This window comes from Pipra filicauda, unplaced genomic scaffold (assembly GCF_003945595.2).
Source record: "Pipra filicauda isolate LSUMZ 115617 unplaced genomic scaffold, ASM394559v2 scaffold660_size177658_pilon, whole genome shotgun sequence".
Taxonomy (NCBI): Eukaryota; Metazoa; Chordata; class Aves; order Passeriformes; family Pipridae; genus Pipra; species Pipra filicauda.
Genome location: NW_024104821.1, coordinates 23,877 through 95,965, shown reverse-complemented (window position 1 = coordinate 95,965; position 72,089 = coordinate 23,877). Strand labels below are relative to the sequence as shown.

Genomic DNA, 72,089 nt, shown 5'->3' with positions numbered 1-72,089 from the left:
TTACGAGGTCAGTAAACACAGATCCCTAGTAGCCCATATAGCCCTAAAAATCAGCATCTTTAAAAGGTCTACCTCAACCACTTAGTTAAGGACACAAACTCCTGCTAATGCAAAATACCTTGCTGAATCTCATCCTAAGGACACTGGAGAGAAGAGACAAAAAGCAGCCTTCTTTATGATTCCCTTTTGAACTCACTGCATTACTTCTGGCCTGTACATTAAAACAGATGTCTCATTGATTTCCCAGTCACAAAGAAATCATTCTTTTCTTGTCTTGTGACGGATGTTTCTTCAGATGAACAGCTTTGACTTCAAACAGGATCCTTACCTCATGGAATAACTTTTCCCAAACTGATTTAAAAATATCTATTAGCCAACTAAAGCCAGCCTCATTGTATTTCCCAAGCAAAGGGGGAGGAGAAATTATCTCTTTTCAAAATTGTGCAGAAATCACCATCATTTGGCATTTTTGCCCCTTAAAGCACTGATCACAATGGAACATAACAGGTGCCTAATTAAGTAGCATTTATTTTTTTTTTAAAATCTCATTATCAGCCCTGAAAGAGTAAGCCCCAGACACATCTATGTTTTACTTCATTCACCTCTCCTTCATTAACAAGGGGAAGTTGAATGCACTTTAAACTTTCTCAAACTACTTTTGTAGGATTTGCTCATTCTGTATCCCCTGGAAAAACATTAAAGTAAAAGGAGGGAAAACACAGAAGTATATAAATGACATTTTCTACTTTGAAAGTAAAATGTTGTGTGCTGAGGTAAAGGAAAACTGGGGAAATAACTTTGTGATTTACTGAAGTGTAAGAAGGGAAATATTTTATATACCATTTTGGGTTTTGATTTAGAGAGAGGCATAATAACAGAAAGACTAGCTTGGTCTTTTCCACTTAATCCTTGGCCACACAAATCCTTTGTCTCACTTGAACACACTATAAAAGGGGAATAAACCTCTCCCATGGGCTACTTAGTTAAACAGTCTGGTGGTGGGGAAACACTGGATTACAATTTTAACATTGCTCTTGATTTAGCCAGGAGATTTATAGTGTCGTTCCCTCCAGCAGATCTTTTTTTCTCAAGAGATTACATCAACGGTAAAGAAAAGAGCAGCTAATACATCTTACAATGAATATGGCATGAATAGCTACATGCACCAATTAACTTCACAGGTTGCTTCTGCCTGAGCAGAGTACACCTGAGCATATGCTTCTTAAGAATATGGTTGCAGTAGCTACTGTTTGCCTGACAGGCAGTACTTTAAAAGATCTCATACAGAGAGCCAAAAATACAAAAAGTCACTTTCTTAAATCAGCAACAAGCCTGTAAACAACTTTCTCATTAGAAATTTAATTTAGTAGAGGTTACAGGTTTATGATTTAAGAATAGGGGCAAATATGAGCATTGGACATGCCAAAATTTAATCACCACAAGGCATTCTCACATGGATTGCTCATCTTCAACTCAGCTATATTTAATGCCTGCTTCTGTTTTACAGATAATACAGAGAAATACAGAATAAAAAGTGATCTTTGGGACTGGGATTTCACATAGTGAACTTGGGAGTTTCTGCTCATTTATGCCATTCTTCATGTGTGCTAGTGACCACTCTGTTTACATACCTGTGTATGCAGACCTGCAAAATAAGTATATTACCAAACAAGACAAAAGGGTAATTCAGAGGTCACAACCATAAGTTTTCCTGCCCTGGAAATTTGAAACACCAGAACACAATAAAAAAATTTCGCTAGTGAAAAAAATTAATCGCCTCAAACATTTTTTAAAACTTACTCTTTGTTGCAAAAATTCTTTTCAAAGAGAAACGGTTTTAAAAATTAAAATGTCAGTTACACAAAAAAAGAGACATTTTATTTCATGACAAATGTTTTATCAGCAATGGCAGCATATACTTCCTTCTGTTTTTTCTCTGTCTTATCAAAAGACTTTATGGCTTCTGGTGGAGTAATATAGCCCTGTGCCTGCTTTTTATATAGAAACATAGAACATTCTGAGTTGGAAGGGACCCACAAGGATCATCAAGTCAAAGTATGGCACTTCAGCTCACATGTGGATGTAACTATGGGATACTTGCAGCCACAGGTCACGATAATGGGGCCTCAGATAGGTATGACATGTAGCACACACCTATGTCCATGACTGCTTATGTGCAAAGGCATGCATAAAAATACCAGAAGACTTGGAGTTCCAGCAGCACAGGCTGCATTATCCCCCAATCCACCCAGCAAACCAGCCATTTTAGGCACTACAGGAGCACGGGTTATGCTGACATACAAAAACAAACATGTGGGGTGACATCCTCTCCACATGAAAAGAGGAGTCTGTAATCTCTGTGGGTGTCAGTTTAGCATAATCCCCACAGAAAGTTTTAGCTTGCTTCAAAATACACAGATGTCATATTTAAGAAGGGCCCATTCATTTCAGGCCCAAAATACATAAACATGCTTTGAGTAATAAAGCAAAAAGGTACTTTTTGCTGATGTGTTGTGGTTTAGGATTTCTGAGGAGGTGAAGTATGGAGCTCAGTTGTTGTTTTCATTTTCTGAGGGGGTTTTATTATTATTAAGTTTTAATTTAGCTTGGCTCAATCTTTATTTTGCAGGTATGTAAATATAGGGAATCCAGTGCCAACAGCTAGAGCAATAATTCTGGTCAAAATGAAACACAGAGCTTTAGGCTACAAATGTAAGACAAAAATCAAAGGATTTAAATGAAATCTGACATGGCAACTCATTAAATTCAAGCGTATCCATGATATTTTATTAAACATCAGTTAAGTGCATCTTTAAACAAGATGAATGCAAGTTCAGGAAATGAAACAGTCATTGCCTAAATATTCAATATGCTAAAGGCAAAGGAAACACACCACTGTGTTGGAGGAATCACCCCAGCTAGCCCACAGCCTTATCTTCAAGACCTGACCATTTCAGCATCTCCAGAGGCATTAACCTCCTTTCTAGAACAAACTATAAAACTGGTTTTAAGATTGGCTGGCTGAACTGAACACAATATTTCTGACGAGGCCACATCACTGTGAAGATACCAGAGCATTTAATTGTTTGACATTCTGTTTCTTAGGCATTTAATAAGTTTGATTCTGAGTTCTGTTTTTAATATGCTGAATGCAAAGCTTTCACAACAGCACCCAAATATTGGTTTTCAAAATACAAAAAATACACTACTGGATCAAACTCTCAGACTGCAGTCCTGTTTCCAACCACGTTGTGGTGATTCAGTGGAAGACATATGAGACCAACACCAAATAACTGAGGTGATCTTCCCTCCTCCCATTCTGGAGATCTTCCGTATCTCTGCTGGTTGACTTGAGTTTAAGATCTTTTTCTGTGGTGAAACTCATTCAGAGTTCCAGATGTTTCTTCTAAAAGAATGTTACTTTTTAGCTTTCCTTGATTTTTATCTGTTATTTACTCAAGTCCATCTGACATTGTCCTGTCACATTCATTGAAATAATTTTGTGCTATTGCATGGTGGGTTTTTGTCTCTTATTGCACATCATTAGTAAATAAGGTAACTTCTGTCCCAGGATATGAATTCACTCCCTTTTTTGGAAATATTTTGCTATAATATTCTTGGAGTTTGTCAAGGAGGGAAGGAGTATTTCTCAAAACACTTTGTTTCTCACATCATGACTGTCTAAACCTTTTTTGCAGGCTTTTTACTAAGATAAGCAATTAAATTAAATACATCAACCGACTTTCCTTTATCTGTTATTTTATTTTATTATGATCCAATTTAAGTTTATTAATAGACTGCAAAAACTATGCCATTTACATTCAGGTATATCATGATAGTCTTAATCTTTAATTTCACTTTCAATGTTCTTTATTAAGCAAGAAGAATCATTCAGTGCAGATGTTGCCACTCTATAATAACTCGTATTGCCTTTTGCCCTTTTAAAAGATACGGATCCAACACAGTAAATAAATTAAAGCATGTTAATTAAAGCAATAAGTATTTTAAAGCAATGCGATCTTTAGATACTTAGCTACTGCCTTAAGCATGTAATGTTAAGAAAAGTCTCTTTTCCTGTATATGTGTAAATAATCAGGACATAGATGACAGTATAGCAGAGGTTTTTCTAAAATAAGTGGTCCCATTTCTGACATTTTGAGAGCCGATGTATTTGTATGTTGATCTGCACTACAAGCAGCCCTACTGGTCATCTCGCTGCTCAGACATACATGCATTGCATGGCAATTCAAAACAGATTTGCCCAGTATACCAAATCAAGTCCTGAATCACAGAGAAAAAAAAGTGGTTAAGAACAGGGAAACTTAAGTAGCTGCAAAAATACATCTGAGTGTGGCCATTCTCCCCAGCCCCTCCTGCTGTAACAGGCTACAAGAAACATGGCTTGTTTTACCATATATCTCGGGACATGGCCACACTTCCTGTCATCAGAGCTCTGTAAACTGTCTGCAATGTGTGTTCTTCTCATAGGACTCAAGACTGCTACAGAGATTATTTTTATCAATGTTATCATAGGCAGTGTATTAATCATAAAGTTACCTCAGAGGTGCTTTAAAGAAAAAGAAGGGGAAAAAAGAACTTAAGAAAGCTTACCAGCTGAGAGGAAGATCAAGTCACAAAATGCCTGTGTTAGAACCACAGATGTTTTGCTCTGCCAAATTTAAAGGACCAGTTCCCAAAAAGTATTCCTTGGGAGCAGTATGACAGCCATTATCCATGGCTGCCATATGGATGAAGCAACATGCATCATTTCATGAGAAAAATCAGTAGTGACCATTTAACTAGAAATGAAAAGACTGCTTTTCTGTGGCTTCTCTGCATTATTCTGCATCTGGTTGTGAACCCCAAGTTGTCCATATATACAGAGCAGCCACAGAGCTCTCAGGTACCTCTGAAAGGCCAATATCTTGGTAGCTCATACTTCACTTGCCTTGAACATGAATATGTCTGAGCTTTTTTTCTGCCCTTCCATGCAGCCTGTTTTCCAATTTTTTTGTGGTGTAACACACCTGACACATAACCCAACATAACACATAACCCTGCATGCTCTGGCTAGCTTTTAAAATACTGCAACAGGTGCTAGTCTCCCATGTGTGATAACACCATACCACCACATCTAATCCACTACAGAAGAGCAGATCACTTGGGCCATGGTGTGATCCAAAGAAAAAAACCTAATCCCTCCTCACTTTTCTAGAAGTATGAATGGCACCAGCATTTTCATAAAGCCCCCCAAAGCTGGTAGACCTAAGGCATGGTTACCAGTGAGGCATCTCCGCAGTGATATGCAGAGATCAGCAGACAGTTCTGAAAGACCAAAGGCAAGAATCACAGTTCGAGGTGATTTCTGACAGTCCAAAATTCATAGCTACCCAATACCCTCCTCAGAGCAACAGGAGATCTCAGCACCATCCAGGAAAAGTAAACCCCTTGTTAATCTAAAGAGGATGGCATGAATGGCCATAGCATCAGTGATATGAAACATAATCCAGGGGACAGGAGAGAGAGTCAGAGCAAAGGGAACTTCTGAGGCTGAGTACTTTTTCAGATGGCAGTGGCAAAACAATCATATGACTGTGGGAGTTTCTTCCAAAGGACACACCATGATGGAATGAGTCCAATATCCATGAGCTCTTTGATCTGAACTGTGAAAATAATTTTTTTATGGGGTTAGATGGTATCTTTGGGAATTCTAGTAGTATTGTCTTTAAATTTCCTTTAGCTGTGCGTAACAGATGGGCAACATGTTAGTTTTATTTACAGACAGTCCTCATTCGCAGGACAACAGAAGGGGAAGGGGAACAGCCTGCTTAGCTTTGATGTGAAGGACTTCTCTTGGAAAAAGTTCTGCTGAGAGATTTGGAGAGACTTTTTATTTTAATTGTTTTACATTATCATCTATTCCACATCTCCATTGTTCTACACTGGAAAATCTTTATGAAAATTTAAACATTAATCAAAAAGGAAATTAAAACTAAAATTACCTTTAAAATACAGTGAGTTATGCCTTGGCAACTCTACCCTTTTGACCCTGCTATCACTTTGATGAATTTAGCCTATTGTGTTGTGTAGTAAAGTGCTGGATTGCACAAGCCACAGCACAGGCTGTCAAGTAGTATAATTACTGGTTTGTTGATGCCTCTATTACCAAAGCCTCTGAGTGTGTTTAGACAATGCCATGTATTGGTTTAAACCAAACTACTGAATAAAAACAACATCCAGGCAACAACCCCTATTCATCAGACAGAAGTCTGGAAGTGACTTGGGCCTTGTACTGTTTTATGAAGATCTCAAATTCACCTAGATCAATGGGAGAAAAGTTGCAGGGATACTATTTTTCCTTAAGAATAATTGGTTGGGATCTACCATTAGCTGATAATAATCAATTAACACCAATAAACCACTGTTTATACTAACAATCCACTCACTTCACTTGTCTTGGCAAGACAAGTAGCAGTTCAAAAGGTATTCCTCCAACTTGAGTAAAGAACAAAAAATCCTTGAGTCCAACAGCCTTAGTGTTAAGTTGTCGCACAGAAATCCGTATCAACATCTTCAGCTGCACTCACAAAACAAAGAGTTCAGACTGGAGAAGAAATTGTCTAATTCGTCTTCCTCTGGCAGACCACCAGACCTGTACGGTTGTGTTGGGTTTGCATGGCAAGGTTTTGGTGGCTAAGGCTAAGCCCATCAGCAACAGTGGTAGTGCCTCTGGGACAATGTAGTTAAGAAGGAGAAAAAGCCACCGCACAAGAGAAGATTGCAGGCAGAGAGGAGCAAAAATATATATGTGAGAGCAACAACTCTGCAGACACCAAGGTTAGCAAAGAAGGAGGGGGAAGAGGTGTTCTAGGGGCTGGAGCAGATTCCCCTGCAGCCCATGGTGAAGACCGTGGTGAGGCAGGCTGTCTCCCTGCAGCCACAGAGGTCAATGATGGAGCAGAGACCCACCTAGAAACCCACCACAACAGTGTAATCATGGTTTCATGTACCTCAGGTTTCACGAAACCTCAGGTCCTGTGAATTAGGAAACCTAGAACAAGCTCCCAGCTCTGCCATTGCTCTGCATTATCACTACTAATGCCATATCAATGCTTTGTCATTCTCATCATCTCTGCTTTAGCTTGATGTTTTGCACTACACCCTCCTACACTAGTAAAATTCTGTCAAAATCTAAATCCAGCAGTAGGCTGCAATTATCATTGGAAAAAATTCTTTTCTAGTGATATAATTTCAGTGTCATTAGAGCTGCCTAAAAAAGAAAATACTTCATTGTTTTATTGCATAAACATCCTCGTAGGTCATGTGTGCCTTGATGAACTTTGTCTATGCCACCAGAGGATGGAAGATGGCAGAGGGAGCCAAAGTGCGTCAGCTCTGCAAACCCACTGCTTCCTGCTTGAACAGCTTAACCGAGCAGTGTCCACACGTCATTCCCGGGGAGCCGGCTGTTTCCCAGAAGGAAAATAGAAAATGTACTGTATCATTGTAGGGCAGCTCCAGCACACTAAATAGAGCCATATACTATCACTCTATAAGCAAAACCTGCTGCTGAGGGGAAAGAAAGGTTATGTTTGGTTTTGAGGTTTTAAAGCTTTTTTTTTCCTCTGAACCCGAAGGGATCCAAACCAGAAGTTCCTTCCTGTCTGAAAGAGTTAGGCATAGGACATTTGTGGCCTGATTCTCTTCTCAGCTTGAGTTAAGTCAGATATACCTCCAGTGAGCTGACAGAGCTACTTCAGATTAAAGCCAGGGCAAGGGAGACAAGAATCTGTGCCACGCTAATGAAGTCATAACAGCAGCAGCCGTCCAGAGCAGAGTCAGCATTTTAAAACCAAAATTATGTTGATCTTTCAGCTGGAACACACAAGATTTTGAAGCTTATTCAAGTACTCTGCACCAAAACATTCAATTTCTTTCCAGCACCATTTCATTGCAGTCAATAATATGGGTCTGTAGCCTGTTGAGGCCAAGAAAAACAGTAATGACTTTACTATCTTTTCTCTGCTTGCCAGTTTTTGACCCAGATGAAAGAGAATACTAAGTAGAATAAGGAACAGCAATAGGTAAAGAGCCCTTGTAGATGCCACAAGGTGTGACATTCTCCAAAGCATCCCAACAGTTGATGACAAGAGCGACTGTTGTGATGAGAGCCTATGGCGTACAAACCACAGAAGTCATTCAGAAGTTTCTACAGTCAGACCACAACCTTTGGGTGACTTGGAAGGTCTAGACTGGAAGGGTTTGGACACTGTAAATTATTTTGAATATTTGCAAAGATGAGGCCTACCATCATGTGCTTCAGCACTTTTTAAAGCTAGTTATCTTCATAGAGAAAAAAAAAAGAATCTCAGAATATTCTGCCTGTGATAAATAAACCTTCTTTCTTTGAAAAAAGACAAGTGCAGCTTCCAAGTTTCATTCCTGTAAGTATTTGAGACCCAGCACAAAATCAGGGTTTCTGGTCCTAGTTAATCCAGTACAGGTAGACTTTGCTATGGGCCATATGTATATTTTCAGCATACACTACTTCTTGTCTGTTCAATCTTTGCTTTGGCCTTTGAACCTCACTTGTAATTCCCTACTTAGCTCTTGACCCTGCTGCACAAGCTTCTGATCTGACCTTTAATAATTTTCTTTCTCCTAATCCTGACCTGCTTGTCTTACATTGCTTAAACCTTATCTCGTCTACTATCCCAGAATTTGCTCTGCAGTTTATAGTCCCTAATCTTGTGGTTAAGCCTCTAAGGACCTTCTTGACCAGACCTTCTGGTGAAGTGCAGCGTATTTCCAGATTATAATTGACTGCAGTACCTTTATCCCACATGATTCCAGTTTGTCTCTCATCAGGGGGCCTGATTACCCATACCCTACTGCATGTTTTTTACCTCTCAGACCAGTGGAAGGTGGTAGAGTCGCTCCTGAATCTTCTGGGATGACTATCAATATCCAGTCTACCTACAGTTCTAAGCCAACCCATCTCTCCCACATCAGAAATTCTCCCCATTTTGGAGATTTTTTTAGGCTGAAATTTTTTGCACTTCTTTTTGCATTCTGTACTTAAGCATTTTCTTGTAGATTCAAGTAGAGGCCCTGAACTATCAGTAGATATCCTGGACCCACCTTGAACACTCAGAGTAAAAGATGTCTTCTTCTGTTTTGTTACAAAAGACATTTCCCCCTCTTGCAACAGACAGCATCAGCACAAGGCAGTGCTAACCATTCAAGTGGCACACTACTTTTCCACTCTCATCATATCTTCTCTGATACTTTCCTGTGCTACCGTACCTCTCCTTCTCAATTCCATCCTGATCTTCATAGTCCAACAATCTGTTGACCAAGAAAGGATTTTTACAGATCCCATCTTGCACAGCATATGGTCCCTGTTACACATCTGAATATTTGGCAATATCACAGAGTGACTGTACACCACCCCAGGCAGTCATGAGGACATTGCCTTTCCTTTTGTCTGCATCTCCTGAATGGAAGCTCCTTATTCTCCACATGAACTACTTCTCCTTGAGCGAAAGAAACCCAACCCCACTGACAAATGTAGCTCCCTGTCCACACCCTGGCTGGATCTGCTGGCTCTTTCAGTGGCATCAGATAAAGGAGAGATGCTTCCTGCCTGCATGCCCAAGCTCGTTGGAAGCATCCAAGCTGTGGGTGCTATAACACTCCCAAATATCTTAAATTAAGGCTCTGTAAACGGGGTATGGGACTGATGGAAAAGCACCGTCCTCTTCAGTACCACAATCAGCTGAATCAGCTCAAAGCTACTCAAGCAAAATTGGCTTCAGGTGCTGTTGGTTAGGTCATGATTATTCAGAATAATTTTTCCATGACAGGGTACTAAAAGACAGGTGTAAAATGATTCTGACTAATATTAGGAAACCAAATAAAAATAAGGTGGATATTACAAATAGATTTTTCTCCAGGCTGCACAAAGGCAGATCTTCACAAGGTCACAGGCAATTTTGATAAGTTCTAGATCCTGTACTAGATCCTTTCTTTAATCACCTTCTAATATCTGTGAAGCAGAAAGTTTTTGGCCTCTCCAGTACAGGAAATTGGGCTGAGTGGATGTTTGTGAATCTAACAGCAAGAAGTTGTGTGATGTTCCTCCTTACCTGCAAAGGATCCTCACAGACTGACTTTTTCCTTTCTGAAGAAATAATCCAATTTGTATGCAGCACACCAGCACACTGGTGATTCTTTGACTTTCTCCCTCACTTCTCTTCTGACAGAGTGTCCAAGAAATTAAATAGGTGGAGGTTAAATATTTTATTACTTCTATAGCCTTATTCTGAGATGTTTATAAAGAAGGAAATCAACTTCTTCCTGGATACCAGTGAACTGTCAGCTTCCTCCAGCCAGCTTCTTTGTAATGGATGAAAAGCCTTTCCCATAGGCAGGCTTATTAGGTTTGCTCCAGTCATAAAAGGTAAAGAAAGCAAAAGGGTTGGATGAGGAGCATACTTCAAATCCTTCTCTTGAACTACTTCTCATATTCACCAGAAACAGGTAGGAGCTCAATATGTGGGGCATGTCTCTGGCTATGTTCACTCTTCTCAGTTTTGGGAAGGCTTTGAGCAAGGACAAGGCAGGCAGTGTGTCAGAGCTCTCACTGAAGCAAGAGGGCTTAGACAGAACCCTTCCTGCGCATCGAAGTACCCAGAATAAACTATTCATTGTTCTCAAATACATAAACAAGAGATTTTTGTAGTTTTCACCAAAGCCTTTACAACTTCAGTTCTTTCTTTCACGCGTGTATCTGGAAATGCTCTTTACTAAAACATAAATGCCCCATTTCTCTGTCCCAGCAGGAAACCCGGGACGTCCATTAAGAGCCTCACAGCTTGCCAATACCCTGAAACCCATAACACCGGGTAAAACACCTGGCCTGACGGTTCCTAGGTTAAGTTTTATGCTTTTTAACACACACACACACACGCACACCATAAACCTGCAAGCAACTACATATTTTCCTCTGCAAGTGTCTGGAGGAGAGTTCTGTCCTTTCTGCCTTAAGGGAGGGTTTGATTTCAATGGTTTTCCAAGCTGGACTGGAATCACAAATCAGGTTTGAACCCACATCTCTCAAATTCTGGGAGGTAAGTTAGTGAAATTCATGCCCAATATCCCGTGTCTGAGCCAGGTGGGGATTCATAACCAGCTCAGGTGATACCTTTAGCAGGATTAGGACACCAAGCCCCTCAAGGCTTGAACAAAGAAACAGTTATTGACCAAGAACAGTAAATACACATCTTTCATAATGTGATTTTGAGTTCTTATATATGAGAAATGGTCTGGGAAAAGCCCCTCCTGTACAGTGAATTGGCTCAGTGGCCAAAATAGTGCATAGCAGGGGAGTAGAAAAAAGCCAAGTTCAGTGCAGAAGGTAGGAGGTTAAAATTCGTCACATCCCTGGGGACTACAGAGGTGCCTGAAGTCTTTCAGGACAAAAGTAGCTGAAGCTTCAGAAAGTAAAATAAAATTAAAAGATAATAGAAGACAAAAATAAAAATAAAACAAAAAAACATAGAGACAGCCCCGGGGCACAGTGCTGCATCCTTGCAAGGATTCAGGGAAAGAACCCCTTGTGGTTATTTGTCCTGGTGGGTGGCAGTGCTGGGATTTTTGAATTTCGATACTGGGAAAAGAGAAGAGGCATTTGCAGCAGGAAGGAGGTTGGGCCTCACCACACTATGGGGAGGAAAGGGCTAACAAGCTCAGGAGGAAAGGGAGCCGTGGGTCTGAGCTTAGGCGAACAATCACTAACATCTCTGGAAAGCAGCCTTGTTGCAAGGGTGATAGGTGCCAAGGGACTGGGAAGACAAGTGACAGAGTCAAGGGCTGATGGCCTGAGATAGATTTGATGGCAGGATCTCATGTTAAGAAGCTGGAGAATTTTACACTCATGAAACTCTCTTGTAGGTACAATATTTCCTTCTATTCTCCATTTAGTCCTCTGACTTAAAACATGATTTCCCATGGCATGAGCAGCCCAGGCTCATCAGTTCATGCTGTCAGCAGAGATAACATTTTGTCTGTAGTGCACCCTTGCCCTCCCAGCATGAATCCATAATTTTAGTTCATTTTCATCTTACAGAATTCACTAGTAAAAGGTCAGAGCTGCAACTCCTCTTGCTTCCTGGAAAGGAGAAGAGAGAAGGAAAGGTAAAAATTTCAGGGAACTGTACAACTCTCGGAAGCAGCCTTTCTACAGCCAGTAGAAGACAACAATCAGTGAGAGGCATTTTGCTTCTCTGTCTGGGGAAGCACAGCGCACTAAAAATGGAATCTTTTCCTTGGATTTTTCATCTATTTTGAGTGGTCCTTCTCTCATCATCTCATCGGCCTGTTCCAAAGGTTTAAGGAGATTAGTGAGTGCTTTATGCTGAGCTTGGAATAACGCCAGGAAGGCTGAAGGAAGCTGAGAACAGCCGTGTCAGACACCCAAATTTCAGGACATTGCTATGCTCCTGCATGTCCCCAGGATTGGTTTCTAGTCCCAAAACAGCAGGGTCAAGAAAAAGGGGGACAGGTCTGGACATCAACATAAGCCCTTGGCACATTGACATGCCAGTCGGTTGCTACTTATATTCTTCTAGTGCAAGGCACTAAACGCTGGATAAACAAAATTCTGTTTATCCAGAAGAAAAATAAAATCAATACAAAAGGTAGTATATATCACCTCGAGGGGTTTTCCCCAGCTATGACACTTTGATGTAGTTCTGCAGCGTGTGGTTTTCCTTTGAACCACACCATTCAGAAGGGCTTCCGTGCACTCCCTTTCCAAGCATTTCATGTAGAGTTGCTCCAAGTATGTAAACACCAGTCGCAACAGTGCTCATGGAACTAGAGTTCAGATATTTTAGTTCAAAAAAGCTACTCTAGCAAGAACATCAAGCATGGGTAGCTGAGAAAGCACGAGTCAGGCTCAAAACAACTCCAAAGTTCCTCAGTGCAGCCCACTCCACCATCGCCTGCTCTGAATTTTGGGCCTGATGCAGCAGTGCACCAAGCACGTGCATAATGATTTTGTTATGTGACAGTTACTGCCTGTTGGCATCAGCACATATTGAGCTGCTTGTCAGAGGCAGGACCTAAGGAGGCAGGAGCTCTTCCCTGACACCCACGGGTTGCTCTCCAGCATGGAGCCATGCCTGGATGAAAGGCTCATTTCTGCTGTCTTTGCCCTCCCACTCCCACTGCCAATGTTGTTTCAGTCTTGCACTTGCATTTCCCGCAGTGATCTCACCCTGACCTTTGACAGGCTCCACACAGTTAATTAAGTTTGTCTAAAGTTGCTTCATTTTCCCTTTCCCCCTCCACTGCAGGATACAGGTCTTCAAGGAAAACAAATTTTATCTTCAGCTGGAAGTCCAGAAGTATTTTTTCATTGACCTAAATTAAACTCCAGATTTGCATTGACATCAGAATTTAGTCCTACGACTTTCAAGTCATGCCAACTTTATAGAAATGGAGAGCACCATACTTAAAAATCTGCTTCCACTCATTATTTTAATTAAACAATATTTATAGTACAGTTGGACATATGTATGTGCATTTTGAGTGAATATTAATGTTTAAAATTATGCAATTAAATTAATCATGAAAATAAATTAGATGCCTGTACTCAGGGAGTCAGCAAAAGCGGGGACAGAGAGGATTCCTCCTCTTTTACCTGCTTAAGAGTTGAAATTATATATGTTAATGCTAGAAGGTGGTTCTTGAATTAAAATATCACAGGGCCCTCAAAGGAGAATAAAGAGCTAGGTAAGAATGATTAATGTGCTTTTACACAAAGAATGATACTTTTTATATATCTTTGACCTTCTAAGGTCAAAGGGATTATAGGACTGTTTGAAGTTCAGGAGGAGCTGAGCAAGGAAACAAGAGGGCTTTTCATGGGGTGATGAGAAGCTGTGGCTGACATTTCAAGAGCAGAAAGCCTGTTTTTATTAACTCCTTCTTTCTCAGGTAAAAAATGTTTTTGACAGCAGAAAACAAAACAAGCATACAAATGTGCAAAAAATAATCCAATTTCCTCTGCAAGCACACAGACCTAATCTTGAAGTTCAGCAGATCCAGCAGCACCAGTGTGGCTGATCATGAGGAAGCAGAACAGAAAGACCTATGGGAGGCAGGTCACTGAAGGCAGGATAGCCTGGCCCTACCGGCAGCTAAATTAGCATTGCTCACTGCGCTTTTGGAAATCTATTAGGGCAGCTGTTCAAATTCAGCAGTAGTCACAGCATATGATTATCACAGATTTTTGTGCTTAAAATTCTGAAGCTTAAACAAGAGTATGACTTGTAGATTTCTGTGCGCAGCTCAACGGGTAAATGAATATCAGGGCAGCTGCTTGAGCACGCAAACAACGGCAAACACAACATGTGCAAACTAGAGAAAGGAGTGCAGCATAAGGTCTCTAGGGTAGGTTAGGTTATCTATCCTCAGTGAGTATTTTACGTGCTGAAAATCACTTTTTGCAAGGGGGCAGGGAAGGGATAGGTGAAATTTAATTAATAGTTTTGGCAGCGAGATCTTAGAAAGATGAATGACAGGCCAAAGTGTTTCATTTTACATTTTCAGTATTCTTTCTCTTTCTTGTTTTAAAATGGAATTTTTTCCTTTAAAGTTGTCCCATTAAAGAGTTTTTAAAAAGAGTTTAAAACCTCACAAAGTCAAATGAAAGGTTTTGATCAATTCTAAATTATTTTGGTTTTATAATATAATTACATATGAGTATGTGAGTTATGGCATGTACATTAATATTTTGTAAACATATATACTATATAAAACATAAAGTAAATTATGTGTATCTACTTACTCAGCCATGGTGGTAAAATGTGGAGAAGACCATTTTCTTGTTTATCTTTTCTGAAATATATGGAAATTTTGTATTTTAATGCCACAGGGAAGTCCTGATGGTGAGTCTTTGCAAAACAGGACAAGTAAAAATACAAACACAAACAAGTATTTGTGATTTAGGGTCACCAATATAGGAACAGTCTACTTCAGTGTCCTCAATTCAGCTACCCAGGTGAAAATTCAGTGGAGACCTAGTAAGGAACACTTGATCAGAGCTTGCTTCTCCCTTTTAACTTTTGTCTACATTTTCTGGCGTTTTATAGACAAATGAAGGTTTCTCACTTTTTCGAAATTATTTTTCATTTTCTAGCTCTAATAAAAAACTGGAATGAAAAATCTCATTTTTCACTCTCTCCCTTTGCTTACCCTCAAGCTATGAATGCTAGTACTTGATGGTTATTAATGCAGCTTGCTCAACTTAAATAGACTTTCTGAGCATAAGTTGAGATTGCCAGCAAAAGTTCTTCATCTGCATATACAAAGCCACATATATGGCTACAATTTTCTACAAAAATGCAGTAAGAGTTCTTCTCAAGAATGAACTCTTAAAACTGAATTGGAAATCGACTGCAAAATTCCACAGTCTAAAGGATGAGTAACAATTCCATGCAGAGCAATTGGCTTGGTCTCAGCCTTTTTCCTTGTCTGTGTCAGGAAAACACAGGAAGCTTCCATGTTCATGACTATGCCACCATAGAAATGTACAGTTCTGGAAAAGCTATTCAAGCCTAAGCCAGGCCTCTCTCAGCTCATCCTCATAAGTAAAGTAGTTTGAAGTGACTATTTCCTCTTATTCTTCTTTAATATTCTCTCTGTAGACACCCAAACACTGAAAGCAACTTCAGCAAAGATTATTTGGTCAAGGGCTTAGACCAAGTACAAAATTATACCTAGAAGATATGGTATCTATGCTATAAAATCTGCTGCTTATGGACCACTCTATTTGTGTTGAGAGAAATGCCATCTATTTTCTTGATTTCTAGAGCTTTCTGAAAGAAAAGCTGAATTTCACCTTAAACAGCCCACTGTTTGCTCTGGTCTTGTACTGTAAATTCACATGCGTTCAAGAAGGTTTTTTATTTGGTGTAATATTTGTCATGTAATATATATAGCAAAGAGCAGGCTGGTCAAATTCTCCAAATAATTGCGGCTTGAAGAAAAGTTAAGAAAGCCAGACTCAGGAGAGCATTAGTTGTGGTATACTTTTAACTGCTATTGTAGCAGTGGGAAAACAGCTAGATGTGAGAAAACATGGGTTCCCTTCCTCTGCCAGAGGAGATTTAACCAATGATACTCACCTCCCAAAAGTTCACCCATGATATCAACTCTTTTCATATTCAGGGCAGGACATCTGTCTCAATATGTCCTGCTATCTATTTTCACTGGCCATTCACTAACTTAAAAAACAACTGAACTGCAGGTTCCTCACCTTTCAGTTGAGCATCCTACCTGCTGGATGTCTCAGTTCTTAAAAATCTTGTACAGGCTAGAAGAGCTTCGACAGAAGTGACTGAGGGAGCCCCACTAAAACCTGACGGTTTGGATGTTTGCAACAGAGATCTGGCTTAAAATTCATCACTTTCTGCTCCAGGGGCTTGGTAGCACAGGAAAAGTGAGCTGTACAGGTTAGAAGTAGTTAAAGGCTATGCCATGTAAAGAAGGTGTGTGTAAACTCACCCTTCATCTTTACCTCTGCTGTGCTTCAGAACAGGGATAGGGGGAAGGTGCTGCCTTCTGGTCTACTTTTTGTTAAATATTTTTTAAAATCTTCAAGGGAAATAGATACAAGAGGAGGCGTAGGTAGCCTGCAAGTTGGAACAGTCCTCTGAGCTCATTTCTGTGGTCCAATAAATATTTATACAAAGTTGAAAAGTGACAAAACAGAAGAGTTCTCTGGAATAGGTTAAAAGTGTCCAAACCCTCCTCCTCATTTTCCACTTTTGTGAATCCCTTCATTTCCTTTGCTTTTCTTGCAAACGTTTGGGAAACTAAATGTTTCATTTTGGGTTAAACAGAATGTTTCATTCAACAAAATGTAATTTTGAGTTTTCATCCTTCCTTAGGGAGAAAAAAATGGAAAAAAGTCTAGATTTATTTTAATCCAAACCAAAATCTTGATTTTTTTTTTTTTTAACCACATTGCCAGAGGAAAAAGAAATCAATTCTTTGCATAACCTTAGTGATACATTTGATCAGTAGGAACTGCTCCAGACTACAAAAAATTGTAGAAGTCAATATGATTATTGTAAGGTAGGTGAAAAAGGGAAAGGGAAAAAGAGGAGGGGAGCAGAGGGGAGGGGAGAGGAAGGGGAGGAGAGGGGAGAGGAGAGAGAGGAGAGGGAGAGGATTGTCCCATACAGTTTGCAACAAGGTAAGTCCCACTGACAGCTGCAGTTATTCTGACTTTGAGAAATGTGGAAAGCAAGTAGGCAATTAACAATTTGGATTTGCTCTTCTGTAACATTAACGAAAAGAATTGAAAAGAAAAACCGGCCAAACTTACACTTCAACACTCCCCTGCACGCAAACCAGGTGAGCCTATGCCAATTCTTTGCATTGTGTGTGTTGAGACTTGGCTGGTGCTGCATTCCACAAATAATTCCTCTTCTCTGTGCCTTGAAGACATTTTGGTGTAGGAATTAGAACACAGTCCGACATTTCAATTAAAATAATTACTCAAGACGAGGAAACTCTGAGATGCTTCTGTTGTTTCTTGCTTAAGAGGTGTCATTTAAACTTTCAGAAATATGGAGAGAAATTTTGCTTATAAATTACATGCAGTTCTAGGGAAATCCTGCACCTCACTTGCTTCTCCTGAAGATCCTGAAACCCCCTCTAAGGCCCCCTTATAAAAGTACATTGTTAATAGGTACAAGTAACAATCTTATCACACATTCAGGAAAATATTCCTAATAAAACATAAACTACATGGTCACAATTACTATGGAGACAAAGGACTGAACAGCATATAAAATTATTCTCTTGCTTGCATAGAACAGTCTCCCTTTCCAATGCTTTAATATTAACTAAGCATCTCACCACCTTTTTAGGTGTTTTACCTTACTTTCTCTATTAATACATAGGAAAACAGAGGAAAATGTGAGAGATTATCTTTATTTAGACTGTGAAAAAACAGGATTCATGAGAACCGCACATATAAACAAATAGCCTTTTTTAATTACAAATAGCTATTAAGTCTTATTTCTTATGCATGATCATTCTCAGAGAGAATCTGGTCTGGTGCTACAAGACTCTGTGATTTCTAAGTTCTACTGGTTGTGTGTATATGCATTATAACTTTGCTGAGGCAAGTTCTATTCTTTGACTCTAAATGTCTCCCCTGTAGCTCAAACCTTTCCTGTTGCTTTTATGAAAATGAGAAATAGCCTTGATCACAAAGTTCCCAGGTTTTTCCTCACACTGACAAAAGAGATGGTTGTTAGCCTGCTGGCAAGTGTTTTAAACTGTACCAAAGAAATGAGATTGAAGTGAATATTCTCATGCATCGGGAAGGGGTTTGTTAATCCTCAGTAGAAGAGTCAGGGACTCAGTGATGGGAATGTGTAAGAGAGGCCAAGGGCAACAGTGCACCAAACACAGAACTTTGGACAGTTTCCTAGCTTTTTCCACCAGTTTTTTCCAACTTTTTCATGACCTCACTTCCCAGTGCACTTCCAGGCTCAAGACCCCACTTCTGATTGCAAGCCCTACTCCTGCAATCAACTTCCTATCAAGCCACCTCTTAAGTACCACGACCTCTTGTTTGTAAACCAGTGTCTGGTAAAGAGGTAATTCCCTTGTGATGCCCTCAGCACAGATCCTACCAGAAAACCATGGGGGTCTCACGCTGCCTGCCCTGTATTTCCTCACACCAGGAATTAAGATATTTCGACTGAAGATTTTGTATTGGAGAATAATTGTCTTGCCATTATGCATCCCTGTCCTTAAAACTATAGAAATAAGAAATTTAAAGCCTCAAAATACAAGTAGGCCAAGATGTCTCACACTGGCCAGCCTGCTCTCCCAGCCTGTGATTTCTCAGGATTAAAGGGACATTTCCACTGACGACCGAGACCTCCATGTAGGAGGGCAGCCACAGAGAGGATGTGAAACCACACCTTGCCACGATTTTTTCACAATCACTTCACCCACAATTTGCAGTATTCCTTGTACTACCAATAGAAGGAAGGGGAAACTAAGCCATTCTGGTAAACCTCCCTTCATTTTAATCCTTCCTCATAAAACAATTCCTCAGCTCCTGACTCTGTGAACATTCATCTCTGGCTTTCTCCCATTTTACCATTGAATTTTGAGAGTTTCTCAGAGGTGGTCTTTAAGGAAGAATACACAGCTAATCATAGAAGAACTAAAGACCCAGGCCATGATTTAGGACTGAAACTGATTCTTAATCAGCCTCACACATGATCTCCTCTTCTTGGTATCTCCTCTTCTGAACTGCCCAAAATCCCACTATGTTTCTATTTGTCAGACTGCAGATGTCACTGCAGATTGGGAGAACCCCACAAAGATCCACATTCTGTTCTACATGGAATGTCCACACAAGTAAGCTTCAGGTACACTCATGCAGGTCCAGCAAAGCAACAGAGGGGGAAACGTATCCTACAATAGTTTTTGTTTCAATAACAAATATTTTCTTACAGGTTGTTGGAACATCTGCCACACATTAAAAATACCATCTCTGACTGCAATAACCATAAAGGGAACCTTGGATTCAATTGAAAATTTCAGATGCTTGTTCGTAGTAATGCCACATGACTCCCTCTCTCTGACCCTGTCTTTCTGAATGCAGGGGAGATCTTCCCACCTATGCACAAAAGCAAAGAAGCATGGATTGATTTTTTCCCCCTCCCGTTAGTGAACGTGCTTGCCAGAATGCAAGCCAGGAAATACCAGCTTCCATAGGCACTGGCGCTGTGTGTGGTTCAATGCTGGTGCACCCATCCCTCTGGGGGAACAGATGTTGCCACTGATTCACTTTGCAAGCATGTGAGTCAAAGTCTGCATCTGTGACAACTTACAGTAAAGAATTGCGAGCAGCTGCAGAGGAAAAAGCACAGAGTGAAAAGTCAATCAAGATGTAAGGCAAGATAATGCATCAACCCTGAAAACTGACAAATGGAATCCATTTGATTCAAGCTGCAGCAAATCTACCTGAACAGAAGAAAGAAAAAGAAAGAAGACACACTGAGTGCCCCATGCATGATCCACAGTGACTGCTCTCTGATGCCTTACGTACTTTCTTTGACATTAAAAGAAAGCTGGAAGGGGTCTGTACGATCCTGCAGGACTTCTGACAAACTTCTGATCTGAGTGCTGCAACCACTCCTTGGCCCAGTGAATCACTCAGAGGGTCTTGTTGAGGTGCTGCAGCTTGCCATTTGCAGCCACAAAAAGATCTGCGATGTTGTTCATTGCAGTGAGAGTGTTGATTTAAGTCTGATGGTCAAATTCCATTTCTACCATTTATTTTGCCTCTTTGATACAATATTGGCATGCTATCAAAACTAAAGGAGGTTGCATCTAATTGGTATGCCATGCCTACCTCACACCATAGGCAAGTGCAGTTCAGCTGACAGCAATGTAATTGAAGTTTATGTGTTGCTTGTTGTTTGTAAAAGGGATTGGAATTCTCTAGGTGAAATGTATTGCCTACATAAAGAAGTAAAGCTACCTCTGTGCCTACACAGGAAAGTGAATACTGGGGGTGAAAAAAAAGTCTGCAAATATTTGGTCAACTTTGTAAACAAATGTTTCACAGCTGTTTTTTGCTGTTTCATGTTTGCTTTCTCTGGACATTTACGATATTGGGTTTTACTAGTTCAAATGTTTGTAGAAGGGAGACATGCACAAGGTTGCATATTGAGGAAAAACAAATTCTAAATGGGTTTTATCCCCTAACTTGACAATCAGTGGGATTATATTGCTACACAGGTCAGTCACAAAACAGAAACAATTTCACAAGTCGTAAGTAAATTAAGCCTGTGATGTGAGAACTTTCTCAAACTTATGAGTAGTATCGGTACAGCAAAAGATAGTTATCTTTATAATCTTCAAATAACTTGCAATGATAATTAAACTAATTTAGTCAAAGTCAGGGTTTTCACCAGTCAGAACTCTTTTCTAGCTGTTACCACGACTATAATTATGCAAAGGGAAGCAACATCTTCAAAATTATGTTCTTTATAAATGTTTTGTCTTTTAAACCTATGTGGTTCAGGGACTTCTTCAATTTAAAAGAAGTGATTTGACTACCTGAATAGTTTTTATTTCTTGCGTGGGTAGGACTTTCCCTAATGCATATGCTACTTGTAGCAGCTTAGTAGCTACATGCTAAGCAGATGTTTTTCACTGTTTCTCTTGAGTTCCTGTAACATAGGACTGTCTACAGTGCACAGAACACTTCTGTACATTTGCACTGTATTTATCCCTTGATTTTATAACTAATACTGCATTTATAAATTACATTTAGCCATACTTCATTTGCTATGAGTAGATTTCTTAAGCTTCACCAAATTTTTCCCAGTTTTTGTCTTCCTATCTACTTCTTTCATCTTGACTAGCCTAAATTATTTGGGGGCCATCTGCTGACTTACTGCCTCTGGGCTCACCATCCTTTCCAAGTTATTACTGTATACATGAAGCATTGGCCCTAGTACAAAAACTTGTCAGACCCTGCTCTTAGAATTTTGTAATAATGAAAACTGATCATGGATGGAAATTGACTCCTTCCCGCTTTTTCAGTAATAACAACTCTTTGACTTTTAGCCAGTGATGCCTTAATTTTTTAATAGCTGCTGTCAAAGGTCTTTCAAAGTCTAAATAAATTTTATCTCATTTTTCTTTATCCACTGAGCACTTTATTAACATACTCAAAGAAGTCCAAGGATTTGTCCAGCACAATTTCCCATTGCAAATGCATATTATGATCTTCCACTTTAATTTTATTGCATTAGTTCAAAGCCTTTTGCAAGGTCTGAATGTAAGGTTCCTGGCCTGAAACTTCCTGAATCCTCTCTAAACCACTATAATATTTCTTTAAAATGTAAAGAAAGACAAACAAAGAAAACTTCCAAACAAGACTTTTTGAAACAAAAATATGAAAAGAAAATTTCAGTGAATTGCCCTAGAAGTGTTTCTTTTCATTCTGGATTTAAAAAAAAAGAAAAAGATCCTGCCCTATTTTTCTTGAAAGAAACTCTTTTTATTATTTTTTTTATTGCTACTGTTCAGCTAGGCTGGTCTAATCTAGCTCTCCAGACTGGTACAAAATGATGGCTTCTAAGACAATTACCCCCCTAGAGTGCAATCCTTTATGTGGATATGTTCACATAAATATAGGTTTTGTATCAGGAAGCCATCAGTAAGAAAAATAAAACAGTGGGATTTTTAAAGAAAAGACAAAAAAATTGTTGTTGTTATTAGTATGCCACTGCATTATTTCTGCACCTTGAATAGCCTATGCATTTTTTTCCTCTAACCCCAGAAAGGATATATTTGAAGTGGGGAAGGTTCAGGAAAAGGTCACAAGGATGATCAAAGGTATGGAACAGTTTCCCCACTAGGAATCACTAAATAGAATAGACTGGAGATGAAATGACCGAGTAGGGGTACAACAGAGGTCCATAAATCACACATGTGTGTCACAGGGTTAGCAAACTGGGCACAATGGGAGCACTGTCCCCTCAGTGCAGGAACCAAGGAACAGCATGAACAGGGAAGGTAGCAGGTGGATAATAAGGGAAAGGTGGGGGCTCTTTACGCGATGTGTTATTAAGCTCTGGAGCACTTTGTCTCGGGATGCTGTGGATACCAGCAGTTTCAAAAAGCAACCAGACAAATTCATGAAACAAAGGTTTGCAGGGGACTGTTGCATTTTACAGATGCAAATTCCAGCTCAGGGGATGTTACACCCCAAAGCACTGGCTGGCACACCAGGCAAGTACTGCTCACTAAGCGCTAAGCCCTATTCTTCTTTCATCTTGCCATCCATGGCTCACCAACATCAGAGAGAGGACCCTGGTTTAGATGCGTGTCTGGTTTGCCATTCCTATATTCCTATTTTTTATCTCTGATGCTGAAAAGTACTTTCAGTGACAGATTTTTGCTAGCATCTAAACCATCTCATACTCAAGTTACCTGCCAACCCTCTTCTTTTGAGAACATCACCTTGCTTTAGGTAAGTTATATTGGATTATCTTGTCCTCCAGGGTAGAGAAAAGGCATTTAAAAAAAAAATTCTTGCAGAGAAAACTTCAGAAGTTATGGAGGAAACGGGTAAATATATTTGATTGTCAAGATAAACCGTGTTATTTTCAAGCTTGTCTAACTGTAATTAAAAATTCAGGGCTTGTGAACTTTTTGTCTCATTTACTTACGTGCAAAAATTCCACCGTATGTTCAAAAAAGACACTTTTAAATTTATTTATAGACACCGAAAGCAAAAACACCAATGCAGCAACAACAAAACATCCAACAACAATCTTTGTTGCTAAATTTGACAGGGTCAAGCTAAAAATCCTCTGGGCTTACTTAATAAATATTCAGCCTAAAAAGGGTCAGTAACACTTATCCTGGACAGATTCCAAATGTCAGCTTTTCAGAAGGCTCTCAAAATAAGCCTTTCATGCTACTGAGACATCCTGCACTAAAAATTAGCTCTGCTTGGAAAAACATGGGATAATGTGGCCTGCTTGACATGAAGAACTATGGATTTCATTTCTGTAACTGTCACCAAACCATTGTATAATTCAGTCAGCGGGATGGCAGGCATTTTTTCAATTAAATAGTGTTTCCTTCTATCAAAAAATGTGATTTTTGTAAACATAGAGTTTTGATGTTTGTGTTCTTTAAACATTCCCAACTGATTTCTTTTTTTATTGTTTTTTATAAGCTTTGACATTTGCTACTTCAAAAGGACAAGAAAACTGATGATCCTCTCTCTGTTATCTTTAAGTCTTTCTTTGCACTGAAAAGAAAAAGATCATAAAAAGAGGAAAAAAATACAATCAATATTTTTACCTTTCTATACTCAACTCTGGAAAACTGATGAGACAACAAAGATGTCAACCAAAAATTGTTTAAAATGCAACTTACATGATCCATACCTTTTCCATTTAAATAGGCAAAGTACTAAACCTAAATCTGTCTCACTTCACCCATCATACATACAACACCCTAGAGCAGAAAAAGCCAACTAACAACCCTGGCCTTAACTGTAAGTCTTTTTCACCTGGAACTCCCTGCAGTCCTGGGCTCATGGTGCTCTGCATGCCTCATATTTCTTTCCACAGAGTACGTCCCTTGGGATACCACCTAACCCTAGGCCAGTCCTTCCTAACACTACACTGGCATAGGCATGATGTTCTCACGCTAAAAAGTGGCTGGGCTGAGGAGTGGTTATGCTTTGGGCAGATCAGTTCCCTGGTTGGGATCACCAGGTGACTAGAGAGCAGCTTGTGCCAGCCAGAAGCAGCAACTGCTCTCTCAGATGGGAACAAGCATCCAAAACCAGAAAATCCAGCTCAGTTCTCCCAGGACCTGTTTGTTAAAGTACAGATGTCGTCTTCAGGAAGGCTGGACTGAAATTCCCAGCTCCCGCCATGAGGGCAGGTTAGTTCCGGCCCCAGAGATGCCAGCCAGCCACACAGGAAGGACATAGGCCTCCTCAGGAGGGTGCCATGAGGGGACTGTCTCCCACCAACAGGCACAACTCTGCCCCTTCCACCTCCACATAGCATACTGGTCACTCCATAGCCCAAAATCCCTACAAGTAAAAGCAAACCCCTCATTCCATGAGAGCACAGCTGATGCTGGCCTCACTAAATGCTACGTGTGCATGTGCTGCGTGCCCAAGTACGTGCTATGTCAGAAATGGTTATGCAAGAAATTGATGAAATTATGCACAATGTTAGGAGCTTCCAGGAGGGAAATAGCAATGTTTACAAATGTATAAGATGATATTTCATCAGAAATAAACTATGTGGATATGGGATCTTGCCTCATTCCGCATAAAAAGCACATGTGCCACACTGTTGGATCCAATACACTTAGCAAATACAGTCAACAGACCTCACTCGAAATTAATTTAGCCGCCTGAGCTACAGAGTGCATGCATGAAAATGTATGGTGTGCCTCATCTCATAGATGATTCTCATAAATATAAGATTATTCAAGAACACAAGCACATGCTAGAATGGAACTTAAATTTTGTATGTGGTGTCTAGCCTGTAGATTAGTATTTGTTAGACACTAATACTTGTTATTATTGATTGGCTCTCTTTTTTAGTTCTTTTTCTTTAATAGCCTGATTTATTTTGCACAGTGGTCCACCATTTCACAGAATAATGTGTCTTTTCTGAAAGGAATCACATGTTAAATTTTTTTCTTTGTTTCTTTTTATTATTGTACCACTATCTTTTTAAACTTCCAATAAAAGCATGACTGGAATAAAAGACAGTTAAATTACATCCACATGGATACTAATAACCAGCCTCTAAAGTCTTAGCCAGTTGTCTAACCAAAACACAAAGCATATGGGAAAGAAGGGGGCCTAAAATTGAAAAACAGCAATTCTGTACTTTGATTGTTTAGTCTGTGTGGTTGAGGGAACATGAGAGTAGGGATAGGAGGGCAAGCATTGGAAGCCTAGTGCAGTTCATTTGGATTCATAATGATGTTAAAGGACCCCCACCTGCATGTGTAGACCAATATGGTATACATTTATGTCTCTGCTCTTCTGAAAGCTTCTATTCATGTTTGTTTCCTCTATATCTGTACATCTAAAAGGTCCAGGACCTGGTCCAACATAATTGCATCCACAACCTTGTGTGGAAGACTGAATAGCCTTACTCCTAGAATCTCAGAAGCTTCACTAAGAGCTCAGAGCAGCTTATAAATTGTGATCTTTCCAAGGCCCCAAGCAGGATGCAACAAACTATGCAAAAGAAGATGTACAAAGTGGGAATGGCTGCAAGAGTCCCTCTGCCTCGCTGAGCCTATTTGCAAAAGGCAAATGGCACACTGCATTGACACCCAACCTGCCCCACTCTGGAACGCCCACAGAACTAGATCCCTCATGCTTCCCTGTTTGTGAATTTTGCTAAGGGACAGTTATAGCTGGAGAACTGTGAAATTTTTCACAACTGCAATTTGCTATTATTCTACTCTATTTTTCTTTTCTACTCAGGCAGATAAAGTGTAACATGAAGAGATCTATTTCCAGAGGAGAAGCAGACCTCCGCCCGCTGTGCTATTCCAGTGCTGCTGTGAGGAGTACATGAGGCAGCCACTCTCTATCAACAGCAGTAAGAAAGAATGGCAATTACAAAGTGTTTTTCCCTGGTAGATCACAAAGGGATTGTTCCAGACGCATAAATATATCCTCTACTCACCGGGAAACAGAACTGAACAGAATCTGGAATCATTTCAATCTAAGAAGCAAGAATGTCTTGTACACACAACAGTGCTGAGCTTCTCAGAGACCTGGGTACCAAGACCCAACTGTAAGACCTGGGAAAAGTAATGTAGATTATTTTTAAATGCTCACTAATTTTTATTCTTCGGATGGATGTCACATTTTTCTGCCTGTTCAGTAAATATTTCTTAAAGATACTTGCTTTCCTTGTAAAAGAAGGACTACGATCCCCAGATCCCCTGTTCTAGCCCCAGGCCCCTTCACTAGGTTCACAGGCAGCATTTTCTGATAAGTAAGGTGAAATTTTTCTCTTGCATTTAACAGAAGTGGTGAAAAACTAATAATTTCTTGTTGAAGTGTTTAAAAATGTATTTCACCTTAAAGGAGGGAGACAGCTAAGACAGCTCAGAAAATTATGAGCCACTGGAAACAACAGATTACCATAGAGAACGTTACGCAAACTTAACAACTGCAATTCAGGAGAAATCTTTGCTTAAGTTCAACAGATCCTTTAGCTTCAGTTTCTGAATGTACGTAATGAGATTTTTTGAGTTGAAATACTTATAAAAACTTATGTGGGTTAATGTTCACTGAATGCAGATACAGCCTGCAAAAATTTCTTACAATGCCAGGGCCTTTCCAAACAGATGTTTCATTTTAGTTTTACAAAACCAAGCTGTTTAATCTTGTGACACAATCTACAGTTCAGACATAAAAGGATTTGGCATAGATACATATATATATATGTAAGTATGGATTTGTGTATACATATACACATATATATATATCTCAACACATATCAGAACAGATATATATTTAGGACATACTTTAAGTATCTTAACACTAATATTCATATGCAGAAGAGAAATAGTAACAGGAGAATACAATGCAGTTGGTATGATAAAGTGTACCCCATTCTACTTAACATGTCTTCAGATGCAGCAATTTACTTAGTGTCCTTCACATGCAGATAAATATATCTTTACAAATAGCTTGTAAAATTTTTCTTATTAGCACATCTGTTTGTGTTAACTGTCACCAAATCTCTGAGGTGCTACTTCCTATATTTTTATAATAAAATATGGTTTTGCCTATGAATGTTTTGAATTGTCTTTGTTCTGTCAAATGTCTAAGGCTATTTAGCTAAATCATGGTTTCTTCAACTTCAGCAACAAGTGACTGCAGTGTTAATTAAAGCCCTTCCATTAAACAAGAGGTCAGGTTAGACCAGGGGTCCATTAGTGTTATCATTACAGAGAGAAAAAGGACCCCAAGCACTTACAACATAAAGTCGAGGTATGAAAAGAGAGTGGAGGTATGAAAGCAGAAGATTCCACTCTTAAAGTCTATGTTACACTGCTGCAATACAGGTAAATTACCTTGAATTGTCAGTGTTTCCCCATTCCCACTCTCAATACTCATACATTCTTCGAGGCAAGATGCAAAGCCTCCAAAACATTAAAACTTAAGACTTTGAAAATGAACACTTAAAGCCATTTCAGATCCCAAACAGATCTGAACTAGCATCAAGGAGGCATAAAAGTGGGTTAAAGAAACACAGTTGTTCACTTAACATAAAAGATTAAAATGTTGGCATTGTTGTCTAAAACTGACATTTGTACTGAGAATTTTTCATTCCATGTCAAATGTGACAAATTTTAAATGCAGCCCATCACAACTCATGCTCAAGCCTGACCTATCGCCACTTCTGCAACAGAAGTAGTGCTTTTAACTTTTGTATATACAGACAAACACCCACACAACAATAGAGAAAGCTGATAACAGGACCTCCTTTCTCTTGCAAACAAACACCCCAAGAATATTTCTCTGCTGTTCCACCATATTAGACATGATCAAAAATTTATACAACAGCCTCAGGGAACATCCCCTCCTTTCCTTTTTGTGGGAATGAATCTCCTTCCCTACTTGCAAATTATTTTAGAAGCATTTAATTTGTGGATATTTAAATTTTTCATCAGTACACCTTTCAAAGTGAGATTCTGATAAGTTTTGCAAGAAATAAGTATGCCTGGAAGATTTATGATTAAGCCCACAGAAATTAAATGAGATAACCAGCATAATGCTAGTTCATGGTTGAGCTAGTACTGGAACTTGAGAGTCCTGCTTCTGAGTTCTCTGATGTTAGATTGTGTGGATTTGAAAAGATAGACATCTTGGACTCCCAGAGGAAAGTTCTCCAGACGAAATCAATCACTGTCAGAAGTGGGTGAGATTCCACTGAAGTCATGCCAGGGGCGAGTTGAGCAATTCATCTTCAAAGAAGTTCATTGCATCTTATCTCCAGGAAGATATTAATGATATTAATGCCACATTTATGCAATGTAAGTTTCAACATGCAAATTATTAAGACATTTCTTTTAGTTGTTTGCACTTGCTTTCAGAGTGAACTATAAAGGGCTTGTCACTAGCTCAACAATCTACCTCACTTCTGTTGAAACGAGAGGTGAAACTCTCACTGACTGAAGGAGAAAAGTTCTGAACTGTATAAACCTAGACAAAACCTGGAACAACATAGTTGGTGGTAGAGGTTTGCTGGAAAATTGGAAAAAACCAACAACAACAACAAACAAGTAAAAGGATAAATATTGTAATTATCACAGAATCACAGAATGGGAAAGGTTGGAAGGGACAAGACAAGGTTGGAAGGACACAGTGGGTCATCTGGGTCAGCAAAAAGTAGGTTAATTGCCATCCTTTATTTGAGAATACAATATTCCTGGGATACAAGCTATCCAGCTTATCACACTATGAAGCATCCCCAGTGCTTATATCTAGGGCATTTTGCCAGTGAATAAGGAATGCATAGCTCTTCAGAGCAAACTTCTGTACTGTTAAGATGCCCAAAACCAAGCATAAGCATGTAAAATAAAGTTTGGGGAGTTCATAAACACCTACAGACTCATGTCAGACAGTAACAAGATTGAGTAACAAGAGTTTGGCAATGGCCAACCCTGAAAGCATGTGAGCAATCAAACTGCATTTCTCTCAAGTTCTTGATTTCCCAATCTTGATGTTCAAGTGCGGAGAGAGTCTGAGAGCAGTGGAGCACACTGCAGAGGGCCCTTTGCATCCAACCATCTGTACTCCTCTTCCCCTTCTCCTGTATTCCTCAGAGGTGTTAGCCCATAGGAATGTGGACCCTGTTGTGGTGGCATCTCCAGAAGACAGTAACCACACTACTGTCAATGTTCATAAAATACAATTATAAAAATATACGGTAGCTAGATCAAGACAAACTATGTTTTACACTCTGTGAGAGAAGTGTTAACTCCTATCCACTGCTTGGGTTTCTCTGTGCCCACTATGGAAGAATGAAAGTCCACAAGGCATATCTGAAATGACCTGAGGAATTTGTAGGAACTTCACCCCTTCCTCTTCCTTCCAAACAGCTCCATTCATCACAGGCAGCTTGCTCCCATTTCACACACAATAATGGTCAGAAGGAAACTCTTTTCCCCAGACAGGCATCAACGTAGAGTCATAGACCGCTGCTTTCTCTGACTACATTGGCTTCCAGATCTGAGGGAGCAGAGACCAAAGTGAAAGCAGCAGCAGCAGCTGTCTGCCCCTTGATTCACAATGGAGGCAACCTTTGCAGAAGTCTCCTTTAAAAATATCTCAGGGAGTTTACCACACTTGCATGATGAGCAGAGAGTTCTGTGTGTAGACTCTATCACGTCAGACAATTACTACCAAATGTACTTTTTCTTCCTGTAACGTGATAGGGAACACTTCAGTAATTAAAGAGCAGGCTGAAGGGGATATTTTTAGTAACTTGATAGCTTTACAATTGCTGAATTATCTGCCAGGAGTAAGTCGCACACACGTGTGGTTATAATAGGAGTACTGCGGTTATTCCAATGGGAAAAACAGTTCCACGGGTCACTCGCGCACGGGGTGTTTATTTGTTTGTACATGTGTCTGGCAGAAAAAGAGCGATGCAAGGGTCACAGCCAGTGGATGGGATAGGGATAAAGGGCTTCTGCACTGCTGTTATCCCTCCCATTGCAGGAAGAAAAGGTACCTCTATGTGCTGTTTGACACAAGTTAATTGCAACTTTGTCCAAACATAAAAGGCAGGACAGGAGCTATGAGGTATGACCAGGGAAGTGACTGTACCTCTGTACTCAGCACTGGTGAGGCTGCATCTTGAATGCTGTGTCCAGTTCTTGGCCCATCACTACAAGAAAAACACTGAGGTGCAGGAGCAAGTCCAGAGAAGGTCAACATAGCTGGTGAAAAGCGTGGAGAATAAATCCTGCGAGGAGTAGCTGAGGGATTTGGGGGTTCATGAGCCTGGAGAAGAGAAGGCTCAGGGAAGACCATGTCACTCTCTACAATTACCTGAAAGGAGGATATAGCAAGTTGGGGATCAGTCTCTTCTCTCAGGCAGCCAGTGACAGGATGAGAGGGCATAAATAGCCTCAACCTGCACCACCAGAGTTTCAGGCTGAACATCAGGAAGAACTTCTTCATGGAAAAGGTTGTTAAGCATTGGAATGGACTGCCCTGAGAGGAGTCACCATCCCTGGAGGTGTTAGAAACAACTCGACATGGCACGTGGTGCCATGGTCTAGTTCACAAGGTAGTGTTTGGTCAAAGGTTGGACTCGATGATCTTAGAGGTCTTTTCCAACCTTAAATGACTCTGTGATTCTGTGATCCTCTGGACACAGAAACCATGCAACTGCTTGGCACTGTTTATGACAGCCAAAGATGCAAAAGGGGACACAGCAGCCTTCTGTTACTCTGAGCAGTTACTCACTAGCTGTTTTCTAGACCTTAAATATCATCAGCCACACAAAACACAGACATGTCTTACAACGCCATGGCTGTTATATTTCTACTTCTTGTTCCAAGCACAGAAACAGGAGAGGAAAGAAATGAGACAGAATTCATCTGGTCGGTATCTTTCCTTTCCTTCTTCTCTACTCTTTTTATTACCTACAACTGTAATTCAGCAACTGCTCTGAGAAACTTGGAGCTTCTCTCCAGGAAGCTGCTGGTAATATTTTCTAAGCAGATAGCAGTTTCCCTACAAAACCTGGCAGTTTTTAGATAGTCTAGAGAACACCTTACAGCTGCAGACAGAATTGTCTGGAAAGGTTGCAGTTTAATTCAGGTAGTCAGCAAGCTGGTTGGCTGTGTATGGACTTGAAGAGCATATGCATGGATAATGCACTATCCAGATGTTTCATAGATTTTAGGCATATAGAACATAGACAAACTTTATGCCATTCTACCTGTGAGTCAACTCCTACCTTAAGGTACAGTTCATACTGTATAAGCATTGCTTTTAGTTTCCCTAACAGTGGGAAAAAAGAACAAATCTGTGGATAACTTCATGAACTGAGGCCCTGAGAAACCAAGTGGCTTGCACTGTCCTGGCACATCAAACCAGAGCAGAGGCTTGTCCCTGGCCTCTGTTCCACACTGGCTGTCGAGACTATACATGGTAACACTCCAAGACCTCTTGTTGCTCTTTTTTTTGTCCCTTCTCCTTATTTTCAAACTACTTGGGAAAACATATGTTTTTATATTTTTTTGAAGCCAATTGTGCCACTGGTGGCCACAATGACACCTTCATTATGTCATTGCTGAAAGATGTTGGTTAGCCCCCTTTGGGAATGAGCTTTGATAAAATGGACTCATGCTTGAACATATGAGTGGTTTTGAGAGCAAGGACCCTGAGCCTAAAATTCGGTGAATGTTTTGAACAAAAGTCAGCTTCCTAATGAACAAAGAAAAAATGCTTGCAGTGTGGGTACGTTTGAGATACCTGCAGAATGCCAAGATTGTAATTCAAGATTAAGACTGAAAGAGGCTTCTGTAATATCAGAGTGAGAAAAAACCAACCTTAGCACAAGAATGAGACTGGATACAAGCCAGCCAAAGGGCCACTACAAAAATCCAGGGGTACTGTGAGACAGGGTCATACTTTCAACTTCCGTTTGGTCATCTGTGTGTCTAAGGCACATTACAAGAGACCCACCACCAAATACAAACACTGAACAAAACCATGAGAGAAAATTTCCCACCTGCTCCCTCAAGGCAACACTCAAGTTCCATCTGGTCCAGCTGGCCACTCAGGTCAGATGCTGTGAGAAGGGCAGGAGGGCTTCCTCCTCTCCTCACCGGGGAATGGCTCTAACAGGGCTGCCTAGAACAGGTTCAGTTTCCCACTCTTTGCCCCTCCCCTGCTGCAGAACTTTACCAAGTGAAACAAAGACCACTGGCAGTGATCTGTGAGGGATGAAAATCCCATTTCCCCAAGGATGTTATTAATCTGGAGAAGCATTGGCCCCAAAAGGACTACCCGAATAATATAAACTAAGAAAGTAGCTCCCAGGTGCATTAGACGCAACTTGAGACTCTTACACAAGTTTAGCAGGTCATGTTACTCCATTTTTCCGTTTGGATATGAAATCTGCTTCTTTGGATAGTTTATAAATAATTGCCAGAACTTCCATTTTCTCTAAGAAATTAATCAAAATCAAAGTTTAATTTCACTCTGAGAAAATACAAGCAGTAATGAACAACACTCTACATATGTTTAAACTTTTCCAGAAGTTTCCTTTTTTCTTCAGTGATGGAAATCATCCTTTCTCTGACTGATTACACAGCACTGCAAAGCAAGATATATGAAGGGCATTTTTGCCCAGACTACAAGAGATTTTCAATCTGCTGGTTTACCTATGTGAAGCGGTTTGCTCTTTTTTAAGTCACAACATAAGAGAGCCGCTGTGCAAACAATAGAAGGCATAAACAACATTTATGGAGGCATTTTTACCACACTCATTTCCATGGTATTGGAGTGCCAGGAAGGGATGGCAAAGCTGGAGAGGGTTAGGATGGCTGCCCATACATATGTTGGATGAAGAAATACCTTCAGTCCCTGTTTGCTGTGCTTCCAGATGAATGCCATCAACATACAAGTACTAGCTGCTCCAGCTGGTGTTTTCAACAGCCTTATCCGTGGCCTGGTCCAGCCCTTGCTACAGTCAATGGCAAGACCCCCAACAAGCTCACTGGGAGCTGGACCTGGCCCTAAATCTCTGGTTGCAGCAACAGCACCATGAAATTGTTCATGCTTGTAGTAAAGTAATTCTACACAGAGACAATCAAATGACAAGCACATTTTAAATGCTGGAAACAAGTGGAGAAACAAGAAGGAGAGAGCTTATTTTGTGGAAAGCCATTTGCTTTGTGTGAATTATTTACATCTTTCTTTGATTTTCTTTTCTGGGATGGCCCAAGCTCTTCAGGGTCTACTCTGATGTCATTTTATAACTTTATTCCCACCTACCTCTCAAACAATTCTAGGAAAACTGAAAAAAAACCCTCCAGATAACAACCTCATCTTTGTGAAACCAGCAAGTCTATTCTAGCAGATGGGCTCCGTGTTTGCCTCTGTGCATGCATGTCTCTGTATGTATCTGAAAAGAAGAGGGGGGAAAAGAACCTACCTTGACAATGGCCACAATAACTTCATTTTTACTATGCTTGGTCTATATTTTCTATGCTTGTTACTCGATAACAGGACTTCATTTTATTGTGTCTTAAATAACTACAATGAATTCATTTACAAAATATACTTCTCAGACTAGTTATCTAGCTAAAAAAATGAAAAGCAATAAAAGATAGACCCCTGCAGCAAACTCTACCATCTCAGAGCCATGGTTTGCAGGAGAGCATTACCACAGGTACATGCCTGAGAAAACTAAACCCAGACTCGACATCCTTTAAAACAATCATAAAATTCCATTGGCTTCAGTATCTGTACCAAAGATCAAATCTCTGGTAGGGCAAGTGAAATAGTCCACACAATCTGGGACACAAACACCTAGGAAATATTGCCAAAGGTTCCTTCAATTACTCTTTTAACAAAGAATAAGAAAAATATCAGCAGTTTAAACAACTTACTCTAAATGTATAAAACTGATAGAGGAAGTAATGGATAAACCTGCTATACCCCCATAAACTAATCCAAATTAAAAGGAGAAACAAACCAATCACCATTTGTTTTACATCACAAAAAAGATTAACTTCTCCCTCTAGCAGCTGAAGACAAAACAAGTAGCCACACAGTGACTATTTCTATGTATCGGACAGGCTCCAAGCTCATCTTGCAAAGCCTAACTCAAGCTGGATATGTAGGAAAACTTCTCTCCAAATCATCCTTTATTTTGATTAATTTGTCATGGACAATTCACAAACAGAAATCTGACAGATGCTTGCTTCTTTGAGAATTAGCCACTCTGCTCCTTTCCAATAAATCTTTACACCCCGCTCCTTTGACTTATTCAAAAGAACATATTGCCTTTTTTAAAACATAATGTAGCCATTAGCAAATCATAGCTGTGCTGCCCCATCTCATTCTTCTCCATAGCATAAAGTGTCCCAAATGCTTTCTGCCTCCATTGTTTCCCATCCCCTCTCTCTTTTAAATATCTTTCACTACCAGATTGGCATTGGCAGCCAGCCAACCAGTCAGCACTTTAGCTAGACAAGTGCTATGTTGATATGCCTAGATCTTTGAAGTGTCACACAACAAGTCCAACAAGTTAGTTTTCTTCCTATTTTAATACTTTTTGCAGAGGGCTCCAGCCACAAAATACATTTCCCATCAGGATTGGGTTTTTTTCAACACAGCTCCTTTCTGTGCAAACTTCTGCTGACAACTTCCTTTTTGAAATGCTTTGACCTCTACGGTATTTTTGAAAATACGGCTGAGAGATGCCTTTGTAAATGATATTACATTATACCTGCATTAAGTATACACCCCAGGAGCCCAAGTTCAGAAAGTCATGGTTGGATTGGTTAATACACTTTTTAATGAGCACTGATGTGACATGCTGCTTAGATCAAAGTGCAAAGAGCTGTTATTTGTCACTGCTTCCCATTACAGCACATTCTGAACATGGGCACAGTAATGAAACAAGTAGGACTGACGATATTTAAAAAAAATATCATACATCAGGCTGAAAAAACCCATATCCTCAAAATAACAAAAATAAGAAAAAAGAATACAAGTAAAAGACAAAGTGTCATTTTTAGCAAGTTGTTTCATGTCTGAGCCCACTGGGTATTGTTTTCATTTTATTTTATTACCACATCTGAAGCTGCACTGATAGTAAATCACAAGTGGAGCCTAATTTACCAAGTTGTCCAGTGGAGAAGTCATTGCCCTTTCCTCTTATGAAAAGCTGTTTGTTATGCTATCATGGGGGCTGTCACTTCCCAGGGGAGAAACCACGAGCATCTGAGATAACTGACTTTTGGGAGAAATGATTTTTCTCAGGCGATCCCCAGCCTCATCTTTTTGCAGATAATTATGTTGCTTGATCTGCGGATGGTAAAACAGAAAAAGTCTCTCCTTTCAGATGTTGCTGCTTTTATACAATTATACTTTTACACAATCATACTTCAAAACTACTAGCCCTTCATTAGTGCTCACAGTGACATTGGCCTACCTTTTATATTTAGGTAAATAGCGGGTGAACTACATTAAGATACACACATGCCATATTACCTGTATGCCTGCCAAACGTGAGACTCTTTAGGCTGACTTCTTCCACCAGGCAGGACTCCCTAGCAATAATCTGGTGCTCACGGCCAATAACAGGGCAATATGCTTTCCCATACACACTGCCTTTCCCTGCTCCTTATAATGTCCATTGGTACACTCCTTTTTATGTCACTGATAACCCTGACAGGAACTTCTCTTAGGAGAGGCAACTGGAACATGCAGATCTGAAGCACATCATGGGTCCTCATAATTCAGAAACACAGATGCTTGTACTGCATTTTGAGTGAACAATGTTATTTTTCTTGCTCACCGCATTCACTTGCTGAACCTGCAGATGAAGAAAAACTACCTGTGTGTCTCTGCTACTGCAGGATTGTTACAAGTGGCAAAATCAGAATTTTGACCTGTATTAGTCCTGACAACAGGCAGGTGTACACACAATGCTTTTTTCCTAATGCACTGCATCTATGGCATGAATCACCTCCCTTCACACACTCGCCTCACAAACACCTCTGTGGCAACTACAGGAATGGGCTGATGATGAGCAAGCAACGTGGGGTAAGGATATTTCTACAGCCTTATCCAGTGTTAATTAACTATATTCATAGACATCTGTTTCTTGAAGGATGTTGCTTTTCTCTGTCCACTTCTATCCAGGTCACTGAGAGGATATCTGATCACTACAGGCTTGTACAGACCGCCACCAAGTGCTCCGGAAACCATCCTTTCTGGCTTGAAAGACATTTGTGTGAAGGCACAAGCGCAACACTGAGAATCCAAGGCACCAGAGCGCTAACTCTGACTCATCGCTTATGTGTTTCTGTCTCAGTTTTCTCTCTGTGTAAGTGAGGAAGAAGTTTATTCTTCCCTCTCAAGAGAGTTGGAAGGAATCAACATTGTTTGTATTTCTTTTTAAGCACGCAGCGTGTAAACACTTTAGCTCAGTTAAGCTGTTCAAAACTCAGTAATGTTGATTTTCTCAAAATTTCCTCCAATTTGTTACACATTCCTTGCCATTAGGCCCTACAACTGAGACCACGAGACCAAACACAAGCTGGAAAACATGATGTCCCTGTCCAGAGGGTATCACTAATGAAAGCCCTGTGCTTAAACTCAGGCACATGAGTCACTCACATGTACATTAAGTACATGAGTGTTTGTACGACCAGGGCCTAAGACTAGACAAAAAAGCAAAACTAATCAACAGACATGGGGAAAAGCGCACAGGAGAGTGCAGCACCAAAGGCATCCTTGACATCCATTTTTAGCTTTTAAAATGCCAGATTTACGTGGAAAGCAGCAACCACACAAAGGTTTCCTTTCGAAAAGAGGACGCACACGAACTTTCCCTCCAGCTTACGGTCGCGGCGGCAAAGACTCGCTTCGCACGGCTAAGGAAGCGGGATTTCGGCCCCGGGAGCCGCAGCCCCGTCGGCACCTCCCAGCCGACCGCCGCGGAAGGACCAGCCACCCCCAGTCCCCTCTCCCACGCGCTCTCCAGCACCCTGCGGGCACATCCCACCCACTGCCCGATCGCACAGCCCTCGGGATGCCCAGTGCCCGCTCCGTCCCGTTCCCTCCAGCAGGTCCCTCCAGCAGGTCCCTCCAGCGTCCCTTCCCCCGCCGTGAGAGCACAGCCTGGGGCGCCCGTCAACCCAGCGGCGGAGACACCCCCGCCCCGCCCCGGGAGGAGTCCCCACCTCCCGACCACTCCTCCTCCTCCTGTTGGAAGGGGAAATATGAAGCGGAGCCGTCGTAGCACTACGCGGAGAAGAGTGGGGACGCGGCGGTGGAGCAGCGGGCATCCCTGGGCACCGAGCGGCGGTCGAGCCGGAGCCCTGCCGGGTCGGAGGCGGCGGCGTGCGGGGCGGAAGCCCTGAGGAGGGGGAGCGGCGGCGGCGCTCGGCCCCGGAGGGTGCTCGGCGGCCCCCGGCCCCGCCAGCCGCCTGCCCCCCAGCGCCGGGCCGGGGGCTGCCCGCGGCGGCGCTGAGGCGCGGGCGGCGCGGCGGGAGGTGGCGGCGGCCGGAGCGCTGCGAGGCGGGGAGATGTCCGCCCCGTACGGCTGCCTGATGCGGTACCTGTTCCCAGCCCTGCTGCTGCACGGTGAGTGCGGGGCGGTTGCCTGCGGGTCTCGGCCCGTGGGGTGGCCCGAAAAGCCGGCTGGGTTGCGAGGTTGCCCCAGAACCTCGCTGGGGCAGAGGGTCGCGGGTGGGTGCGCTTTCCCGTCGTGGCCGTGAGCGCTGGGTCCCATCTGCTCGGCACGGGGAGCAGACAGGACCTGTCTCCTGACAGAGGAGCGGTCTGTGTGGATGGCGAGGCGGGCAGAGACCTCGGTGGTTCTGCTTGCAGCGCTGTGCTGGCGGGACCCCCGCGCAGCGGAGCGGCGGCCGACCGAGGTGGGTAAAGCCGCGCCTAAAGAGCCCCGCTCCGAAGTGAGTGTCGGCGGATTATGTTGCACGCCTGTGACTGCTTGGATGGAGCAGCTGGTCCGGGCGCCTCACACACAGTTTCTTTACTCGCCTCCGGGCAAGGGCTGGCTCTGCCGAACTCCAGGGAGTTTCGCCGAGGCGCCCTGCGGGGTCCGCGTTCCACCGCTTCTTGAGAAGAGGTCTTTTGCCATGGAGGTATTATCTGGAAAGCCTCCGGCAGCAGAGTGTGCCAGCCGCCGGGTCTTAGCCCAACTAAAATTGTTTTGCTGCAGAGCACGGAGACTCCGGGTGTTATTGCACACAGTCCCACTTTGACAGTCTCTCAGTTTAGCCCTGGACTGACATCTCTGAAACTGCACAGAAGGCAAAATTTTACTGAGAAAAGTCAGCCTGTTTAAACTTAAAAGTTCAGCTTGTAAATCGATTTTTATGCACTTAAATAACCCATCTTTCCAGAAACTTGGTGTTCTTCAAGAGGAACTTTTGAAAAGGAGGCTGTTTAATGAGCTGCTTGGGTATGTCTAACATTTGGCAGCCAGATTTGAAAAACCTGGGTGCGATATCGTTCTGAAAGTGTGACTCAAGCTACTCAGTTATAGCATCGTTTTGAAGAGTGTTCCTAATTCTGAAGTCCTTTGTAGCATCCAGCATTCTTCAGTTGAATTTCGTAGGACCCCAAGCTTGTAAAAACAGGATTTTTTTTTTTTTAACTGTTAAAATGCAAGTGACCTACATGGAATCAGTGTGATATCTGTGAGCTGGGGTAAGGATTTCAAAGCTATTCCTGGGGTTGATTTTGTGGGGCAGGGATTCTCTCTCTCTATGTTTGTACAAGTGCTAAGCACACAGATGGTATTTAATAAATAATAAAGAGCATGGGCTTCTGATCGTGTATTTTGTTTTGAGAAAGAAAGAGGAGGAGACTCTGTTCCCCAGAAGGGGATTTTATACCCTTCTCACAGCTCAGCTATGAAATCTGGAGAGCGCGGAAACATGTTTAGCTGATCCAGACCTGACGGGATGCCAGAGGTGTTCTTTAAAACTCTGTGATCTGAGATGTAGAATTTGAAATGGGAGGTTTGAAGTTAGAGGGTAAAGAGAGGAGGTGTAATTACAGGGTTGGACTCTCTGGCTCATCTGCTTGGAATTACAGAGCAGAGCTGAACCCTGGCTGGAGCAGGAAACAAATCAGGGCCAGTGATCAGATCAAAACAGCAGCTGCCAAAAGAGGATGAAGAAGGAAAATCATCTATTTCTTCCATCTGCAGTTATATTTCACCAAGTAACATAAACCTGAGTTCTTGTAGGAATGTATAACTCTCCACCTTGTATATAAAGACAAATACCTTGTTAATGTAGCAGTGCACAGTTTTGATCAGAGTTGCAAGTGTTTGGAAACTACCGTGCTCTTACAAACTTGGAAAAATATATCAGTGGCATATAATGCACTGAAATGTAGTGCATGTAAATGTATTTACCCTGTCAGTTTTAACTTGGTCAAGAGCTTTTCTTTCCATGCCATGGAGTCAATAGAAGCATCCTTGGGTCAGCAGCTAGCCCGAATTGGTAATATGTAAGAATAACCACCAATCCCAGGGAATTGCAGTGTTAAGCCTCTTTACAGCATGTGATGTTTTTCTTTTTTGCATTTCTATTGCATGTGGCAATTTAAGGGTTAAAATTGAGTGAGTGTGGGTGGGTGTTTAAGGATTTTTAGGGCTTAAAGCTTTGTAAAGCAAGTTAAAATGTCCTATAAGGCTAAAGCTTCTGCTTTCATTACATTAAGAAATGCCTTCTTTAACATCACCGAATCAAAATTTGGAAAAACTTGTCCTCATTCGTCAAAAACCTGTATGGTGTCATTAAAAAAAAAAAAAAAGGTTTGCAGCTGGAAGTTGTCCATTATCACTGTTTTCTTTGCTTAGACGAAAAACCACAGAAGTTTCAGATGTCAAACACTAAGATCATTCAGCTCCAGAAAACCTGATTAATAAGAGCTATGTTCAAGTGAATTCAAAACAAATTTGGCTAATTTCTTTTGTAAATGTAAACTTTTTTATTACAAATGCAGATGCTAAAAAGAAACTTTAGTCTATTTCCGATTATGCTACTCTTAGAGTAATGAATTAGAAACTTTAAAACAATTAGGTGATAACATCATGGAAATGGTACTAATAAAGATTATGAAGACAAGACTGACGGGCTTTTCAGAGCAAAACTTTGTGCTTTTGAAAGTTCTCTGACAATATTGTTTAAGTTAGTTACATAGAAGTGTTTTATTTCAAAACCTTTTCAGGAAAGTAATAAGTAAATACATCAGAAGATATAAATACCTATAGCTATAAAATGAACATATACTGTACTCAGTGCAAAAGGCATATGTGATCTGTTCCCTCAGTTAAATAACACATTTCAAAATCTGGAAGACAATAAAGAGAAAGACTTCTAGCGTTTGCAGAGAGAGTTATAAGATGGACTCAATTTTGTTCCAAATTTTGTCAGTGTAAACTCTTTCACTCATCTTTGTAGCTTGACCGGGGGCTAAAAGTGGCAAGATGTAGATGTCATCGACAGCAAGGGTAATTTTTTTGTGTTTTGTAGGGTGTCTGTAGGAAGTAGGCTGCCAGGTGATGAGGCCCAAAACTAGCCTCAGCCACGCTGAAGGCAAATACCTTTAGCTAGTCAAATCAAGGGTAATATTTTATTATTGAGATGATGCTTTAAGCAAGGCTGATAGAGGGTAGGATTATATGTAGTGAGGATTATTAGCATTGTCTTTACTCAGGCACAAGTCCCATTGAAGTTAGGGGCAGTTCTGGAATAAATCCCAGTGCCAGGGTGTGGGTGGAGGACAGGGCAGATGTTTCTGACAGATGTTTCTTTCAAAGAGGGCAAGGCCAAACTACCATTGATATTGAACTGCACTGACATCCCAGCACTGCACCCACTCATGTTGGTGGCAGAGTTCCCGCTGCCCTGAAGGGAGGTGAGCTTTAACCCTTCATGGTTTCTTAAACAAGCCCACACTTTAGGCAGTGCTGTTTCACCCTGCGTGGGTAGCAGCAGCCATCCTAAAGAGCTTCAACTAAGCAGAGGTTATGGGCTGTGTAACTGGTGCTTGGTTCTCTGACCTCTTCCAAGATGGGGCATTGAGTAAGGACTGAGCTATAGGGTAACAGGGGACTCTATGATGGGCCTTTCAGGTTTGGGGGGAGTTACCTTTTAGCTGTACCTTCTAAACATACTTTAGATCTCTCCTCAGAATCTTCCATGCTCTGAAACATTCAATTTGTGTCTCTTCGGAAGCGTTATGTGGAAACTCTGTATGCACAAGAGAGGCAACAGATACATGTGAAAGGAAGTCATTGTCCTGTTTGCTTCCACAGCCATAAAACCCAGCTTTCCTTTCCCAACCCTTTTGTTTGTAGTTGCTAATTTAGGTCCCAGTCCTTCAAGGACTCTTTGAAGTTTCAAGTGCAGGGAAAACACTGGTAAACACAGATCAGGGCTTGGTAACAGGACATTATATTCTCCATGGCAATTATGTAAGTTTACTGTAGCTAAAGGCCTGTCATGGGCATTATCTAACACTACCCCACATCAAGAAAGAGCATAATCCAAATGTCTGTTTATTTAATTGTGCAGGGCAACTGCCCAGATAAGGAGAGCTATAAAGTTAATCCAGCCAATTATTCTTTATCTGTTGTAAGGTTTTTCAAGTTTCAGACAGGTTCTAACTTGAAAAGAGATTGCTGCAGGAGTAAAGCATGAATGTTAAAATGTTTCTATCAGAGATGAAGCTATCGCATATTTTGAATTTGTGCTATCACTCAAGGTTTTTTAATTCATAATAAAATTGTGCTTGTCTGTATTTACATTGCTAGAAATTAAAAGAAAGAAAGAAAGAAAGAAAGACAGAAAGGTGAAGTGGTTCCTGCAGAGCAATCCCAGCCTAAATCCAGGTTTGAATCCTACTTTCAGGTAACATATATTCTCCTATTTAGCGAAGGATGAACCTGCTGAACACCTGGTAGCTTTGAAACTGGTTTGAAGTGCTACACTTGGACATGTTTGAAGCCATGGCTTAGATTCTGGTAGAGGTGTTCATTAAACTGATAAAATCTAAACAGGTTAATATTTAAGATTATTTGCCTTATACTTTAGCAGTCTGGCATAGCTGTGAACGGAATTTGGCCAGGGTATTTAGGCATGAATTAAATTAAAACTATTTGTGTTCAAGCACAACTCTGCTTGAACTCAATGTTATCTTTGTTGCATACTATTTTGCATACTATTTTAAAGAAAACCTAAACATTTATTCTAGCAGCTTGCAATTTTTTGCAGAAATGTTGGCGGAAAGCTTTGCTGTAACCATTTTTGAAACACGTTTGGGTAATGGGCTGCCAACAGATTGCCCTTTTAAGATTTGTATTTTACTCGCAGCTATGTGCAGAAATCTTTGAAGAACTTGGAAGTAACCTATCTTCCCTTAACAATTATTTTTATCTTCAATGGTTGTTCCCACATCAGATAGAGGTTTATAAGCGAACCTGAGAGCCTGAAGCCCTCTGTCTGGTGTGGTGCGTGCTCCTATCCATGTCTTAACCGGAGTGGCAGCTGTACAGACCTCCGCTTTCCCACTCAGATGGATGTTGCATTCTTCCCCTGTAAAGCGTGATCTGTGAGGGCTTGGGCATGGATCCCCAGTGAGCTGTAGCACCTCTCATGCTGTATTCAATAAGTTTAATGCTAAAGCTGTGACCTACACCGCTAGAGCTTGATTTTGAAAGAGAAGCTGGATATCAGCTCATTATAAAATGGTTTTATTTTGCTTTGTTTTTCTACCTGGCATTTCTGATGGATTCTGGAATTTTCCTTTTCCTTTTGGACTTGATCCTTTGTGAAAACAGACATTATGGAGTGGGTGATACAATCGTATGATCTCTGGTTGTGGTCTAACTAAAATGAGAGCCAACCACAGGCTTCACGAAATTATTGCTGTTGGTCTCGTGCAGAGATTTTTTTTGTTTGTTTGTTTGAAGTCTGTCACACTTTTGAGTAATTTTATGGTGTGTGGATTTTGTTTGTTTTTTTTTTTTAACAAGTGGGTAAGATTCCTTCATAACACACAAAAATTTAAACAGTCAGTCAGAGTCTGAGATATTCTCAGTTGAGTCTGAGATGCTCAGTCATGGACATACTGAAACCTACCATCTGTCAGTGCTGTAGGGAATAGCAGACTTGGATCTTCTTGAATGAAAGTAATGGCTCCAACTATGTTGCAACTGCATCTATGCTCCAAAGTGGGCTTCTAAAGACTTATGAAATCCTTTTCCCAGTTTCGTGAATGGCTGTTTTAACGCTGAGTCTTCCAGCGATGTCCCATTTAACATGGCCAAATGGATCTTTTAAAAATTAGTGACATCATCCCTGCAGGACCTAATTTTTGCAGAACAAAACCTCGTGTGCACTGCCAAGGATGGAGCAGGGGGACACTGCTCTGCTTCTGAGCACCTGTTGCGAGGAAAAACACAGGAAGATGGTGTTTGGTTTACTGCTCTGTGTGGGAAGCATATCGCCGGTCTTGTGTTTGATCTGCAGATGGCACAAGAGGAAGTTGCGTCTCCTTTGTATAGTAGTTATATCTACAGGCATATGTCAGTAATTACAAAAGTGTTGAAATGATTACTTTGTAAGGAAGTAAATTAACTATTTCCTTGCCCTAGCAAGGCAAACATAGGTAAAGGTCACATAGCTGTCTCTTAATTTTACACTGTATTTCATATTCTGATATTTGGGTCCTATTGATGTGATGTTGCTTAACATTATTTAGAGCAGCCCAGAGGAGAAAGACTTGAGGGTCTTGGTTGATTAGAAGCTCAATATGTCTTGGGAATGCGTGCCTGCAGCCCAGAATGCCAAATGTATCCTGGGCTGCATCAAAAGCAGCATGGCCAGCAGGTTGAGGGAGGTGATTCTGCCCTTCTACTCTGCTCTGGTGAGACCCCACCTCAAGTACTGTGTCTGGCTCTGGGTTCCCCAACAGAAGAAGGACATGGACCTGTTGGAACGAGTCCAGAGGAGAGCCAAGAAGACAATCAGAGGGTTGGAGCACCTCTCCTATGAACACAGGCTAAGAGAGCTGGGGTTGTTCAACCTGGAGAAGAGAAGGCCCTGCTCTAGTAGCATATGTCCCTGCCCATGGTCGGGGGGTTTGGAACTGAATAAACTTTGTCTCTTCCAACTCAAACCATTCTATGATTCTTCGTGTGTGTTTTCTACATCTCTCCCTCTGTCTCTGCAGCCTTCATTATGTTCTTATGCCGGTCTTGATTACATAAACTTGTTCTTGCCTTCATTTGTCATAGTTGGATGGACAGAGTCCCAAACAAATACCCCCTTTTCAGGTACAGGTCTCTAGGGCTATTGATGCAAATCTCCCTTCCGTTCACTGGTTGCAGTTTATCATTTGCAAGTTGCAGACAGAACTATGTACATGTAACATGAAAAGCTGGGACACAATTGCTTTTTGAGCTTTATCAAAGAGAAGACAGTGTATAATACCACATAAAGTTTGACTCCTTTTCAAAAACTCCTTCTTTTCATTATTTCCTTCAGGGAATAATTGAGAATGTCTAATGTGGTCACTGTGTTTTCTTCTTTGATATGTGCACATATAAGATGCTATCCTCCTACAGAAGGATTTTTGCTTGAAGAAATTAAATGCCCAAGTATGCTTACATTTCTATTCATGCATTCATGAATCATATGACATGAGCTAGGCAAAATAAAACTGCTTAAAAGCAAGTAGTATAATAAATATGCCTTGGAAATAGTCACTTGAACAATTTCAAAACCTCCTCTTGGTGGCAGATTTCAAATACTTAACAACTTCAAGAAGAAATGTAAATTTTCAGTCTTTTCCAATATGAGAAAATGTATCTGCAGGAGACATCCTGTTGAAAGTTAGCACTGGTGGCTACAACTTCTACCAGGTACCTTGCAGGCAGTGTCAATTCTGATCCAAAAGATGCTCTGAGCCTGGGTAGTCAGCTCAAGCAGAGCATCACCCTACCTTGGCCATACCATTTCTGATGCTGCTTTACCATTTCTGGCTGCAGAATAGGAGTGGTTTGGTGCTAACATGAGTGACTCTGCTCAGCAATGTGGAAATACCTGAGAAGCCTTGACTTCCAGAAAGGGAGAAATACTGACCCCCTGAAAATCAAGCTTCTTGGAAGGGCATCTCAGATGGCATGCTCAAATATCAAAGCATCCCTAGTATTTATTACCCTTTAGAAAGCAAGGCCATAAATCCTCATTCACATCGAAGAATTGTTTGTAACCTGCAACAAAGCTACCAGATTTTCCAGTAGACTTTGTGAGGTTGTATTCATTAATCTCATTAAATCTTGGAATCATTTGGTGGTGAGCACTGTTTAGATTCAGGTATTTATTGTATTCTTTCTGATTGTTCTTTACCCTGTCTACTGGATAAGTCCTTGACTCTGTTTAGCTTAGGAATTGCCATTTTTAAATGGTTGACATGTATTTATATTTTTAGCAATGCCATTTTCCCAGGTGTTACCCAAGTTTGTTCTGGAAGATCTAAGACCTAGCCAACAATGAATCACTGACACCTGGTTTTTTGTGGGCGTTTTTTTGGAGTAGGAAATGGCAAAGGTTTATGACAGTGCCCACTTAACACCAAATAATACTGATTTTTTTTTTTTTGTAATTTCTGTAGTGATGCTGCACACTGCCCAAGCATTTGCCCAAGTGTTACATGGGGTCTGGGACATAAAGTGTAGGATCCTGTCTTAGGTGGCTCGGCACGATGTAGGGTTGCACCACACACTGATGATACCCAACTGTGCAATTTTTGAACCTGGTCATCTAAAAAGGCACTAGATAAGATGGGCATCAATCCCAGACTCTGCCCCTGAGAGCATGTTTCAGCAAGACATCCCTTTCCTGAGATGGCTGCCCAAACTTCCCAGGCACTCAACGAACTGCTCCATCCACCCCATATCCATTTTCTAGCCCTCTTTGGTACTCATATTCCTTCTGGCAATGTAACACATTTTCCAACACTTTATGTAAGGTTTGTCACCTTTTAACCCCTAGATGTGTGTTTTTCTTTTGATCCATGTTTTCAAACATATCTAAGAGCAGGCTGTGCCTAAAAGAGTAAAGACACATTCCTTTTCAAGCTATGTATTCATTTTGTTCAATTAATATTGCGTAGAGAGCGTGCTGGTGGATTTTGCATGTATACATTACTAGAAACCAAAATTACTGTGTGCTGGAGATAAAGTTAGCTCCTGAAATTCTTTTTCCCCTTTAAAATAAAAATAGCAGAATCTGCCTTTAATTGACCACCTCAGACATCACAGAGGCTTCCTGTGTGCAGAGGCTTTGCTTTTAATATCTGTTTTCCCTTGACTTTTAAGAGTAGTCTTTATTTGCAAGTTTATTATAGAAGCGTTCAAATTAGAGGTGGGCTGAAACCGCAAAGTTTATGTCCGGACCTGGATGCAACTTTCTAAGAGTTTGAAGGTCCGGGTTTTTGATTGTTCTGACCAGAGATTACAGAGGTGTCTATAAAATTCATTTTCAGAGCCACATCTCCTGGGTGTGGAAACACAACACTTTGCTCAAGCTCTTTTCCCTAGTGTATTTCATAAAGCAAATTTATGTAGTGGAATATTAGTGGTCTGACAGAAAGGGAGAGCTTCCTGTGAGTTTTTTTCAGACGAGAAAAATAAATGTAAACAGTATTTGTCCAGAAACTTAACAACGCGAACAAATGTTGTTCAACTCAAGATGTTCACAGTCTTTTTTATCATGTTGAAGCCCTTCTCAGCAGGGTCTAATGATATAATTTACACTTTCTATCACAGGGCTGGGAGAAGGTTCTGCTCTTCTTCACCCAGACAGCAGGTCCCACCCTCGGTCCTTGGAGAAGAGTGCGTGGAGGGCTTTCAAGGAGTCACAGTGTCATCACATGCTGAAACACCTTCACAATGGAGCTCGGATCACTGTGCAGATGCCTCCCAATATTGAGGGCCACTGGGTCTCTACTGGGTAAGGAAAGATAAAACAAGATGCTGGAGATGGGGAAGAGAAGAGGGCGAAGGAACAGAGAGGGAAGGGTGAATATTCCCACTTTAAGCAGCAGGGGAAATACTTTCTTTAATATAGTGATGCTCTAAATTCCGGATGCTCTCTATATGCTTATGCATAAAAGGAGAAGGAGTAGCATTATGTACATTAGAATGGCGTGCTATAAAGCTGTCTTGATGAATCAATTTATAATCTGGATTTTAAACAGCATGCTGTGAAATATCTTTAAATCACTCTTTGAATAGGAAGAAGCCTACCAACTTGTCAAAGTGAATGCTTATTCAAACATAACATTGTACTGTATTTGTCTACATGCATTAGATCCATTGAATGAGTACTTGTTTCCAGAGCATGTGTCTAGCACAGGTTTTATTAGCAAAAGAAAATTAAGAAGCTGTATTTCGCTAGTTCTATAACTCTTTACACATGATGACTTGTAATTGAGAGAGCCATTTTGCTTCCTGTGTCTCAGCAGACAATATTCACATCCTCATTTGAAGTGACTTGTAGTAGGAAAGACTGGGGTCTTTTTTAACAGAGTGTATTTCAGGATGAGAGGAAATGGTTGCACCAGGGAAGGTTTAGATTAGATATTAGGAAAAAGTTCTTCACTGTAAGGGTATTCAGGCACTGGAATAGGCTACTCAGGGAAGTGGGGGAGTCACTGTCTCTGGAAGAGTTCAAAAGACATGGTGAACATGGCAGTGCTGGATTAATGGTTGGACTCAATGGTCTTAGAGGTATTTTCCAACCTCAATGATTCTATGAATCTATTTATGTTAAGCAGTGTAGAGATGACAAAGGGAACAAGTCTGAAGGCACAAAAGGGCATTCTACAGGAAGTGGAATTTAACTGCTATTTACACCTTCAGAAAAAAAAAAGAAGAAAAAACCAAACCAAACAAAAACACAAAACAAACAAGCAAACAAACAAACAAACAAAAAAATTCCCTGAATATAGCATGGTCCAAATTCAAGCCAAGTAGAAGTTTTGCATTAACATCAGAAGTTTGCGTTAGCTGCCAGCCCTGTTGAATGTTTGAGTGGGAAAGCTTAGGACATGATCCTACATGTCCTCAGCAGACCAGAGCTCATGGAACTCACACTGAGAAGCTTCTACTGCAGCTTAGAAGCCAGTTCTTTGTTCTATTCCATGGACATATGGCACTTCACTTTCTGATGTTATCAGTCATTCTGCTAAATCTACCATGCAAAAGAGGGGAATAGATGTTTAAAAGGCTGCTACTTTTTTCAGTGAAGAATTGATTCACATGGTGGTCCTAAACAAAAAGAAAAAGCAAAACATGATTCGAAGTATTTAAACCTAGAAGATAAAGCCTTTAGATATGATCACATTAATAACAGCAGAGGGAATTGTTGATTAATCAGCAGGCCACAGATGACTAGTTCCTGTTTACTCCCATTCATGCCAGGGGGGCATTAGCACCCAGGTGTCTCTGGGTCCGGGTCTTGTTGCCTGTAGTGTACATGATGTGCCACCTTGCTAAAATTTTGTTTCCACACTTTCTTTCTTTCTTCCCACAGCTGCGAAGTTAGAGCAGGCCCAGAGTTCGTCACAAGATCTTACAGGTTCTACCACAATAATACTTTCAAGGCCTACCAGTTCTATTATGGTGGCAATCGCTGCACAAACCCCATCTACACGTTAGTCATACGTGGCAAAATACGCCTCCGGCAGGCTTCCTGGATCATCCGAGGGGGCACTGAAGCTGACTATCAGCTACGCAACATACAGATCATATGCCACAACGAAGCAGTAGCCAAAAGATTAAGCGAGTTGGTGAACCACACGTGTCCTGGATTTATCCCAGAAGATAGCCCCTGGGAGCAGGATGTGAGTTACGATTTGCTGAGAGAAGAGAATGGCTGTGAATGCACCAAAGCTCTGAATTTTGCCATGCACGAACTCCAGCTGATCCGTGTGGAGAAGCAGTACCTGCACCACAATTTAGACCACCTTGTGGAGGAGCTATTCCTTGGAGACATTCACACTGATGCTGCTCAGAGGAGGTACTATCGGCCCTCTAGTTATCAACCTCCCCTTCAAAATGCCAAGGTAAGTGTGTGTGTGTGTATATATGCCCTCTTTTTGAGATACTGGTGGCAAAGCCCAAATTACTCAGTTCTTCTGAGCAGTGTAACCTAAAATGTAGATGTGTTTATATATAAGCACATATAAGTGGTCCGTTGCAGCCTTACACTTAACAAAAGATCACAGAACTTATTTTGTGAGAATAGTAACTTTGCTGTGGTTTATGTGACTGCATCAAATATGCAAAAAAGTAGTCTGGTGAACTGAGGCCAATAAGGCCACTCTGAAGATGGACTCAAAAACTTGTAGGCAGAGATTGGAGTGGTTGGCCAGAACCGTGGCTGTAGGCTAGCAGCTGAGAAGAAGGTTTCATACAGAGCTGAGAAAGGAGAAGAGGAACAGGCATCAGTGGATGCTTGTATAGCTGTGGGAGTGCCAGGGAGAGAGGAAATTGAATTCCATCAGCATATGAAGGTTGGGTGATCCATAATCTGAAGAGGAGAAGAGGAAATTGGAAGGGGCAGCATGAAGGGTAAAAAACTAGTGGGCTGTGCAGGTCATGGATCCAGATACAGGCATACACATTAATGAAATGAAAAACAGGTGAATTTTGAATGGGGCTCTAATTCCATTTGATAATTCAGTTTTCAGAGGGGCCTCAAAGTGCCCTCCACTTCATTGGGAAGTGATCAACACATAGTAAGCTAAATACAACTCAAACAGGAGGAGTAGACACTGATGGCCTATAACAGGAAGGCTGTCTATAGATCTTTCCTGGTGACAATTCAAGGGCAGGCAGCAATTGGAACCACATTGCCAGGTACCACTGCCACCAGCTGGGCGCTGCCACAGCATCACTTCCAGCTAATGCGTTACCACCATTTTTAAGTCACGAATGGTTCAAAAATCAGCTACAGCTTATCAGCAATAGCAGGAAACACAAGAGGGGAAGGGAGAGTTTTGATGAAAAAACCTTGGCTTTCCTTTCCATTCAAAACCATGGGTTGTGTCTGCCTCCTGTGAATATCAAATTTTAATAGTTCAGGACCTTTTGTGATTTATTAATTGTTTTATAGCCTGGCCTAGATATCATTTTAATCTACAGTCAGCTGTGTTTCTGTATCAAAACTGTTGTCATTTCTGTCATTCTTATGCTCTCTTCAAATGACCACAGGCAAATTTAAATTTTCTTTTTAAATCTATTTATCTTCCCAAAATAGAGAGTTTCAGCAGCAGCAGATGAACCACAACACAATCCTCATCAAAATTTTGATTTTCTTTAATTAATTAAACAAGCACATTGACTCACTTTACTTATTTGGGAGTGATGGTTCTTTGCTAAATCTCTTCCTTGAAGGTATCTGCTGATAGAAATTATCAAACACCAGCTATATTGTATCTATTCTAGAAAATATTGTGCATCTTTTTCTGACAAAATCTTGGTTTAATTCACTGTAGCTGAGTTTTTTTTTCTGGTCTAATCTACTTGTCTTATTATGAGCTGACAGATAACATAGTAAATGCCTACACTTCCACCTTGTAGTAATTTCATTACGGTCAGAACAGTCCAATATACTCTCAGCCAGCTTTATGAAATTAAGCTTGTTGTCCAAGTCCACTGTAATTTTAGGACAAACTGGTGATGATTCTCCTGCCTGTCTGTTCTGCTACTGTAACATCTCTTTTTCCCTCTAAAATATAGCCCCTTTAAAATACAATTCTCAAATTTAAGGGATCAAATCTTGCATTAGAGGCCTGTTTCTTTGGACAGGTTAGCTTAATAAACAATGAGAGCACTGATACTCTCATTTATGTTCACAAAGCCCAATATTTCAGGCATGATCCAATCCATTCTGACACGAGTGGGTGACACCTCTATGTGGAAGAAAAGAGGAGGTTCAACCTGCCTGCCTGAGTCACCTTACACACTGTTATCCTGCAGCCCCACATGTCCAGTTGGTCCCAAGCACTCCAGTCGGGAGAGCCTGCAGTGTGGATCACAGAGGAGGCTTCCATGTCATGTATTTACAAGAACTGGGGGAAAGGAAAAGTGATTTTTGGTAACCAGCTCTTGGCAAGCCTGAATCATTGAGGCTGAATTTATGACACTGGAAGCCCATTCGTAACAGTACTAATGGTGACAGAAAGTGCTGACACTATAGAAAGCACAGCTTAACTCGGAGTACACCAAAATGCATACAGATTCCAGCTCTCCATGGTGAAACTGAGTAGTCTAATAAATGGGGCCCCCCCAGGTTCTGACTTGCAGGCTACTGCTCAACTCCGAGTTTGGCCAATTATGACTTCTGACAAGTTACATTACTTCTTTTTCTCCTGCAGACATTGTCTCCATGGTCTGCTTGGTTCCCACAATGTATGTATAGCATATATACATACATACATATATATATATATATAAAAATATATATATACAGCATCTGGATTGCTGGATACCAGTCTCAGCTGAAGCCTTCAGTGGCAAAAGATGTGTAGGTTTAACACAAGTTTTGAGTGTGCAACAATGCAGCTTCTCTTTATGTTTTCTAGTGGGTCCCCCATGCGCAGATTTGACATGAGATTTCTTTTCTCTCAGGAGAAGCTGGGCCTGCTGATACTAGGCTTTCAGCATGATATAAACAGCAATACCCCTGAAAAATGAACTTTTGCCTTAGCTGCCATTAAAGATCCCTGGATGCTGATTTGTACCTAAGCATGAAGTTCTCTATACCAGCAGGTTCTCAACCCAGCTGCCTGACCTAGTGTTTGCCAAGTGGAGGAAGAATAGTAACAGAAGTGCTTTTTTTTTAAAAAAAAAAAAAGGATCCAGGCAAACATACCGTTGAAAGGTTATAACCCTTCTTTTTTGAACTCTTTTCCTTTTCTAATTGTTGCTCCACTGGGACCCAGCTGAAAATGAGTTTAAATGCTAAATTGAGTTTAAAACTACAAGTCACAGACTCCTCTGGAAACTGGACACCATGAATAAATAGAAACGTTAAATCAACTTGTTTTTTTAAGGTTTCCACAGTCATACCAAGAGGTTGGGGAGGCCAGGAAATTGCCTCTGAAGTGAATCAGGTGTATTGTGTGGAATCTTTCATTTAAGGCTTTTTTCATTTCCTTTTTATTTATTTATGTTTTAGACTTTTACAGGTCTGCCTAAAATAAGTTAAGAGGATTCACATTTTGAGTTAAATTTATAGTTAAACCTCTATATAGAAGAAAGTTCCACCCAGCTCAAGAGTTTACACAGCCTGTAAATTGGATGTGGTAGCCACATTCATTACTTGTGTGGTTGAAATGAACGGTAATTAAAAGCAAATGATTGCTGGATATGTTAGGAATGCCAAAGCCCCATGATCAGGACTTTAAACAAATACAGTTGGACCTTATCCAAATTCCTGCAGTGATTTCACCACAGGATGGTAAATCAAAAGGGCTGTCCAAAAACCAGACAGCTTTATGCTGAGCTACAAATCTGAATAAATTCACAGATTACAGTATCTCAAGTGCTTATATAAAATCAGGGAGCTTTTAAAAACATATAATATGTCATTTCTTAAGGCTTTACAAATTCTCTTAGATAAGAGCATACCTTAAACAAATTCCTCCCGTAAAATACACGGAAGTTCCTGAGTGCAGATGATGAATAGATCACTATATAGATTTATCTTAGCCATTTCCTAACCTGGCTCAAGATATCAGTTAGGACTGACTGATGAATGGAGATGAACATCTTTGATGTCCCTTGGCGTTGCAAGTGCATCAAGTGATTCAAGATATTGCCCATGAAGCTTCTTCAACCAGCATGAGAGAACATCTGGGTGGAAAGGGCAGGCTGGGGAAACTGCTTGGCCATCATTATGTATACTACAAAAAATGTTCCCAATTAGGATGACACCAAGGAGGCTGCATGATTGGTTGTAAAATCGCAAATGTATACAGGGACTTGTAGCATGAAGGAAGGCTTGAATGCAGTATTTGTTCACTGTGCAGCACAGAAGATGTTTTCAGAGATGTCTGCTCCAAGCTACAGAAAATGTGTACAAGAGCAGTTCTGGGAGACTTATTTCATATATAATTGCCTCAGTAATATTGCTTTGTAAACAAAGAACTCCTTGAGCTATTTTATCGTTAGCAGAGTAATGGGAAAGATCAGAGCAGGACTATGACGACCGGTCATTCTAGTTAGATCATTGCTTAGGAATAAGGCCAGAGTGGTCTGGAACATCATAAGAAGCCTAGAAAGTGCTAGGATAACCTTTGCTCTTTGTCATGCTCAAACATTTGCTGGCCACGCTCTTTCAGTAGGACATTTTCCCTTGAAAACGTGATTCCAGTGGATTAGTTGTCTTTTACAGGTTTATTCACCTCTGGGAGCTGACTTCCAGCAGCACCTCACATTTGCAGCTAATAAAGATTCAATGTATGGAGACTGGTGTCAGGGCTTTCCTTTAGCCAGGTGGTGAAAGAACAAAGTGTGCAAAGTTTTCTGTGCTTTTCAGAATTTGAGTCTTCATCTCTTTGAAATGCAGTGACTTCATCTATAGGGGAATGTTATGTACTTGAGGAGCTCACGGGGAAATGCAATCATAAGTTAATAAATAGAAGTTCAACATGTGAAGTGCCTCAGAGAAATATGCAAAACATTATCTCAACCAAAAAGTAAAATTTTGGCAGACAAAACTCCTTTGTTTGCCTGAGTAGTGCCACTAGACTTTTAGATTAAGCCAAGACTTGAAGGGTTCCTTTTGTTCATTATTACATGAAAAAGGCTCTTGGTTGGGGAAATTGTGAGGGGAAGCAAAGAAAGAATATTCAGAAGAATGTTCAAATGGGTTAATTCCAGGTTTATGAACAGTAACAGTGTGTGTTGTGCCCTGCAGAGATGAGAGAAGCAAACAGCTTCTAGCTGAGGTTGGCCCTTGCCGTGCTCAGCAGTGCTGTCGGCTGTGGCCCTGCTCCTTTGAAGCTGCCACATCTGCACTTACCACTGTCTGTTCTGCAACTCCAGTAAAAGCCTGCTCCAACACAAATGCAGTGACACACTATTAACTATTTAGCGTAGCAAAATAAACCACAGGCCTTCAGATCGACTCAAGATATGTATCTAAACTACTGACACCTTCTTTATGGTTGGAATGTAAGCACAGTTGCTTCATCTCTGTAAGAGGGAGAGAGGACTCACTGGTAATATTGCTTCATGGTTCAGGGGCTGTATAAGTTGTTTTTTAAAGGCATAATAAACACATAAGGCAGCTTTATTTGGGAATACTTTGTTCTTGAAGATGGACATTTAAGCTGTCCCTTTGGGTTTTCCAGGAAATATTTTTTGTTAATACTTCATAAAACATTCATGTCACCATAACTTAGTATCATTTTAATGGGATAGATGACATGCAAGCACATTCATCTGAGAAGTCTGGTTTTCTCTTTGTTCTTGTCTTTTTCCCAGGCTAAAGTAGTTTACACCAGAAAAGAACAACCAGAAGACTTTTGCATTTCATGTTGTTTGTGTTTATTTCAGTTTTATGCAGGGTTGTGCAACAGAATTAACATCGTAGATCAGACAGTTGCGTAATGGTAGTGCCTTCAGATTCTTTCACTATCTTTCCCTTCATAAGAACAGTTAATAAAAACCATTCCTCAATATCTTAGAATATATGGTACACATTTGCAGATAAATCTGAGCATATCTCTACCCTCCTTCCTGCTTGCAGCACCTCTGCTCCCCACCAAAAGAAATCCCCATCTGACAACCCTGTAAAGGAGTTACCACTCTCTCTGGCATTTTACTTGCTTCAAGATTTTTAATTAAAGTTTTAAATCTTTGTTGTTCTTCATTCCATTTGGCAGGCTGAATTATAACTGTGTCAGCCGTGCTTCTCAACTCCCCAGAGCCAGCCTAATGCACATTAGTCAACTCAGCTTCATATGAGGTCATGGAAAGCCTGCAGATTATCACTTTTGCAGTGAAGAGAGTTTGTGGCCTTTTGTTAAAGTGTTGTCTTGGTCTGCAGTTATCTGGAGTGGTGGAGGCGTGAGCTTGATATTATACTGACCAATTCATAAAGGTCTCCTTCCTGTGGACTTGGCTCCTTGGCACTGTGAAGCAAAGTCATCCAATGTTTTTTGTTGAGCTGGAAGCATTTCCTTCAACTGATGTTCTCCCAAGAGAACATTTCCATTTGTACTCATCCTGGGAGCATTCACTTACTGACACTAAAACCTGGTACCCGGTTTTCTTGGGTGGTGAGGTTTAAAGCATCCTAACCAGGCATGCTTCATTCCTGTCCCATCTAGCCCTGCCTGTGAGACATGGTATTCGGGTGGGTGTGCGAGATCAGTGCTAAGCGTGGTTTTTCTTTCCCCTCTTCTTCAGTACTTCCCCTCACAGTAATACGTGCATTCACATGGCAGGGGTTTCCTACCTCAGCTTTTGTGACTGTTGGATTCTACAGGATCCCAGGCCACCGGTTAGATCTGTACTGCACACACAGTTCAAGCCTGAGGCCATGCTTGAGGAAACCCAATGCCTGCTCCCTCACCTCACATTGCCCTGCAGCAAGGGTATGATGGGTGCAACATGCCACAGCCGGTCATATGCTGTGTGGCATAGCCAATGCCAGAAAAGATGGCCACAGAATCCACCCTAAAAGGGAAGCCCCCAGTGCAAGAGCAACCTGACCCTGTGAACAACCAGAGCCTGGGTTTCCTCACGTGGGCTCCACAGCTCGGCCAAGAGCATCTTCCTCAGTGATGGGAGGGTGCAGAAGGGAGCTGGGATGAGTGTTGGGGATTTTGCTGTCCCTTGCTTCTCACCCTACTGTATAGGTGCAACCTGTCCTCCTTTTCCAACCATGAACGAGACCTGCTTCTGGGTTTTGGCTTGACACTGCCATTGATGGGGGGGGGGAGAGGTGAGTGAGGAGCCCAGTGTCGGCCCAGACAATTGCAAAGAACATGTGCTTTCCATCTTGCTGAGGCAGAGCTGATACCTGAATCTCTTAACCTGGTTATGGAATGGGAAGGATGTGTCCACTGTGCAGCAACTCAAGATAAAAGAGGAGAGACAATTTCTCAAATTACTTTGGGAATCTGCTGTGCAATTTCATGCAGGTTTAAAGACGTTGCATGTTTAAAACAAACTGCTACTGAGAAAAGGAACTGGGTTCACCACTTCACAGAATTATCCTCTGCTTTTTTTAGGCCTGGTCAGCTCTGAGCAGCAGTAGTCCTACGTCTGCCCCAACAGCAGCTGCCATATTTTTAGATGGTTTAGGACCTTACTATACATTGCTACCTTCTATTATTTTTGTCTTCTTACTGTGTCTAATCTGGTAAAATACCAACTATTTGCAGCTAGTAAAGACAACAGAGAGAGCCTGACAGAAAATGGTCAAAATTCTCCATCATATGGATAATAAATACGAAGAAATGCCTAAAAATGCTTTTCTCCTTTTTTTGAAGAGAAACATTTGATTTTCAGAGAAAAATTGAATACCAGAAAATAAAATTTTGCTTCCTATCTCTTTTCCTCCAGACTGTGTATACTTAATCAGATCTTTAGCCATGTCCTTTTAAGGATAAGAATCTAATTTAAAATATCACATTAACTTTTCAGTCTGTTCTGCTAAGAATGCACTGCATCTCTCAGACTCTAAGTAGTCTGAGCAATGAATCTTCCCTTAAAAAACAGTAAGTTATAGTTGAGATAATGTTAGTTTTCCATTATGTAAATGAGCAAATATCAGAATAGTCATCGATTATAATTCTGCTGGAGAAAGGTTGAGTTACAATTGGAGGTGTTTCAGACAAATAGTATTTACAGACACATTTTCAAGATATGAAGGGTAACTAGATATACAGGGGAGAGAGCAAATATGTTTGAACAAGGCGTGCAGTTGAAAAATAACTAGTTTTTCATCCTCCCCTTTACTATTAGTGCTTGTTTGCTTTGTCCCTAAGTACAACTTGCAGTACATACTGCAGGTCCTTGCCTCAAAATTAAGCATTGATTTCAGTTTCTGCTTGAACCCTAAGGAAAGGGCACATTTTCTGTATGTTTGGAAAATGGTTTGGTCCATAGATGTCTTATTCTCTTAACAACATCGAAATACAAAGGTATTCAGAGAAGAGTGGAACACCTTCCAAAGAGATCTTTCTAGGTGTTATTCAAAGCTCGTTTCACCATTGCTCCGAGAGCATCCCATTTGTATGATAGTTTTTTTGCCTCAGCCATAAAGAACACCATGAATTTATTAGAGGCAAATTAATCCTAGGCAGCCATAGAAATCTATAGAACTTAAGAGAAAATTAAACTATGCTGGGAGGGTTTATGTTTCTGAGTATCCACAGCAATTGGAAAAAAGATCAAGGGAACCTCATCCTTGTTTGCCTTTTTTTATTAGAAACCTCCCTGCTTGGCTTCCAGAGCTCTCTGGCCCTATTACCATTTCAGCTGAGACAGCAGGAGGGAGGGATAAGAAAAAGTGTTGGTGGAAATTTTCAGATCACAAGCTAATTTCTCCCCAACTACAAGCACTGAGTTTCCAGCTGGAGATTCAGGCTTGTTTCAGCACACATGGCTTAGTTCAGAAATTGGCTTTAAAGAAACATCCAGGAGGGTGAGGAATTGGGGCACTACGAATTTGGCATTGCAGAGCTGCAAGGAGTCACCCATCATGGGAAGGGATCTTCCAGCCATTTCAGGGGCCAGTCCTTCAAGCAAGACCCCACTATTAAAAATATTGCATTGTACACCTAAGATAATCAAAACATGGAACAGATGTTCATCCTGTCCGCTGCTCATTTTATTGCTTTTTAGTTTATGTCATGCCCAAATGAGCTTTTTATTAGAGAGTACTTAATCGTGTTTGGATTCAAGTGTCCTCTGTCTCTGTTCCCTATTTTCTTTGAACGTCTGTTTTTAGAAAATAATCTTTCCCTGAGACACATGGAAAGGGAGTGATTTGCAAAGCCACAGCTAGTGTAATTAAGATCCAAGAGCAGCTGTCCAAAAAGAAGCAAGAGGGAAATATACAGTCAATTGTTAAACATAAATTACTCCAAAATTAAGTCGAATTGCCTCATAACAAAACTAGATCTTTCCCTTGTCCATTACTCAGGCAAAAATAATGCTGAGGGAGTTTACACATGGCATATTCTTCTCCTAAGAAGTTTATAACTTTGTGAAAGATAGTATCACAGCAAAAAAAAAAAAGGGTTTTTTGGGCTTAGATTCAAGTGCTGGTCTCAGCGAAGCGATGCATTCAGGGTACGGGCGTATGAGGTGCCTGAGCCAGGCGATGTCTCACTGCTGGGAAGGGTGTAGTTCTGCTTCCTTCCACACTGCCCCAACCTCTCCCTGTCCCACTCCTGGTTTGATGCAAAAAGTAATGGTTCACCTCTGTCCCTTCATTCGGACACATGATCAGTAAATAGAAGGCCATCAGGCTGGACATTTTTTAGTAGCCCAACTGGCCAGACCATCAGAGCTGGTGCAAAGCCTTCAGAGTTGGAAGGGCTGCACAGAGGTACATTGGTTCTGGACCGCAGAGGTCAAAGAGCCAGGTGAGCTACAGAAAAATAACAGAAAGTTAACGTGAACCTTCCTAGAGTTTGCCAAAGGAGTCACCTCTGCTCACAGTGTAATGCCAGACAGTGTAGTTTTATGTTTTGGGAAATAACCCCTTCTTATGCCCTAAGACATAAAACCACCCCTGATAAGGAGAAAGGGGCTGCTTGTGGTTATGAATTGTTTTCCACTGTGGATCTCCATGGGCCTTCTTCTGCCCACTCTGCCACTGGCCACAGGCAAGGGACTAAGCAGCTGCAGGTGTTACCAGTCAGCATCTTCTGCACTCCCAGTATGATGGAGAAGACATCAAACTATGAGAATATTCCTTCCCAGCATCAGAGCCTTGACTCATAATACCTATTTTTTTTAATGGTGTGGAGAAGAGATGAAACTTTAGAATTGCTGCTAGAAGAACAGCTAAAAGAACTGATATGCTTGATAGTCCTTTCTGGTTCAAAAAAAAAGTAAAAAAAATATGTAGTTGCAAATAGGATTGATTACAGATCTTCATCTTGTCCATCCACTAGACCTGAGAAACAGCAGAGGAATCCTATAGCCAAGGGTTGAACAAGAAAGACAACAGACTGAGTTTCTGTTTGGTTTTCTTCAGATTTTGAACAAGGGCAACAGACATCACTCGTTTTGAGGTTAAATTGCCTTGGCTCAAAAATTGTTTTTGGAGGACAGGCTCCTGAGAAGATGTGAATATAAACCAGACCACCATAGTGCTCTGCCAGGGTCTCCTCTGGGAGATAATAAAAGCTTTCAAATTTACTTCAATAGAGTAGGGGCTGTAGCAGAAATTGTGTCCTACTGTTGACCGATTCAGCTTATATAAGCTATGTTTAATTTTATAACACTGTCTTTGTCTCGCTTTCTGGCTTCACTTTATTTGAGTGGGACAATCACAGCTGTAAAGTTACTGTCATCAGCGCAGTTTATTAGCCCTTAATGTGTTAGAGAGGAGTGACACCAGTGTACCTCATGGCAGGACAGCCACGCTGGAGAAACAAGTGGTTTATAGACACTGGCATCTTCCACAGAGCAATCCCTTGGCTTGGATCTTCTGTGGGTGTCCATGCAAAGCAGTGGTGGCATCTTTTGGATGTTGATGTCCAAGAAGAAAAAGCATTATTTCTATTACAATTCAAAAATACTTTTTGAATATAAGTCTGTTCTAACTTCACCAGTTGTGTTAAATTACTCACTTAAATGTTCTTTGTTTTTCACTAAGGTACTAGTAGCCCTTGCTCCTGCTTGTGGAATTTAGCTGAAAAAATGTATCTTAACATTATTTAAAAAGCTCCACAGTGGGAAAGTGCATCCACTTGAATTGCATGCTGACACATAGTTCCCAGAAGACCATGTGTTTTGGGGTGGAAAAATCCTCTGGAGGTTACCAAGTCCAACATCCTTCCTCTTCAGAGCAGGGCTGTTGGTCAGCACTGGTTCAGATCAACCAGCTACACCATTTATAGTTATTTTGCACATAGACCATTATTTGACATCCCAGGGATGTAGAACAGTGGACTTTTCATTGATTTCACTTTTGGCGAAAAAACTTTCTGGTGAAAAACCAGACTGTCTGGTCTGGGGGCAAATATAATATGTGTGAAAGGGATATATTGTGGAAGTTGTATGTTGATTCTCTGAAGATACCTATGGTCATATCATATTAGTGGAGAAACTCAGGGCACTAATGAAGACTGTGTGAATGTCACCCCTAAAGTGAGCTGTGAGCTGAAGGCAGTGAGTGGAGAAATGGTGACTCCACAGCAGCTCACATGGACTCTAAAGAGCAATGAATATTAGCGCTTATATTATGTAGGGATTTCAGAGAGACCTCAAAAAAGAGGGCTGGAAAGGGGCTCAAAGATAAAGTATTTCTATAAATCTCTCTTCCCGATTGCTGCATGGTGAGCTTTAGCTCTTAACTCAATGTGCTCTGAACTGCACTTCAGGAAAACACCTCACAGCTTGAACAAGGCAGATGCAAGTAACCCCCCCAGTGCATCCCCCTCTCTCCAGGAAGGATCATGTAGTGCCCTTGAGAGATGAAGGCACAAGCTATCTGTGTGGTCTTTGAGTGTAAGCCTGCTTACAGCTCAGAGGACGCTGCCCCTCCACACATCACCAGCTGAGTAGAAAGCCTCTACTGTCAAGTCCTGAGATGTAAACAAATGGCACATCACCAACCCAACACAGGCACCAGGAAAACAGAATCACAGAATTTGAGTTGGAAGAGGACTTAAAGATCATCTAGTTGCAACCGTCCTGCCATGGATAGGGACACTTTCCACTAGACCAAGGTGCTCAAAGCCCCATCCAAACCTGCCTTGAGCACCTCCAGGGATGAGGAGTCCACGACCTCCCTTGGTGACAACACTGCTTTTATCTTGAGGGGTTGTTCTTCTTAAGCTAATTATTTGCCATCAATAAAATGAGCTAAAAAATTAGTATCCTAATCCTCTATTGGTCCATAAAATTTAATTCAAGGCTTAGCAGAGCAGAGACAAAAGCTAATGGTGCTATCTCTCTCTTGCCATTGAAAAAGTGCAAAACACAGTTTGAAAACTTAGAGGCCAAACTTTTGCCAACAAGACAAAAACCTTACAGAAACAGAAAGAGTTAGCCTTAGGAACAACCTACAGGTCTCTGTCGTTTCTGATGGCAGGAGGCAGAAGCCTCAGTGTGAAATTCCCTCCCTTCCTGCCGTGGACTTGGAGCCTGCACGCCCCTAGTAAGGCACCCCTTGTGCTCATCGTTAGGGCTGGGGTACTTAACTACTTGAGGCTGCTGCTTGGCCCACAGCAGTGAGCTGTCATGGAGCTCAGCAGGCACCACAGACCCTGTTCTGGCTGGAGAGGGCCATAAAGCTTTCACCACGTTCAGCGGTAACTGGCCATGTCACACACTTCACAAACTTGCATTAGGGTTCAGAAAAGCTGAAAAAAGTTTAAAATCACTGGTTACTGTTCTCCCAGGCTGCCATCCAAAAAGAAAAATGTCCGTAGGACACCCATGTTTATCTACAGTACCCGAAGTTAACAACTAAAAAGAAGACAGATGCAAAATAAGAGCTCAGCAAATGTCTTGATTTCTAACACAAGTGTTGCAAAGTCCCTACCATAGTAAATTACTATCTGCCAGCTTCTCGTATGATTTGAAAGGTAAAGTCAGCCTTTTCTAGGTTCTATAAAAAGCTGAACTAATATGTTAATTTCAGATAAACGCAGACAAGGGACTTAATCTCTTAAGTGCTCTCCTGCTGTGCAGTCTTACACATACAAAACCAAAGGTACCACTAACAAGATAAGAAATGACAATCCATTAAAATGTGGGGCTGGTGTCACTTCAGCGTGAAGTGGCTGGCCTGATTCATTGCCCTGTATCACAGATAATGCCTAACAAGGGTTTCTCTCTGCTTTGTTTCAGAACCACGACCGCACGTGCATCGCGTGCAGAATCATCTACCGGTCGGACGAGCACCACCCTCCCATCTTGCCCCCCAAGGCGGATCTGACCATAGGGCTGCACGGGGAGTGGGTGAGCCAGCGCTGCGAGGTGCGACCAGAGGTTCTCTTCCTTACTCGGCACTTCATCTTCCATGACAACAACAACACCTGGGAGGGTCACTACTACCACTACTCTGACCCCATCTGCAAGCACCCCACCTTCACCATCTACGCCAAGGGACGCTACAGCCGGGGAGTCCACTCCTCCAAAGTGATGGGTGGCACAGAGTTTGTGTTTAAAGGTAGAGTGACTTGCTACGCTGGGGGCAGAGGTGGTCAGGTAGTCATGGACCAGAGCAGAGTTTGCTCATAGTGATTTGTTTTCTGATGGTTTCATTATGTGATTTTTAGGAGTTCATAATTTCTTGGGAAGTTTTCAAGCGTTGTGTGAATGCCCAGACAAACTATACAGCTGCTAGGCATTTCACACCACTGAAGCGATACTCATTTGAGGCAGAGGTCTTTAAGTACAGCACAAGAAAATAAGATTTCCCATCACTAAGTCTTGGAGTCCAGTGGCCAGACTTCAAGCATCTAAGAAAAGTGTCTAAGGTTAGATCTATGTCCTAGGACTCCTTCAGCAGAGAGAAAAAAGGACCTTCAGAAGGCATTTCAGATCTGAAGAACTATAAATAATTTTCTGTCAAAGATAGATGTAGCAGCACACATCTTTATATATGCTTCCAAGGGGCCCTCGAGCAAGTAAGAGTGTCCCTAAAGACAGCTCTGATTAATCTCACCAGAACAAAGACTAGACATATCTAACCAAAACCCCTCGAGCACTTTGGAAAGCAGCACTCAGTGGTGATGCCACCCAGGTCCCTGCAGCTGAGAAGCCTTCCAGTGCAAACAGTCCCACGGCTCCCTGGATAGAAAGAGCTCAGAGGCCTGAACCACTCACACAAACAAACATCTCCAAAATACGACATGCCACCATGGCACCAACCCCAGCAAAGCCTCTGGAAGCCTCAAGCACTCTGTAGGTTCTTCTCCTACTTATTTCAGTTACCATGTGAGAAGCATAAAGCTTCTTGCATGAGTCTAATTTAGGAAAGCATCTAACTATAAGAAATAATTTACTAATCTGGGATTTTCATAGGAGGCAGGAGATACCCTTGCCTGTTAAACTTTTGTTCTTTAGAGCTGCATATGTAGTATGTCCTAGCTGAGCTTATGGGGTGAAATCCAGTTTTTGCTTGAATTTATGCTATGCCAACTTACCTTACAGATCAAGGTCACTAATTTGGTTTTGATAAAACTTGTACATTCAATTTTTACAAATTACCTTTTACACCATATAGAGCAAATAATGTGAACTGTAGAGCCATTGAGTCAAACGTCTGTTTATAAAACCCGAGAATAAAACTCCCAACAAATATTGCTATAAAATAACTTGAAAGAGAATTTGGGATTTTGGTGTGTTGGGAGCCATGAGGGCTAGTTACTTGCTTCTGTTTTGGTCAGCACCAATCCATTCAGATCCCCTTTCTTCATATATTCTTGTGTCAAACACACACCAGGAAAAATCTCTATTCAGCTTCTGTAGGCTCATTCAGTTTGGCTTTTCCCAACTTTTTTAACTTGGCTGGAAAATAAAAGTTTATGTGCCTTAAGCTCCTTTGAAATACAGACAGGTTAGAACTGAAGAAGCTGCAGCACTCCTACATTTGATACTGCAAGCTGCAGCCAATGTTTGGATATGAGAAAAAGCATCTCTCTGTAGGTCAGCAATATTTTATAATTCATGCAAAAAAGAAAATATAATATATGATGATAGTGCAGCCGGGATATTTTCCTAGTTCCCTAATTGAAACTAATTATTTCATTAGCTTTACAGGGTAACAGATGTTAAAAAATGACGAAAAATACATGATAAACAGCCCCACTTATGGATTAATACAGATGGTAATAAAACATCAGTAAAGTTTTATTGTTTCCTCTTCTCCCTACCACCTAATATAACCAACCAGGTTTTATCTGTAAAGGATTGTCTGGAACCTATGAAAAGCTCTGCTTAATCTCTGGCTGAGATATGTGGCTGTCAGGTTTTTTTCAACTGAGTTGGAGGAGGGGGGTTGTTCTATTCAAAAAGCAATTTTTGCACAAAGTCATAGACATGAAGTGATGCAAATAGATTTGCTGGCCACACCTATAATAGGAAAAATTCATTTAAGAATGAACAAGGGGAGACAATTTTGATTTAACAGGCCCCAATCTGCATGTTGGCTTTGCTTTTGTTTTTGTCCCTCTGCTAATAGCTCCCCTCTTCCTCTCTCACAGTGAATCACATGAAGGTCACTCCGATGGATATATCCACAGCCTCGCTGCTCAATGTCTTCAACGGGAACGAGTGCGGAGCACAGGGATCCTGGCAAGTTGGGGTACAGCAAGATGTCACCCACACGAACGGCTGCATTGCGCTTGGCATCCGCCTACCTCACACCGAGTACGAAATCTTCAAAATGGAGCAGGATGCCCGAGGCAGGTACTTGCTGTACAACGGGCAGAGGCCGAGCGACGGGTCCAGCCCCGACCGACCGGAGAAGAGAGCCACTTCCTACCAGACGCCTCTAATTCAGTGCGCCTCATCAGTACCCAGGTCTGAAGAGTCACCAGAGGAGAATAAAATAAGGCTGTATAGCAGCAGGGCACCGGAAAAATATCCCAGTGCCCCAGCTCTTGCTTTGTTGTTTATTTGTACTGTGTCATATTGGGACATTCTCAGCTAGAAGTGAAAACAACTTATTTTTCGTGACTACAAAGCCAGGATTCCACCAGACTGGGGGTTGTTTTTCTTCCAAAAGAAAGGGACATTTATTTTCTTGATGCACTTGAATGCCTGAGAACTGTTGTTCTTTTCCTTACTTCCCCCTTCCTCCTCGAATCCCGAACGGCACTCGTTTGATGTTTGTGCTTTGAACTTCATCCAGTCTGATCCCTGGCCTGACATGACTGCACAAAAGTAATTGCACTTTAGGACTGCAGACTTCTGGGGGGAGGGAGGGGGTCTCCTTTTATTTTATTTTTCTTTTAACTGCTGGGATGAACATTTATGATCCTGCTTCAGTTGTCTCTGCCATCCTGCCATTGTGGTGCTCTTCTCCCCAACGCCTGGGTTCTCATCAGAATGTAGCTCTGGGGAAGGGTTCGGTGTTGTGCCAGTACTGTGATAGCAGCTTCCCCCTCTGACTTCACAGCTCTGATGTAGATATGTATATAAGGAGGAAACCCACAAAGATTTATCTTGCCATTATCTCACAGTTCATAATACAAAAAGAATCAGCAGATCAACAGCCCTCTGTTCCAAAAGTGCTAAATGGTTAACACGTCTAATTAAAAAAAGAAAAAAGAATATTCCAAGTAATTTACAATCATTAAGTTGTAAAAGTAATCAGTGGTTTAATATTTTCTCATTCAATTTCGTTAGCTATGTAATTGCTTTGAGGCCTCCCTTTGTAACTAGCAAGCAGTTACAACCGAGCCCACTCAAAGCCAGCCAGCAGCAGCATTTTTTCTATTGGTTGCACACAGTGCAGGTAAGCTACCAGTACAAGGCTGCAGGGACAACTTCTGTTTGCATATTCCTGAGGCCTTACTCTGCATACTCAGTGTGCAGTATTTGTGTCAGCCAGGTGGACAAAGTAAAGAAGCAGGTGGGATTAATATGTTCTGCAAACCTACTTAGCGGTGTATTTTTAGTGATGTGACCTCATGTAGGAACAAGGAAAAGAGTTGCAGCAGCAAGCACTCCGTGGCCCTTAGGAGAGCAAGAAAGCAGCTGGAAACTGACCTGCAGAGGGAGGGACACTGGCCCAGTCTTACCATAGGGAGAGGCAAGAGATGCCCAAATGCAGTCAGGTCCTCCCTTTTCTCCTTGCTGAACTGTCCCAATACATACCACAATTTCATAGAGCTTAAATCAGTATTGTTTGGGGAGGTCTGGGGAAACATTGCTGGGAAATAGGATAGGCACAGGCCTCAGAGAGCATTCTTCAGCAAGAGCCTGCTAAAGAAACTCAAAAGTTTCCCTCAGTGGCAAATATATCCTTTTGTGCACTGACGTGAATCGGAGCAGACTCTGGAGGCTGTAGGGGAGACATTTAAGGCCAGCAAGGAGTTACAAGTTCATAGATGAACCATGCTTCCCTGCTTTAATGGGGAGTGAACCTTGCAGCATTTCAGCTGTGGCTTTTACTAATGTACACATTTGGGTTTGCAGGAGGAGCAGGAACCTGTGTAAGAAACGTAAGGAGTAAGGTCATAGCGTTTCTTTACAGTATCAGCAGCTTCTAGCTGCCCCATTCAGTACTGAGTCAGAAAAAGAGCCTTTAATGAGTTATTTTCAGTATCACAGGAAAAGTATGTTTTGAATGAAGGTCCTTCAACTTTATATAGTGAGTCTTCACACTGTCTGCTATAGCAAAAGAATTCCTTGAAAACATGGATGTGAGTTTCCTCAGATCTGGAACAAAATCAGTTCACCTGCTTTTGAGACAGCAGGAGGAAGGGGAGAAGGAACAGTATCATAGACTTGCTGCCAGGTCAGATCACATCTTCCATATTTTTTCCTCAGGCAAATGCAAAGTCACAGAAAACTCTTTAAGAGTCAGGAATGGAGCTCAGGTTGGTTCAGTGGTCTCCAGAGAAAGTGTTCATCCATCCACCTTCAGATCCTCCTTCAGCCTGCTGGAAGGAGCTGAAAGCCAACTCACCATGGTGAATTGAGCCCTATGAACAGCTTTTCTTGATGGTTTTCTGCTCCACATAGTCAAACCTACTTGAAGAACCAGCTCTGGATCAGTTGCTGGTAAAGGGGGCACCAGGAGGACAGTTTTAACTCAGGGGTCAAGAAGGAGAAACAATGTCTCTGAAAGAGTAGCTAGGAACCAGGATGGAGTTTGGTTTTCTCTAGCTAGACTTGAGTTTTGTAGTCAGCATCCAAATGGGTTACTGAGCTATTACAGTCAAACAAGTCCCTTGACCATTAGTGTAATTTCTAACTTCTGTTTGAGACCTAGCAGCATGAGTGAATTCATGTTAGTTTTTATTAAAGAGGATGGGTATGGTGTGATGTTCCTTAGATCACAAAGGAAAGCTTCTTCTACCAATGTTGACCATTCCCAGGTCAGGCAGTGCTATCTCTGAAAAAATATCAATGGCTAGGAGTTGTCAGACCACATCCATTCCCCATGCAAGTGCCACACACAACTCAATCCCAGCTGAAATCAGCATGTGCTTGTGATGCAGGACTGAAGCAGAGAGCAAAGGAACTGCTCCACAGCATGATCTTCTATATTCATCAGGGAAATCATCTACAGGTTAGCGCTATGTGGCTCCTCTGTAAATTGCCTAATGTCAGAAATATTTCATCAGTTTCAAGAGAAAGCTCTGTCTAGTTCTTACCTCCAAAAGCACATTCATGTCTCAGCTGTTTTGAATCACAAACTTGCCTGGGTTTTCCAAGGTTTATGGTTAGACTACATGCAAATGTGACTCAATGTACAAATTGTATAATAAATTATCTTTTTCCCCTGCCATTTAAAGACACTTAAAAAGGAAGTGTTTAAAAAGGTCTTCATAATGCAGTACAAGAAATCTAATTGGGGACTCCTGTAGTTCATTTGTAGTGTTGACCAGAAACATAATTTTATCATCTGGGTTCTTAGCCTATGCAGCACCAGCTTCCCTCCATGTGCTTATATATTTTTTATTTTTCTGTTAGCCAATACGAGTCAAGTTGGACAAAGCTGTAAGTCTACAGAGTGCATAGTTTATGTGCCAATCCATACTCTCTGTGAGGCTTCTCCTTGTTTACAGGCACAGAATGAGGAGCTAAAGCTTATCCAATCTTTTGGTTTCATCACACACTAAATTAACTGCTCCACAGTACCACATACATTTGTGACACAATATATTACATTCATTTTATTTCTCCAACCTGACCTCATATGCTGGCAGCCATGGCTGCTAAAGAAGTTAAGCTGGAAGTGGTTTAGCAGTGGAAAACTGAGTGATTTGTCCCTTGCTGAAATGCACAAGCTTTAAAAAAATGAAACCATTAATGTTGGTATCTTCAGTAATTGCCAGTGTTACCAAGACAGGTGAAAACTTTTCCCTCAGTAATATCCTACTCAAGAAGCTACCTGACAGAAGAAATGGTAACCTGAAGAAACTCTTAGGCCAATTGGTTTAACAGGTTCTATTTAAGAAATAGGACAAAAGGGATCAGAAAAGCCAAAACAAGTGTTCTTACTCTGTTTCTATACCATTTACATATTGTGCCTGCTGCCCTGGGGTAAAATGTCATTTCTATTAACAGAAGTCTCTATTTTAAGATATAATGTCTATCTTGCTTGAGTTGGAGTGTGCTTGCCTAAAGTGTAGGATTTTAAAAGAAAAAAAATCTTTTTATTTTTGTAAAGCTATAGAAGATATTTTTCTTCTCAACTGTGTTCCAGATTAAACTGCTGGGGAAGTTTAAGCACTTGTTAAACTATTGATTGAAATAAAAAAAAAAAGCCTAACTGAAAACTTTAAGATTTCTTTGCCTCCTCTACATGTTAGTTTCCTGTTCTGTTGACTTTCTACCTGTAAAAACATGATAGGTGCTTCAGAAAGCAACAGCCAAAACCCCATCTGTTGAGTAACTTGTGCACAGAAAAGATAATTTCTTACTATATACACAGGAAAACATTTTTTGTTTCAGACAAAACAGACACGTCTGTCATTAGAAACAGCTCTGATCGATACAGCTGTGATGATTTGGGTTTCACAGCATATCTTCAGGTTCCCTTATGGGGCTGTAAGTGCTCAATGAGTAACAATGGTGTTGGCTTGCAGGGAGAGTACGGTCAGAGCAGCTGTGTCAGCACAAAAGGCATGGTTCAACAGAAACCACGTGTTTTCCATAAATGAGATGTAAATGAACAAACCAGCACTGTTGCTCTGCTATTGCATCTCAGTTGCTTTAAGGGCTATGGCCTGGGGGAAGGAGCACGGAGGGATTTGAAAGGACACTTTTCTTGAAAGAAAAACCTGAAATGAACTGTGAAGGGAAAGCAAGCCACAGGATAACAAAAGCATCTTTCCTGAGTGCTTTGCAGTTTCACACAGAAAGAGGTGAAATGCAATCAGTGAGCCTTCTACTGCCACCATCAAAAGCTTTATAGTTGACCAGTTTCTGAGTTTTTACAAGTGACTCAGGAGATCCCTGAAAGATGAGCTCTGTTTTCAGGAAGCGTGCCCTAAATTACAAGGTACTCTGAGTGCAGTAGCCACAGCCTGTGAAATGGCCTCCCTTGCACACAAAGCGGTGAGTATCGATGAGTCCAGGCAATTTATTGCAAGATTATGCAAGCTTCTACTTGGCATAATTTACTCAGTCCTGACACAACAGGGAAGACCATGTAATAAAAACCAGCACCATTCATTCCGGTTCATTCAAGTTCATTAATTTTCCATAATTTTCTCTCTTCCTACAAGTATTTTTTCCTTCTAGTCTTCTCCCCTAGTGCAATCACTATTGGGGTTTTTTTCACAGCCATTGCTACCAGTAATAAATAATAATAAAGAACTCCACTTTTGAATCAAGCAGAGACGAACACAGCTTTGAGGAATCAAACCTCAACTCTCTTAATAGCCAAGGTAGCTGTTGGCCTGAGCAATTATTTATCAGGCACCTTCTGCCCATCCATCTTCTTCATAAGTCTGTTCCAAGGTGTGGAACCAGTCCATCGGATAGATTCTAGCTATGGTACTACCAAGCCCCAAGGACAGTAATTAATTCCTGCATGTCATCCAATGATGGGAACTGCTCATGATCACCACCTCAAAGCAGGTAGGCACAATTCCCAACATCCTCTCCCATGAGAATCACAGTGGTCTTTGTCTGCTGTCATTTGCAAGACAGTCTGTTGGAAAATGAGAAAGAAAGCTGTGCAGGGTAGTGCTGGTTTTGAATAAATAAAAGAAAAAAGTGGGGAGAAAAAAGTTTACACTTGAAGATGTTGGGCATTGGGTCCCTGCTGAATTCTGCAATTTCACACACAAAATTAAAACCAGGATCAAACCTACATACTTTCATCCAGAGGACAGATGCTTGCTGTACAGACACATGCATCATGAATTTCTTTAAGTAAATGCCCAACTACTGGATCACTTTACTTTTAGCACCAACCAAAAATCCGCAAAAATAATCAAAATTAGGTACGGGCATCAGCTGTATTAACTGCCCTATACGAGACCCCACCTGGAGTGCTGCATCCAGCTCAGCACAAGAAAGACATGGACCTGTAAGAGCAGGTCAAGAAAAGGGGCAGAAAAATGATCAGAGGCTGAAGCACCTCACCTATGAGGAAATGCTGAGAGATTTGGGACTGTTCAGCCTGGCAAAGGCTCCAAGGACACCCTATTGCAGCCTCTCAGCACCTAAAAGGGGCATATAAGGATGATGGGGACAAACTTTTTAGCAAGAACTGTTGTGCTAGGACAAGGAGTAATGGTTTTTAACTGACAGAGAGTCGATTTAGATTGGGTATTGGGAAGAAATTTTTTATTGTCAGGGTGATGAGGCACTGGAACAGGTTGCCAAGAGGAGGTGTGGATGTCACATCCCCGGAAGTGTTCAAGGCCAGGCTGGCTGGGGCTTTGAGCAACCTGGTCAGGCGGAATGTGCCCGTGGCAGAGGGGTAGGAATGAGACGATATTTAAGGTCCTTTCCAACCCCAGCCATTCTAGGATTCTCTCTCTAGGGCATTGCAGGAAGCAACCGCATCTTCCAACAAACACGGTTGATAGTTTCAGCACTACAAACAAGAGACCCCCGAGCCCCCAGACACTCCGCCGCAAAGAGGAGCCCCCAGCGCGGGCTCTCGGGGAGGCGGGAGAAGGAAGGGACGCGGCCCGTGGGTCCGTCCGGGAGCGGCGAGGGCCGGGGACACAGCTCCATCTGGCGGCTGGAAACTGCGGAACGCCGCCTCTCCGTCCAGCGTCCCCCCGACAAAATCCACTGGGGACACGACCACGGGGGAGCCCAAACCCAGCCAGGCCGTCAGGCTCTGTCCCCTTCATCGAGAACAACGAGCAGCAGCAGAGCCCAAGGTAAGGACAGGCTCGTCGTGCTGCCCCTCGGGCTGGTTATAGCGATTAACTCGGAGCGCTTGAGATGGGAGAGCAGGAACTGCGGAGCAAGGTGAGAGGGCGACACGCCCACCTCTCACGAAAGGATCATCGGAGCCTGCGTAAATGTACAAGACAGACATGGAGCTCCTGGAGTGGGTCCAGTGGAGGGCTACAAAAGGACTGGATCAAAGGACTGGAGCATCTCTCTTAGGAGGAAAGACTGAAGGTGCTGGGACTGTTCAACCTCAATAAGAGGTGACAGTAGGACACCTCATGTGTCTAAAGAGGGAGTGCCAAGAGGATGGAGACAGGCTCTTCTCAGGGGTTCCAAGCAGTAGGACAAGAGGTAACGGGCAGAAACTGATGTATAGGAAGTTCCACCTGC

The 72,089-nt window shown here is 41.5% G+C and overlaps 1 protein-coding gene across 1 annotated transcript; it reads left to right on the top strand.

Annotated features, from left to right (window-relative positions):
• The first annotated feature begins 37,872 nt into the window (after positions 1 to 37,872).
• APCDD1 (APC down-regulated 1) lies at positions 37,873 to 69,121 on the top strand. Its single transcript, XM_027744596.2, has 5 exons — positions 37,873 to 37,984; positions 47,214 to 47,397; positions 48,982 to 49,513; positions 62,505 to 62,826; positions 64,865 to 69,121. Exons 1-5 carry the CDS (start codon positions 37,927 to 37,929, stop codon positions 65,311 to 65,313), a joined length of 1,545 nt encoding a protein of 514 aa, XP_027600397.1. The 5' UTR covers positions 37,873 to 37,926; the 3' UTR covers positions 65,314 to 69,121.
• The last annotated feature ends 2,968 nt before the right edge of the window (positions 69,122 to 72,089 follow it).

Coding starts and splice junctions, on each gene's coding strand:
- APCDD1 (XM_027744596.2), top strand. CDS start 37,927: ATGTCCGCCCCGTACGGCTGCCTGATGCGGTACCTGTTCCCAGCCCTG. Junction 47,398..48,981: donor GGCCACTGGGTCTCTACTGG/GTAAGGAAAGAT, acceptor TTCTTCCCACAG/CTGCGAAGTTAGAGCAGGCC. Junction 49,514..62,504: donor CTCCCCTTCAAAATGCCAAG/GTAAGTGTGTGT, acceptor GCTTTGTTTCAG/AACCACGACCGCACGTGCAT.